Raw genomic sequence first — 72,089 nt, 5'->3', positions numbered from 1 at the left:
GTAAGTTACTTATCACCATATTAGAGTCACTTTGCACCCTATATGAGTCACTTTCCACAACCTATTTGTATAGTTAATATGTTAACATCATATACATCCAATTTGACACTGTTTTACCACATCTGAATTCCACTTTCATACAGGTCAATTTTGTTCCACATTTTGGTTCTAATCAACCATGTAAGTCACTTTTCACCATATTAGAGTCACTTTGCACCCTATAAGAGTCACTTTCCACCATATATACAACAATTGATATGTTAACATCATATACATCTAATTTGACATCCTTTTACCAGCTATTAATGCCACTTTCATACAAGTTAATTTTGTTCCACATTTTGGCTCTAATCAACCATGTAAGTCACTTTTCTCCATATTAGAGTCACTTTGCACCTTATAAGAGTCACTTGCCACCATATATTGATACAATTAACATGTTAACATTATGTACATGCAATTAGACATCCTTTAACCACCTCTTGGTACCCCTTTCTTACAAGTCAATTTTGGGCCACATTTTGGCTCTAATCAAACATGTAAGTGACTTCTCACAATATTAGAGTCACTTTGCACCTTATAAGAGTCACTTGCCATCATATATTGATACAATTAACATGTTAACATCATGTACATGCAATTAGAAATCCTTTTACCACCTCTTAGTGCCACATTTATACAAGTCAATTTTGGTCCACATTTTAGTTCTAATTAACCATGTAAGTCACTTCTCACCGTATTAGAGTCATTTTGCACCCTATATGAGTCACTTTCCACCAAATATTTGTACAATTAACATGTTAAAATCATATACATCCGATTTGACATCCTTTTACCACCTCTTAATTCCACTTTCATACAAGTCAATGTTTTTTCACATTTTGGCTCTAATCAACCATGTAAGTCACTTTTCAGCATATTAGAGTCACTTTGTACCCTATAAGAGTCACTTGCCACATATATTGATATAATTAACATGTTAACATCATGTACATGTAATTAGACAACCTTTAACCACCTCTAGGTATCCCTTTCCTACAAGTCAATTTTGGCCAACATTTTGGCTCTAATCAATCATGTAAGTTACTTCTCACCATATAAGAGTCACTTTGCACCCTATATGAGTCACTTTCCACAACCTATTTGTATAATTAACATGTTAAAATCATATACATCCAATTTGACACCGTTTTACCACATCTTAATTCCACTTTCATACAGGTCAATTTTGTTCCACATTTTGGTTCTAATCAACCATGTAAGTCATTTTTCACCATATTAGAGTCACTTGACACCCTATATGAGTCACTTTCCACCATATATACAACAATTGATATGTTAACATCATATACATCTAATTTGATATCCTTTTACCAGCTATTAATGCCATTTTCATACAAGTTAATTTTGTTCCACATTTTGGCTCTAATCAACCATGTAAGTCACTTTTCACGATATTAGAGTCACTTTGAACCTTATAAGAGTCACTTGCCACCATATATTGATACAATTAACATGTTACCATCATGTACATGCAATTAGACATCCTTTAACCACCTCTTGGTACCCCTTTCTCACTAGTCAATTTTGGGCCACATTTTGGCTCTTATCAAACATCTAAGTGACTTCTCACAATATTAGAGTTACTTTGCACCTTATAAGAGTCACTTGCCATCATATATTGGTACAATTAACATGTTAACATCATGTACATGTAATTAGAAATCATTTTACCACCTCTTAGTCCCACATTTATACAAGTCAATTTTGGTCCACATTTTAGTTTTAATTAACCATGTAAGTCACTTCTCACCGTATTAGAGTCATTTTGCACCCTATATGAGTCACTTTCCACCAAATATTTGTACAATTAACATGTTAACATCATATACATCCGATTTGACATCCTTTTACCACCTCTTAATTCCACTTTCATACAGGTCAATTTTGTTCCATATTTTGGTTCTAAACAACCATGTAAGTCACTTTTCACCATATTAGAGTCATTGTGCACCATATAAGAGTCACTTTCCACCATATATATAACAATTAACATGTTAAAATCATATACATCCAATTTGACATACTTTTACCACTTATTAATGGCACTTTCATACAAGTTAATTTTGTTCCACATTTTGGCTCTAATCAACCATGTAAGTCACTTTTCACCATATTAGAGTCACTTTGTACCCTATAAGAGTCACTTGCCACCATATATTGATATAATTAACATGTTAACATCATGTACATGTAATTAGACAACCTTTAACCACCTCTTGGTACCCCTTTCCTACAAGTCAATTTTGGGCCACATTTTGGCTCTAATCAATCATGTAAGTTACTTCTCACCATATTAGAGTCACTTTGCACCCTATATGAGTCACTTCCCACAACCTATTTGTATAATTAACATGTTAACATCATATACATCCAATTTGACACCGTTTTACCACATCTTAGTTCCACTTTCATACAGGTCAATTTTGTTCCACATTTTGGTTTTAATCAACCATGTAAGTCACTTTTCACAATATTAGAGTCACTTTGCACCCTATAAAAGTCACTTTCCACCATATATACAACAATTGATATGTAAACATCATATACATCTAATTTGATATCCTTTTATCACCTATTAATGCCACTTTTATACAAGTTAAATTTGTTCCATATTTTGGCTCTAATCACCCATGTAAGTCACTTTTCACCATATTAGAGTCACTTTGCACCCTATAAGAGTCACTTGCCATTAAATATCGGTACAATTAACATGTTAACACCATGTACATGCAATTAGAAATCCTTTTACAACCTCTTAGTGCCACATTTATACAAGTCAATTTTGGTCCATGTACATGCAATTAGAAATCCTTTTACAACCTCTTAGTGCCACATTCATACAAGTCAATTTTGGTCCCCATTTTAGTTCTAATTAACCATGTTAGTCATTTTTCACCATATTAGAGTCACTTTGCACCCTATAAGAGTCACTTTCCACCATATATACAGCAATTAACATGTTAACATCATATACATCCAATTTGACATACTTTTCCCACCTATTAATGTCACTTTCATAAAAGTTAATTTTGTTCCATATTTTGGCTCTAATCAACCATTTAAGTCACTTTTCACAATATTAGTGTCACTTTGCACCCTATAAGAGTCACTTGCCACCATATATTGATACAATTAACATGTTAACATCATGTACATGCAATTAGACATCATTTGACCACCTCTTGGTACCCCTTTCTTACAAGTCAATTTTGGGCCACATTTTGGCTCTAATCAATCATGTAAGTTACTTCTCACCATATAAGAGTCACTTTGCACCCTATATGAGTCACTTTCCACAACCTATTTGTATAATTAACATGTTAACATCATATACATCCAATTTGACACCGTTTTACCACATCTTAATTCCACTTTCATACAGGTCAATTTTGTTCCACATTTTGGTTCTAATCAACCATGTAAGTCACTTTTCACCATATTAGAGTCACTTTGCACCCTATAAGAGACACTTTCCACCATATATACAACAATTGATATGTTAACATCATATACATCTAATTTGACTTCCTTTTACCAGCTATTAATGCCATTTTCATACAAGTTAATTTTGTTCCACATTTTGGCTCTAATCAACCATGTAAGTCACTTTTCACCATATTAGAGTCACTTTGCACCTTATAAGAGTCACTTTACACCATATATTGATACAATTAACATGTTAACATCATGTACATGCAATTAAACATCCTTTAACCACCTCTTGGTACCCCTTTCTCACTAGTCAATTTTGGGCCATATTTTGGCTCTAATCAAACATGTAAGTGACTTCACACAATATTAGAGTCACTTTGCACCTAATAAGAGTCACTTGCCATCATATATCGGTACAATTAACATGTTAACATCATGTACATGCAATTAGAAATCCTTTTACCACCCCTTACTACCACATTTATACAAATCAATTTTGGTCCACATTTTAGTTCTAATTAACCATGTAAGTCACTTCTCACCATATTAGAGTCATTTTGCACCCTATATGAGTCACTTTCCACCAAATATTTGGACAATTAACATGTTAACATCATATACAGCCGATTTGACATCCTTTTACCACCTCTTAATTCCACTTTCATACAGGTCAATTTTGTTCCACATTTTGGTTCTAAACAACCATGTTAGTCACTTTTCACCATATTAGAGTCACTTTGCACCCTATAAGATTAACTTTCCACCATATATATAGCAATTAACATGTTAACATCATATACATCCAATTTGACATACTTTTGCCACCTATTAATGTCACTTTTATAAAAGTTAATTTTGTTCCACATTTTGGCTCTAATCAACCATTTAAGTCATTTTTCACAATATTAGAGTCATTGTGCACCCTAAAAGAGTCACTTGCCACCATATATTGGTACAATTAACATGTTAACATCATGTACATGCAATTAGACATCATTTGACAACCTCTTGGTACCCCTTTCTTACAAGTCAATTTTGGGCCATATTTTGGCTCTAATCAATCATGTAAGTTACTTCTCACCATAATAAAGTCACTTTGCACCTTATAAGAGTCACTTGCCATCAAATATTGGTACAATTAACATGTTAACATCATGTACATGCAATTACAAATCCTTTTACCACCTCTAAGTGCCACATTCATACAAGTCAATTTTGGTCTACATTTTGGTTATAATTTACCATGTAAGTCATTTTTCACCATATTAGAGTCATTTTGCACCCTATATGAGTCACTTTCCACCAAATATTTGTACAATTAACATGTTAAAATCATATACATCCGATTTGACATCCTTTTACCACCTCTTAATTCCACTTTCATACAGGTCAATTTTTTTCCATATTTTGGTTCTAATCAACCATGTAAGTCTCTTTTCACCATATTAGAGTCATTTTGCACCCTATAAGAGTCACTTGCCACCACATATTGATACAATTAACATGTTAACATCATGTACTAGCAATTAGACATTCTTTAACCACCTCTTCGTACCCCTTTCCTACAAGTCAATTTTGGACCACATTTTGGCTCTAATCAATCATGTAAGTTACTTATCACCATATTAGAGTCACTTTGCACCCTATATGAGTCACTTTCCATAAACTATTTGTATAATTAATATGTTAACATCATATACATCCAATTTGACACCGTTTTACCACATCTTAGTTCCACTTTCATACAGGTCAATTTTGTTCCACATTTTGGTTCTAATCAACCATGTAAGTCACTTTTCACAATATTAGAGTCACTTTGCACCCTATAAAAGTCACTTTCCATCATATATACAACAATTGATATGTTAACATCATATACATCTAATTTGATATCCTTTTATCACCTATTAATGCCACTTTCATACAAGTTAATTTTGTTCCAAATTTTGGCTCTAATCACCCATGTAAGTCACTTTTCACCATATTAGAGTCACTTTGCACCCTATAAGAGTCACTTGCCATTAAATATCGGTACAATTAACATGTTAACACCATGTACATGCAATTAGAAATCCTTTTACAACCTCTTAGTGCCACATTCATTCAAGTCAATTTTGGTCCATGTACATGCAATTAGAAATCCTTTTACAACCTCTTAGTGCCACATTCATACAAGTCAATTTTGGTCCCCATTTTAGTTCTAATTAACCATGTTAGTCACTTTTCACCATATTAGAGTCACTTTGCACCCTATAAGAGTCACTTTCCACCATATATACAGCAATTAACATGTTAACATCATATACATCCAATTTGACATACTTTTGCCACCTATTAATGTCACTTTCATAAAAGTTAATTTTATTCCATATTTTGGCTCTAATCAACCATTTAAGTCACTTTTCACAATATTAGAGTCACTTTACACCCTATAAGAGTCACTTGCCACCATATATTGATACAATTAACATGTTAACATCATGTACATGCAATTAGACATCATTTGACCACCTCTTGGTACCCCTTTCTTACAAGTCAATTTTGGGCCACATTTTGGCTCTAATCAATCATGTAAGTTACTTCTCACCATATAAGAGTCACTTTGCACCCTATATGAGTCACTTTCCACAACCTATTTGTATAATTAACATGTTAACATCATATACATCCAATTTGACACCGTTTTACCACATCTTAATTCCACTTTCATACAGGTCAATTTTGTTCCACATTTTGGTTCTAATCAACCATGTAAGTCACTTTTCACCATATTAGAGTCACTTTGCACCCTATAAGAGTCACTTTCCACCATATATACAACAATTGATATTTTAACATCATATACATCTAATTTGACTTCCTTTTACCAGCTATTAATGCCATTTTCATACAAGTTAATTTTGTTCCACATTTTGGCTCTAATCAACCATGTAAGTCACTTTTCACCATATTAGAGTCACTTTGCACCTTATAAGAGTCACTTTCCACCATATATTGATACAATTAACATGTTAACATCATGTACATGCAATTAGACATCCTTTAACCACCTCTTGGTACCCCTTTCTCACTAGTCAATTTTGGGCCATATTTTGGCTCTAATCAAATATGTAAGTGACTTCTCACAATATTAGAGTCACTTTGCACCTAATAAGAGTCACTTGCCATCATATATTGGTACAATTAACATGTTAACATCATGTACATGCAATTAGAAACCCTTTTACCACCCCTTACTACCACATTTATATAAGTCAATTTTGGTCCACATTTTAGTTCTAATTAACCATGTAAGTCACTTCTCACCGTATTAGAGTCATTCTGCACCCTATATGAGTCACTTTCCACCAAATATTTGTACAATTAACATGTTAACATCATATACATCCGATTTGACATCCTTTTACGACCTCTTAATTCCACTTTCATACAGGTCAATTTTGTTCCACATTTTGGTTCTAAACAACCATGTTAGTCACTTTTCACCATATTAGAGTCACTTTGCACCCTATAAGAGTAACTTTCCACCATATATACAGCAATTAACATGTTAACATCATATACATCCAATTTGACATACTTTTGCCACCTATTAATGTCACTTTTATAAAAGTTAATTTTGTTCCACATTTTGGCTCTAATCAACCATTTAAGTCATTTTTTACAATATTAGAGTCACTGTGCACCCTAAAAGAGTCACTTGCCACCATATATTGATACAATTAACATGTTAACATCATGTACATGCAATTAGACATCATTTGACAACCTCTTAGTACCCCTTTCTTACAAGTCAATTTTGGGCCATATTTTGGCTCTAAGAAATCATGTAAGTTACTTTCTCACCATAATAGAGTCACTTTGCACCTTATAAGAGTCACTTGCCATCAAATATTGGTACAATTAACATGTTAACATCATGTACATGCAATTACAAATCCTTTTACCACCTCTAAGTGCCACATTCATACAAGTCAATTTTGGTCTACATTTTGGTTATAATTTACCATGTAAGTCACTTTTCACCATATTAGAGTCATTTTGCACCCTATATGAGTCACTTTCCACCAAATATTTGTACAATTAACATGTCAAAATCATATACATCCGATTTGACATCCTTTTACCACCTCTTAATTCCACTTTCATACAGGTCAATTTTTTTCCACATGTTGGTTCTAATCAACCATGTAAGTCTCTTTTCACCATATTAGAGTCATTTTGCACCCTATAAGAGTCACTTGCCACCACATATTGATACAATTAACATGTTAACATCATGTACGTGCAATTAGACATCCTTTAACCACCTCTTGGTACCCCTTTCCTACAAGTCAATTTTGGACCACATTTTGGCTCTAATCAATCATGTAAGTTACTTATCACCATATTAGAGTCACTTTGCACCCTATATGAGTCACTTTCCACAAACTATTTGTATAATTAATATGTTAACATCATATACATCCAATTTGACACCGTTTTACCACATCTTAGTTCCACTTTCATACAGGTCAATTTTGTTCCACATTTTGGTTCTAATCAACCATGTAAGTCACTTTTCACAATATTAGAGTCACTTTGCACCCTATAAAAGTCACTTTCCACCATATATACAACAATTGATATGTTAACATCATATACATCTAATTTGATATCCTTTTATCACCTATTAATGCCACTTTCATACAAGTTAATTTTGTTCCACATTTTGGCTCTAATCACCCATGTAAGTCATTTTTCACCATATTAGAGTCACTTTGCACCCTATAAGAGTCACTTGCCATTAAATATCGGTACAATTAACATGTTAACACCATGTACATGCAATTAGAAATCCTTTTACAACCTCTTAGTGCCACATTCATACAAGTCAATTTTGGTCCATGTACATGCAATTAGAAATCCTTTTACAACCTCTTAGTGCCACATTCATACAAGTCAATTTTGGTCCACATTTTAGTTCTAATTAACCATGTTAGTCACTTTTCACCATATTAGAGTCACTTTGCACCCTATAAGAGTCACTTTGCACCATATATACAGCAATTAACATGTTAACATCATATATATCCAATTTGACATACTTTTGCCACCTATTAATGTCACTTTCATAAAAGTTAATTTTGTTCCATATTTTGGCTCTAATCAACCATTTAAGTCACTTTTCACAATATTAGAGTCACTTTGCACCCTATAAGAGTCACTTGCCACCATATATTGATACAATTAACATGTTAACTTCATGTACATGCAATTAGACATCATTTGACCACCTCTTGGTACCCCTTTCTTACAAGTCAATTTTGGGCCACGTTTTGGCTCTAATCAATTATGTAAGTTACTTCTCACCATAATAAAGTCACTTTGCACCTTATAAGAGTCACTTGCCATCAAATATTGGTACAATTAACATGTTAACATCTTGTACATGCAATTAGAAATCCTTTTACCACCTCTTAGTGCCACATTCATACAAGTAAATTTTGGTCCACATTTTGGTTCTAATTAACCATGTAAGTCACTTTTCACCATATTAGAGTCATTTTGCACCCTATATGAGTCACTTTCCACCAAATATTTGTACAATTAACATGTTAAAATGATATACATCCGATTTGACATCCTTTTACCACCTCTTAATTCCACTTTCATACAGGTCAATGTTTTTCCACATTTTGGTTCTAATCAACCATGTAAGTCCCTTTTCACCATATTAGAGTCATTTTGCACCCTATAAGAGTCACTTGCCACCACATATTGATACAATTAACATGTTAACATCATGTACGTGCAATTAGACATCCTTTAACCACCTCTTGGTACCCCTTTCCTACAAGTCAATTTTGGACCATATTTTGGCTCTAATCATTCATGTAAGTTACTTATCACCATATTAGAGTCACTTTGCACCCTATATGAGTCACTTTCCAAAACCTATTTGTATAATTAATATGTTAACATCATATACATCCAATTTGACACTGTTTTACCACATCTGAATTCCACTTTCATACAGGTCAATTTTGTTCCACATTTTGGTTCTAATGAACCATGTAAGTCACTTTTCACCATATTAGAGTCACTTTGCACCCTATAAGAGTCACTTTACACCATATATACAACAATTGATATGTTAACATCATATACATCTAATTTGACATCCTTTTACCAGCTATTAATGCCACTTTCATACAAGTTAATTTTGATCCACATTTTGGCTCTAATCAACCATGTAAGTCACTTTTCACCATATTAGAGTCACTTTGCACCTTATAAGAGTCACTTGCCATCATATATTGGTACAATTAACATGTTAACATCATGTACATGCATTAGAAATTCTTTTACCACCTCTTAGTGCCACATTCATACAAATCAATTTTGGTTCACATTTTAGTTCTAATTAACCATGTAAGTCACTTCTCACCATATTAGAGTCATTTTGCACCCTATATGAGTCACTTTCCACCAAATATTTGTACAATTAATATGTTAACATCATATACATCCGATTTGACATCCTTTTACCACCTCTTAATTCCACTTTCATACAGGTCAATTTTGTTCCACATTTTGGTTCCAAACAACCATGTAAGTCACTTTTCACCATATTAGAGTCATTTTGCACCATATAAGAGTCACTTTCCACCATATATACAACAATTAACATGTTAAAATCATATACATCCAATTTGACATACTTTTACCACTTATTAATGGCACTTTCATACAAGTTAATTTTGTTCCACATTTTGGCTCTAATCAACCATGTAAGTCACTTTTCAGCATATTAGAGTCACTTTGTACCCTATAAGAGTCACTTGCCACCATATATTGATATAATTAACATGTTAACATCATGTACATGTAATTAGACAACCTTTAACCACCTCTAGGTATCCCTTTCCTACAAGTCAAATTTGGGCCACATTTTGGCTCTAATCAATCATGTAAGTTACTTCTCACCATATAAGAGTCACTTTGCACCCTATATGAGTCATTTTCCACAACTTATTTGTATAATTAACATGTTAACATCATATACATCCAATTTGACACCGTTTTACCACATCTTAATTCCACTTTCATACAGGTCAATTTTGTTCCACATTTTGGTTCTAATCAACCATGTAAGTCACTTTTCACCATATTAGAGTCACTTGGCACCCTATAAGAGTCACTTTCCACCATATATACAACAATTGATATGTTAACATCATATACATCTAATTTGACATCCTTTTACCAGCTATTAATGCCATTTTCATACAAGTTAATTTTGTTCCACATTTTGGCTCTAATCAACCATGTAAGTCACTTTTCACCATATTAGAGTCATTTTGCACCTTATAAGAGTCACTTGCCACCATATATTGATACAATTAATATGTTAACATCATGTACATGCAATTAGACATCCTTTGACCACCTCTTGGTACCCCTTTCTTACAAGTCAATTTTGGGCCACATTTTGGCTCTTATCAAACATGTAAGTGACTTCTCACAATATTAGAGTTACTTTGCACCTTATAAGAGTCACTTGCCATCATATATTGGTACAATTAACATGTTAACATCATGTACATGCAATTAGAAATCCTTTTACCACCTCTTAGTGCCACATTTATACAAGTCAATTTTGGTCCACATTTTAGTTCTAATTAACCATGTAAGTCACTTCTCACCGTATTAGAGTCATTTTGCACCCTATATGAGTCACTTTCCACCAAATATTTGTACAATTAACATGTTAACATCATATACATCCGATTTGACATCCTTTTACCACCTCTTAATTCCACTTTCATACAGGTCAACTTTGTTCCACATTTTGGTTCTAAACAACCATGTAAGTCACTTTTCACCATATTAGAGTCATTTTGCACCATATAAGAATCACTTTCCACCATATATACAACAATTAACATGTTAAAATCATATACTTCCAATTTGACATACTTTTTCCACTTATTAATGGCACTTTCATACAAGTTAATTTTGTTCCACATTTTGGCTCTAATCAACCATGTAAGTCACTTTTCACCATATTAGAGTCACTTTGTACCCTATAAGAGTCACTTGCCACCATATATTGATATAATTAACATGTTAACATCATGTACATGTAATTAGGCAACCTTTAACCACCTCTTGGTACCCCTTTCCTACAAGTTAATTTTGGGCCACATTTTGGCTCTAATAAATCATGTAAGTTACTTCTCACCATATTAGAGTCACTTTGCACCCTATATGAGTCACTTTCCACAACCTATTTATATAATTAACATGTTAACATCATATACATCCAATTTGACACCGTTTTACCACATCTTAGTTCCACTTTCATACAGGTCAATTTTGTTCCACATTTTGGTTCTAATCAACCATGCAAGTCACTTTTCACAATATTAGAGTCACTTTGCACCCTATAAAAGTCACTTTCCACCATGTATACAACAATTGATATGTTAACATCATATACATCTAATTTGATATCCTTTTATCACCTATTAATGCCACTTTCATACAAGTTAATTTTGTTCCACATTTTGGCTCAAATCACCCATGTAAGTCACTTTTCACCATATTAGAGTCACTTTGCACCCTATAAGAGTCACTTGCCATTAAATATCGGTACAATTAACATGTTAACACCATGTACATGCAATTAGAAATCCTTTTACAACCTCTTAGTGCCACATTCATACAAGTCAATTTTGGTCCATGTACATGCAATTAGAAATCCTTTTACAACCTTGTAGTGCCACATTCATAAAAGTCAATTTTGGTCCCCATTTTAGTTCTAATTAACCATGTTAGTCACTTTTCACCATATTAGAGTCACTTTGCATCCTATAAGAGTCACTTTCCACCATATATACAACAATTAACATGTTAACATCATATACATCCAATTTGACATACTTTTGCCACCTATTAATGTCACTTTCATAAAAGTTAATTTTGTTCCATATTTTGGCTCTAATCAACCATTTAAGTCACTTTTCACAATATTAGAGTCACTTTGCACCCTATAAGAGTCACTTGCCACCATATATTGATACAATTAACATGTTAACATCATGTACATGCAATTAGACATCATTTGACCACCTCTTGGTACCCCTTTCTTACAAGTCAATTTTGGGCCACATTTTGGCTCTAATCAATCATGTAAGTTACTTCTCACCATAATAGAGTCACTTTGCACCTTATAAGAGTCACTTGCCATCAAATATTGGTACATTTAACATGTTAACATCATGTACATGCAATTAGAAATCCTTTTACCATCTCTTAGTGCCACATTCATACAAATCAATTTTGGTCCACATTTTGGTTATAATTAACCATGTAAGTCACTTTTCACCATATTAGAGTCATTTTGCACCCTATATGAGTCACTTTCCACCAAATATTTGTACAATTAACATGTTAACATCATATACATCCGATTTGACATCCTTTTACCACCTCTTAATTCCACTTTCATACAGGTTAATTTCGTTCCAAATTTTTGTTCTAATCAACCATGTAAGTCACTTTGCACCCTATAAGAGTCACTTGCCACCATATATTGATACAATTAACATGTTAACATCATGTACATGCAATTAGACATCCTTTAACCACCTCTTGGTACCCCTTTCCTACAAGTCAATTTTGGGCCACATTTTGGCTCTAATCAATCATGTAAGTTACTTCTCACCATAATAGAGTCACTTTGCACCTTATAAGAGTCACTTGCCATCAAATATTGGTACATTTAACATGTTAACATCATGTACATGCAATTAGAAATCCTTTTACCACCTCTTAGTGCCACATTCATACAAATCAATTTTGGTCCACATTTTGGTTATAATTAACCATGTAAGTCACTTTTCACCATATTATAGTCATTTTGCACCCTATATGAGTCACTTTCCACCAAATATTTGTACAATTAACATGTTAACATCATATACATCCGATTTGACATCCTTTTACCACCTCTTAATTCCACTTTCATACAGGTCAATTTTTTTCCACATGTTGGTTCTAATCAACCATGTAAGTCTCTTTTCACCATACTAGAGTCATTTTGAACCTTATAAGAGTCTCATTCCACCATATATACAACAATTAACATGTTAAAATCATATACATCCAATTTGACATACTTTTACCACCTATTAATGCCACTTTCATACAAGTTAATGTTTTCCCACATTTTGACTCTAATCAACCATGTAAGTCAATTTTCACCATATTAGAGTCACTTTGCACCCTATAAGAGTCACTTGCCACCATATATTGATACAATTAACATGTTAACATCATGTACAAGCAATTAGACATCCTTTAACCACCTCTTGGTACCCCTTTCCTACAAGTCAATTTTGGGCCACATTTTGGCTCTAATCAATCATGTAAGTTACTTCTCACCATATTAGAGTCACTTTGCACCCTATATGAGTCACTTTTCACAACCTATTTGTATAATTAACATGTTAACATCATATACATCCAATTTGACACCGTTTTACCACATATTAATTCCACTTTCATACAGGTCAGTTTTGTTCCACATTTTGCTTCTAATCAACCATGTAAGTCATTTTTCACCATATTAGAGTCACTTTGCACCCTATAAGAGTCACTTTCCACCATATATACAACAATTGATATGTTAACATCATATACATCTAATTTGACATCCTTTTACCACATATTAATACCACATTCATACAAGTTAATTTAGTTCCACATTTTGGATCTAATCAACCATGTAAGTCACTTTTCACCATATTAGAGTCACTTTGCACCCTATAAGAGTCACTTGCCACCATATATTGATACAATTAACAGGTTAACCTCATGTACATATAATTAGACATTCTTTAACCACCTCTTGGTAGCCCTTTCTTACAGGTCAATTTTGGGCCACATTTTGGCTCTAATCAAACATGTAAGTGACTTCTCACAATATTAGAGTCACTTTGCACCTTATAAGAGTTACTTGCCATCATATATTGGTACAATAAACATGTTAACATCATGTATATGCAATTAGAAATCCTTTAACCACCTTTTAGTACCACATTCATACAAGTAAATTTTGGTCCACATTTTGGTTCTAATTAACCATGTAAGTCACTTTTCACCATATTAGAGTCATTTTGCACCCTATATGAGACACTTTCCACCAAATATTTGTACAATTAACATATTAACATCATATACATCCGATTTGACATCCTTTTACCACCTCTTAATTCCACTTTCATATAGGTCAATGTTGTTCCACATTTTTGTTCTAATCAACCATGTAAGTCTCTTTTCAACACATTAGAGTCATTTTGCACCCTATAAGAGTCACTTGCCACCATATATTGATACAATTAACATGTTAACATCATGTACATGCAATTAGACATCCTTTAACCACCTCTTGGTACCCCTTTCCTACAAGTCAATTTTGGGCCACATTTTGGCTCTAATCAATCACGTAAGTTATTTCTCACCATATTAGAGTCACTTTGCACCCTATATGAGTCACTTTCCACAACCTATTTGTATAATTAACATGTTAACATCATATACATCCAATTTGACACCGTTTTACCACATCTTAATTCCACTTTCATACAGGTCAATTTTGTTCCACATTTTGGTTCTAATCAAACATGTAAGTTACTTTTCACCATATTAGAGTCACTTTGCACCCTATAAGAGTCACTTTCCACCATATAAATAACAATTGATATGTTAACATCATATACATCTAATTTTACATCCTTTTACCAGCTACTAATGCCACTTTCATACAAGTTAATTTTGTTCCACATTTTGCCTCTAATCAACCATGTAAGTCACTTTTTACCATATTAGAGTCACTTTGCACCTTATAAGAGTCACTTGCTACCATATATTAATAAAATTAACATGTTAACATCATGTACATGCAATTAGACATCCTTTAACCACCTCTTGGTACCCCTTTCTTACAAGTCAATTTTGGGCCACATTTTGGCTCTAATCAAACATTTAAGTGACTTCTCACAATATTAGAGTCACTTTGCACCTTATAAGAGTCACTTGCCATCATATATTGGTACAATTAACATGTTAACATCATGTACATGCAATTAGAAATCATTTTACCACCTCTTAGTGCCACATTTATACAAGTCAATTTTGGTCCTTATTTTAGTTATAATTAACCATGTAAGTCACGTTTCACCATATAAGAGTCATTTTGCACCCTATATGAATCACTTTTCACCAAATATTTGTACAATTAACATGCTAAAATCATATACATCCGATTTGACATCCTTTTACCACCTTCTACTTTCATACAGGTCAATTTTGTTCCACATTTTGGTTCTAATCAACCATGTAAGTCTCTTTTCACCATATTAGAGTCACTTTGCACCCTATATGAGTCACTTTCCACAACCTATTTGTATAATTAACATGTTAACATCATATACATCCAATTTGACACCGCTTTACCACATCTTAATTCCACTTTCATATAGGTCAATTTTGTTCCACATTTTGGTTCTAATCAACCATGGAAGTCACTTTTCACAATATTAGAGTCACTTTGCACCCTATAAGAGTCACTTTCCACCATATATACAACAATTGATAGGTTAACATCATATACATATAATTTGACATCCTTTTACCAGCTATTAATGCCACTTTCATACAAGTTAATTTTGTTCCACATTTTGGCTCTAATCAACCATGTAAGTCACTTTTCACCATATTAGAGTCACTATGCACCTTATAAGAGTCACTTGCCACCATATATTGATACAATTAACATGTTAACATCATGTACATACAATTAGACATCCTTTAACCACCTCTTGGTATCCCTTTCTTACAAGTCAATTTTGGGCCACATTTTGGCTCTAATCAATCATGTAAGTGACTTCTCACAATATTAGAGTCACTTTGCACCTTATAAGAGTCACTTGCCATCATATATAGGTATAATTAACATGTTAACATCATGTACATGCATTTAGAAATCCTTTTACCACTCCTTAGTGCCACATTCATACAAGTCCATTTTGGTCCACATTTTAGTTATAATTAACCATTTAAGTCACTTTTCACCATATTAGAGTCATTTTGCACCCTATATGAGTCAGTTTCCACCAAATATTTGTAACATTAACATGTTAACATCATATACATCCGATTTGACATCCTTTTACCACCTCTTAATTCCACTTTCATACAAGTCAATTTTTTTCCACGTTTTGGTTCTAATCAACCATGTAAGTCTCTTTTCACCATATTAGAGTCATTTTGCACCCTATAAGAGTCACTTGCCACCACATATTGATACAATTAACATGTTAACATCATGTACGTGCAATTAGACATCCTTTAACCACCTCTTGGTACCCCTTTCCTACAAGTCAATTTTGGACCAAATTTTGGCTCTAATCAATCATGTAAGTTACTTATCACCATATTAGAGTCACTTTGCACCTTATAAGAGTCATTTGCCATCATATATTGGTACAATTAACATGTTAACATCATGTACCTGCAATTAGAAATCCTTTTACCACCTTTTAGTGCCACATTCATACAAGTAAATTTTGGTCCACATTTTGGTTCTAATTAACCATTTAAGTCACTTTTCACCATATTAGAGTCATTTTGCACCCTATATGAGTCACTTTCCACCAAATATTTGTACAATTAACATGTTAACATCATATACATCCGATTTGACATCCTTTTACCACCTCTTAATTTCACTTTCATACAGGTCAATTTTTTTCCACATTTTGGTTCTAATCAACCATGTAAGTCTCTTTTCACCATATTAGAGTCATTTTGCACCCTATAAGAGTCACTTGCCACCACATATTGATACAATTAACATGTTAACATCATGTACGTGCAATTAGACATCCTTTAACCACCTCTTGGTACCCCTTTCCTACAAGTCAATTTTGGACCACATTTTGGCTCTAATCAATCATGTAAGTTACTTATCACCATATTAGAGTCACTTTGCACCCTCCCTATATGAGTCACTTTCCACAATCTATTTGTATAATTAATATGTTAACATCATATACATCCAATTTGACACTGTTTTACCACATCTGAATTCCACTTCCACTATCTATTTTTATAATTAATATGTTAACATCATATACATCAAATTTGACACTGTTTTACCACATCTGAATTCCACTTTCATACAGGTCAATTTTGTTCCACATTTTGGTTCTAATCAACCATGTAAGTCACTTTTCACCATATTAGAGTCACTTTGCACCCTATAAGAGTCACTTGCCACCATATATTGATACAATTAACATGTTAACATCATGTACATGCAATTAGACATCCTTTGACCACCTCTTGGTACCCCTTTCTTACAAGTCAATTTTGGGCCACATTTTAGCTCTAATCAAACATGTAAGTGACTTCTCACAATATTAGTCACTTTGCACCTTATAAGAGTCACTTGCCATCATATATTGGTACAATTAACATGTTAACATCATTTACATGCAATTAGAAATCCTTTTACCACCTCATTAGTGCCACATTCATACAAATCAATTTTGGTTCACATTTTAGTTCTAATTAACCATGTAAGTCACTTCTCACCATATTAGAGTCATTTTGCACCCTATATGAGTCACTTTCCACCAAATATTTGTACAGTTAACATGTTAACATCATATACATTTGATTTGACATCCTTTTACCACCTCTTAATTCCACTTTCATACAGGTCAATTTTGTACCACATTTTGGTTCCAAACAACCATGTAAGTCACTTTTCACCATATTAGAGTCATTTTGCACCATATAAGACTCACTTTCCCCCATATATACAACAATTAACATGTTAAAATCATATACATGCAATTTGACATACTTTTACCACTTATTAATGGCACTTTCATACAAGTTAATTTTGTTCCACATTTTGGCTCTAATCAACCATGTAAGTCACTTTTCACCATATTAGAGTCACTTTGTACCCTATAAGAGTCACTTGCCACCATATATTGATATAATTAACATGTTAACATCATGTACATGTAATTAGACAACCTTTAACCACCTCTTGGTACCCCTTTCCTACAAGTCAATTTTGGGCCACATTTTGGCTCTAATCAATCATGTAAGTTACTTCTCACCATATAAGAGTCACTTTGCACCCTATATGAGTCACTTTCCACAACCTATTTGTATAATTAACATGTTAACATCATATACATCCAATTTGACACCGTTTTACCACATCTTAATTCCACTTTCATACAGGTCAATTTTGTTCCACATTTTGGTTCTAATCAACCATATAAGTCACTTTTCACCATATTAGAGTCACTTTTCACCCTATAAGAGTCACTTTCCACCATATATACAACAATTGATATGTTAACGTCATATACATCTAATTTGACATCCTTTTACCAGCTATTAATGCCATTTTCATACAAGTTAATTTTGTTCCACATTTTGGCTCTAATCAACCATGTAAGTCACTTTTCACCATATTAGAGTCACTTTGCACCTTATAAGAGTCACTTGCCACCATATATTGATACAATTAACATGTTAACATCATGTACATGCAATTAGACATCCTTTAACCACCTCTTGGTACCCCTTTCTTACAAGTCAATTTTGCGCCACATTTTGGCTCTAATCAAATATGTAAGTGACTTCTCACAATATTAGAGTCACTTTGCACCTTATAAGAGTTACTTGCCATCATATATTGGTACAATTAACATGTTAACATCATGTACATGCAATTAGAAATCATTTTACCACCTCTTAGTGCCACATTCATACAAGTCAATTTTGGTCCTTATTTTAGTTATAATTAACCATGTAAGTCACTTTTCACCTAATTAGAGTCATTTTGCACCCTATATGAGTCACTTTCGGCCAAATATTTGTACAATTAACATGTTAAAATCATATACATCCGATTTGACATCCTTTTACCACCTTCTACTTTCATACAGGTCAATTTTGTTCCACATTTTGGTTCTAATCAACCATGTAAGTCTCTTTTCTCCATATTAGAGTCATTTTGCACCCTATGAGAGTCACGTTCCACCACATATTGATACAATTAACATGTTAACATCATGTACGTGCAATTAGACATCCTTTAACCACCTCTTGGTACCCTTTCATACAAGTCAATTTTGGGCCACATTTTGGCTCTAATCAATCATGTAAGTTACTTCTCACCATATTAGAGTCACGTTGCACCCTATATGAGTCACTTTCCACAACCTATTTGTATAATTAACATGTTAACATCATATACATCCAATTTGACACCGTTATACCACTTCTTAATTCCACTTTCATATAGGTCTATTTTGTTCCACATTTTGGTTCTAATCAACCATGGAAGTCACTTTTCACAATATTAGAGTCACTTTGCACCCTATAAGAGTCACTTTCCACCATATATACAACAATTGATAGGTTAACATCATATACATCTAATTTGACATCCTTTTACGAGCTATTAATGCCACTTTCATACAAGTTAATTTTGTTCCACATTTTGGCTCTAATCAACCATGTAAGTCACTTTTCACCATATTAGAGTCACTTTGCACCTTATAAGAGTCACTTGCCACCATATATTGATATAATTAATATGTTAACATCATGTACATACAATTAGACATCCTTTAACCACCTCTTGGTACCCCTTTCCTACAAGTCAATTTTGGGCCACATTTTGGCTCTAATTAATCATGTAAGTGACTTCTCACAATATTAGAGTCACTTTACACCTTATAAGAGTCACTTGCCATCATATGTTGGTATAATTAACATGTTAACATCATGTACATGCATTTAGAAATCCTTTTACCACCTCTTAGTGCCACATTCATACAAGTCAATTTTGGTCCACATTTTAGTTCTAATTAACCATGTAAGTCACTTCACACCATATTAGAGTCGTTTTGCACCCTATATGAGTCACTTTCCACCAAATATTTGTACAATTAACATGTTAACATCATATACATCCGATTTGACATCCTTTTACCACCTCTTAATTCCACTTTCATACAGGTCAATTTTGTTCCACATTTTGGTTCTAAACAACCATGTAAGTCAGTTTTCACCATATTAAACTCATTTTGCACCTAATAAAAGGCACTTTCCACCATATATACAACAATTAACATGTTAAAATCATATACATCTAATTTGACATCCTTTTACCACATATTAATGCCAATTTCATACAAGTTAATTTAGTTCCATATTTTGGATCTAATCAACCATGTAAGTTACTTTTTACCATATAAGAGTCACTTTGCAATCCTATAAGAGTCACTTGCTACCATATATTGATACAATTAACATGTTAACCTCATGTACATGTAATTAGACATTCTTTAACCACCTCTTGGTACCCCTTTCTTACAGGTCAATTTTGGGCCACATTTTGGCTCTAATCAAACATGTAAGTGACTTCTCACAATATTAGAGTCACTTTGAACCTTATAAGAGTCACTTGCCATCATATATTGGTACAATAAACATGTTAACATCATGTACATGCAATTAGAAATCCTTTTACCACCTTTTAGTGCCACATTCATACAAGTAAATTTTGGTCCACATTTTGGTTCTAATTACCCATGTAAGTCACTTTTCACAATATTAGAGTCATTTTGCACCCTATATGAGTCACTTTCCACCAAATATTTGTACAATTAACATGTTAACATCATATACATCCGATTTGACATCCTTTTACCACCTCTTAATTCCACTTTCATACAGGTCAATTTTGTTCCATATTTTGGTTCTAATTAACCATGTAAGTCTCTTTTCAACATATTAGAGTCATTTCGCACCCTATAAGAGTCACTTGCCACCATATATTGATACAATTTACATGTTAACATCATGTACATGCAATTAGACATCCTTTAACCACCTCTTGGTACCCCTTTCCTACAAGTCAATTTTGGGCCACATTTTGGCTCTAATCAATTATGTAAGTTACTTCTCACAATATTAGAGTCACTTTGCACCCTATATGAGTCACTTTGCATAACCTATTTGTATAATTAACATGTTAGCATCATATACATCCAATTTGACACCGTTTTACCACATCTTAATTCCACTTTCATACAGGTCAATTTTGTTCCACATTTTGGTTCTAATCAACTATGTAAGTCACTTTTCACCATATTATAGTCACTTTGCACCCTATAAGAGTCACTTTCCACCATATAAATAACAATTGATATGTTAACATCATATACATCTAATTTTACATCCTTTTACCAGCTACTAATGCCACTTTCATACAAGTTAATTTTGTTCCACATTTTGCCTCTAATCAACCATGTAAGTCACTTTTCACCATATTAGAGTCACTTTGCACCTTATAAGAGTCACTTGCCACCATATATTAATAAAATTAACATGTTAACATCATGTACATGCAATTAGACATCCTCTAACCACCTCTTGGTACCCCTTTCTTATAAGTCAATTTTGGACCACATTTTGGCTCTAATCAAACATGTAAGGGACTTCTCACAATATTAGAGTCACTTTGCACCTTATAAGAGTCACTTGGTATCATATATTGGTACAATTAACATGTTAACATCATGTACATGCAATTAGAAATCGTTTTACCACCTCTTAGTGCCACATTCATACAAGTCAATTTTGGTCCTTATTTTAGTTATAATTAACCATGTAAGTCACTTTTCACCATATTAGAGTCATTTTGCACCCTATATGAGTCACTTTCCACCAAATATTTGTACAATTAACATGTTTAAATCATATACATCCGATTTGACATCCTTTTACCACCTTCTATTTTCATACAGGTCAATTTTGTTCCACATTTTGGTTCTAATCAACCATGTAAGTCTCTTTTCACCATATTAGAGTCATTTTGCACCCTATAAGAGTCACTTGCCACCACATATTGATACAATTAACATGTTAACATCATGTACGTGCAATTAGACATCCTTTAACCACCTCTTGGTACCCCTTTCCTATAAGTCAATTTTGGGCCAAATTTTAGCTCTAATCAATCATGTAAGTTACTTCTCACCATATTAGAGTCACTTTGCACCCTATATGAGTCACTTTCCACAACCTATTTGAATAATTAACATGTTAACATCATACACATCCAATTTGACACCGTTTTACCACATCTTAATTCCACTTTCATATAGGTCAATTTTGTTCCACATTTTGGTTCTAATCAACCATGGAAGTCACTTTTCACAATATTAGAGTCACTTTGCACCCTATAAGAGTCACTATCCACCATATATACAATAATTGATAGGTTAACATCATATACATCTAATTTGACATCCTTTTACCAGCTATTAATTCCACTTTCATACAGGTCAATTTTGTTCCACATTTTGGTTCTAATCAACCATGTAAGTCACTTTTCGCCATATTAGAGTCACTTTACACCCTATAAGAGTCACTTGCCACCATATATACAACAATTGATATGTTAACATCATATACATCTAATTTGATATCCTTTTACCACATATTAATGCCACTTTCATAAAGTTAATTTAGTTCCATATTTTGAATCAAATCTACCATGTAAGTCACTTTTCACCATATTAGAGTCACTTTGCACCCTATAAGAGTCACTTGCCACCATATATTGATACAATTAACATGTTAACATCATGTACATGTAATTAGACATCCTTTAACCACCTCTTGGTACCCCTTTCTTAAAAGTCAATTTTGAGTCACATTTTGGTTGGTTCTAATTAACCATGTAAGTCACTTTTCACCATATTAGAGTCATTTTGCACCCTATATGAGTCACTTTCCACCAAATATTTGTACAATTAACATGTTAACATCATATACATCCGATTTGACATCCTTTTACCACCTCTTAATTCCACTTTCATACAGGTCAATTTTGTTCCACATTTTGGTTCTAATCAACCATGTAAGTCTCTTTTCACCATATTATAGTCATTTTGCACCCTATAAGAGTCACTTCCCACCATATATTGATATAATTAACATGTTAACATCATGTACATGCAGTTAGACATCCTTTAACCACCTCTTGGTACCCCTTTCCTACAAGTCAATTTTGGGCCACATTTTGGCTCTAATCAATCATGTAAGTTACTTCTCACCATATTAGAGTCACTTTGCACCTTATATGAGTCACTTTTCACAACCTATTTGTATAATTAACATGTTAACATCATATACATCCAATTTGATACCGTTTTACCACATCTCAGTTCCACTTTCATACAGGTCAATTTTGTTCCACATTTTGGTTCTAATCAACCATGTAAGTCTCTTTTCACCATATTAGAGTCACTTTGCACCCTATAAGAGTCACTTTCCACCATATATACAACAATTGATATGTTAACATCATATACATCTAATTTGACATCCTTTTACCACATATTAATGCCACATTCATACAAGTTAATTTAGTTCCACATTTTGAATCTAATCAACCATGTAAGTCACTTTTCACCATATTAGAGTCACTTTGCACCCTATAAGAGTCACTTGCCACCATATATTGATACAATTAACATGTTAACCTCATGTACATGTAATTAGACATTCTTTAACCACCTCTTGGTACCCCTTTCTTACAGGTCAATTTTGGGCCACATTTTGGCTCTAATCAAACATGTAAGTGACTTCTCACAATATTAGAGTCACTTTGCACCTTATAAGAGTCACTTGCCATCATATATTGGTACAATAAACATGTTAACATCATGTACATGCAATTAGAAATCCTTTTACCACCTTTTAGTGCCACATTCATACAAGTAAATTTTGGTCCACATTTTGGTTCTAATTACCCATGTAAGTCACTTTTCACCATATTAGAGTCATTTTGCACCCTATATGAGTCACTTTCCACCAAATATTTGTACAATTAACATGTTAACATCATATACATCCGATTTGACATCCTTTTACCACCTCTTAATTCCACTTTCATACAGTTCAATGTTGTTCCACAATTTGGTTCTAATTAACCATGTAAGTCACTTTTCACCATATTAGAGTTACTTTGCACCCTATAAGAGTCACTTGCCACCATATATTGATATAATTAACATGTTAACATCATTCACATGTAATTAGACAACCTTTAACCACCTCTTGGTACCCCTTTCCTACAAGTTAATTTTGGGCCACATTTTGGCTCTAATCAATCATGTAAGTTACTTCTCACCATATTAGAGTCACTTTGCACCCTATATGAGTCACTTTCCATAACCTATTTGTATAATTAACATGTTAACATCATATATATCCAATTTGACACCGTTTTGCCACATCTTAGTTCCACTTTCATACAGGTCAATTTTGTTCCACATTTTGGTTCTAATCAACCATGCAAGTCACTTTTCACAATATTAGAGTCACTTTGCACCCTATAAAAGTCACTTTCCACCATATATACAACAATTGATATGTTAACATCATATACATCTAATTTGATATCCTTTTATCACCTATTAATGCCACTTTCATACAAGTTAATTTTGTTCCACATTTTGGCTCAAATCACCCATGTAAGTCACTTTTCACCATATTAGAGTCACTTTGCACCCTATAAGAGTCACTTGCCATTAAATATCGGTACAATTAACATGTTAACACCATGTACATGCAATTAGAAATCCTTTTACAACCTCTTAGTGCCACATTCATACAAGTCAATTTTGGTCCATGTACATGCAATTAGAAATCCTTTTACAACCTCGTAGTGCCACATTCATACAAGTCAATTTTGGTCCCCATTTTACTTCTAATTAACAATGTTAGTCACTTTTCACCATATTAGAGTCACTTTGCACCCTATAAGAGTCACTTTCCACCATATATACAGCAATTAACATGTTAACATCATATACATCCAATTTGACATACTTTTGCCACCTATTAATGTCACTTTCATAAAAGTTAATTTTGTTCCATATTTTGGCTCTAATCAACCATTTAAGTCACTTTTCACAATATTAGAGTCACGTTGCACCCTATAAGAGTCACTTGCCACCATATATTGATACAATTAACATGTTAACATCATGTACATGCAATTAGACATCATTTGACCACCTCTTGGTACCCCTTTCTTACAAGTCAATTTTGGGCCACATTTTGGCTCAAATCAATCATGTAAGTTACTTCTCACCATAATAGAGTCACTTTGCACCTTATAAGAGTCACTTGCCATCAAATATTGGTACATTTAACATGTTAACATCATGTACATGCAATTAGAAATCCTTTTACCACCTCTTAGTGCCACATTCATACAAATCAATTTTGGTCCACATTTTGGTTATAATTAACCATGTAAGTCACTTTTCACCATATTAGAGTCATTTTGCACCCTATATGAGTCACTTTCCACCAAATATTTGTACAATTAACATGTTAACATCATATACATCCGATTTGACATCCTTTTACCACCTCTTAATTCCACTTTCATACAGGTTAATTTTGTTCCAAATTTTTGTTCTAATCAACCATGTAAGTCTCTTTTCACCATACTAGAGTCATTTTGAACCTTATAAGAGTCTCATTCCACCATATATACAACAATTAACATGTTAAAATCATATACATCCAATTTGACATACTTTTACCACCTATTAATGCCACTTTCATACAAGTTAATGTTTTCCCACATTTTGGCTCTAATCAACCATGTAAGTCAATTTTCACCATATTAGAGTCACTTTGCACCCTATAAGAGTCACTTGCCACCATATATTGATACAATTAACATGTTAACATCATGTACATGCAATTAGACATCCTTTAACCACCTCTTGGTACCCCTTTCCTACAAGTCAATTTTGGGCCACATTTTGGCTCTAATCAATCATGTAAGTTACTTCTCACCATATTAGAGTCACTTTGCACCCTATATTAGTCACTTTTCACAACCTATTTGTATAATTAACATGTTAACATCATATACATCCAATTTGACACCGTTTTACCACATATTAATTCCACTTTCATACAGGTCAATTTTGTTCCACATTTTGGTTCTAATCAACCATGTAAGTCACTTTTCACCATATTAGAGTCACTTTGCACCCTATAAGAGTCACTTTCCACCATATATACAACAATTGATTTGTTAACATCATATACATCTAATTTGACATCCTTTTACCACATATTAATACCACATTCATACAAGTTAATTTAGTTCCACATTTTGGATCTAATCAACCATGTAAGTCACTTTTCACCATATTAGAGTCACTTTGCACCCTATAAGAGTCACTTGCCACTATATATTGATACAATTAACAGGTTAACCTCATGTACATGTAATTAGACATTCTTTAACCACCTCTTGGTAGCCCTTTCTTACAGGTCAATTTTGGGCCACATTTTGGCTCTAATCAAACATGTAATTGACTTCTCACAATATTAGAGTCACTTTGCACCTTATAAGAGTTACTTGCCATCATATATTGGTACAATAAACATGTTAACATCATGTATATGCAATTAGAAATCCTTTAACCACCTTTTAGTACCACATTCATACAAGTAAATTTTGGTCCACATTTTGGTTCTAATTAACCATGTAAGTCACTTTTCACCATATTAGAGTCATTTTGCACCCTATATGAGACACTTTCCACAAAATATTTGTACAATTAACATGTTAACATCATATACATCCGATTTGACATCCTTTTACCACCTCTTAATTCCACTTTCATATAGGTCAATGTTGTTCCACATTTTTGTTCTAATCAACCATGTAAGTCTCTTTTCAACATATTAGAGTCATTTTGCACCCTATAAGAGTCACTTGCCACCATATATTGATACAATTAACATGTTAACATCATGTACATGCAATTAGACATCCTTTAACCACCTCTTGGTACCCCTTTCCTACAAGTCAATTTTGGGCCACATTTTGGCTCTAATCAATCACGTAAGTTACTTCTCACCATATTAGAGTCACTTTGCACCCTATATGAGTCACTTTCCACAACCTATTTGTATAATTAACATGTTAACATCATATACATCCAATTTGACACCGTTTTACCACATCTTAATTCCACTTTCATACAGGTCAATTTTGTTCCACATTTTGGTTCTAATCAAACATGTAAGTCACTTTTCACCATATTAGAGTCACTTTGCACCCTATAAGAGTCACTTTCCACCATATAAATAACAATTGATATGTTAACATCATATACATCTAATTTTACATCCTTTTACCAGCTACTAATGCCACTTTCATACAAGTTAATTTTGTTCCACATTTTGCCTCTAATCAACCATGTAAGTCACTATTCACCATATTAGATTCACTTTGCACGTTATAAGAGTCACTTGCCACCATATCTTAATAAAATTAACATGTTAACATCATGTACATGCAATTAGACATCCTTTAACCACCTCTTGGTACCCCTTTCTTACAAGTCAATTTTGGGCCACATTTTGGCTCTAATCAAACATGTAAGTGACTTCTCACAATATTAGAGTCACTTTGCACCTTATAAGAGTCACTTGCCATCATATATTGGTACAATTAACATGTTAACATCATGTACATGCAATTAGAAATCATTTTACCACCTCTTAGTGCCACATTCATACAATGTGGCACTAATTAACCATGAGTCACTTTTCACCATATTAGAGTCATTTTGCACCCTATATGAGTCACTTTCCACCAAATATTTGTACAATTAACATACTAAGATCATATACATCCGATTTGACATCCTTTTACCACCTTCTACTTTCATACAGGTCAATTTTGTTCCACATTTTGGTTCTAATCAACCATGTAAGTCTCTTTTCACCATATTAGAGTCACTTTGCACCCTATATGAGTCACTTTCCACAACCTATTTGTATAATTAACATGTTAACATAATATACATCCAATTTGACACCGTTTTACCACATCTTAATTCCACTTTCATATAGGTCAATTTTGTTCCACATTTTGGTTCTAATCAACCATGGAAGTCACTTTTCACAATATTAGAGTCACTTTGCACCCTATAAGAGTCACTTTCCACCATATATACAACAATTGATAGGTTAACATCATATACATCTAATTTGACATCCTTTTACCAGCTATTAATGCCACTTTCATACAAGTTAATTTTGTTCCACATTTTGGCTCTAATCAACCATGTAAGTCACTTTTCACCATATTAGAGTCACTTTGCACCTTATAAGAGTCATTTGCCACCATATATTGATACAATTAACATGTTAACATCATGTACATACAATTAGACATCCTTTAACCACCTCTTGGTATCCCTTTCTTACAAGTCAATTTTGGGCCACATTTTGGCTCTAATCAATCATGTAAGTGACTTCTCACAATATTAGAGTCACTTTGCTCCTTATAAGAGTCACTTGCCATCATATATAGGTATAATTAACATGTTAACATCATGTACATGCATTTAGAAATCCTTTTATCACTCCTTAGTGCCACATTCATACAAGTCCATTTTGGTCCACATTTTAGTTATAATTAACCATGTAATTCACTTTGCACCATATTAAAGTCATTTTGCATCCTATATGAGTCACTTTCCACCAAATATTTGTACAATTAACATGTTAACATCATATACATACGATTTGACATTCTTTTACCACCTCTCAATTCCACTTTCATACAGGTCAATTTTGTTCCACATTTTGGTTCAAATCAACCATGTAAGTCACTTTTCACCATATTAGATTCACTTTGCACCTTATAAGATTCCACCATATATACAACAATTAACATGTTAACATCATATACATCCAATTTGACATACTTTTAGCACCTATTAATGCCACTTTCATACAAGTTAATTTTTTCCCAAATTTTGGCTCTAATCAACCATGTAAGTCACTTTTCACCATAGAAGAGTCACTTTGCACCCTATAAGAGTCACTTGCCATCATATATTGATACAGTTAACATGTTAACATCATGTACATGCAATTAGACATCCTTTTACCACCTCTTGGTACCCTTTTCTTACAAGTCAATTTTGGGCCACATTTTGGTTCTAATCAAACATGTAAGTGACTTCTCACAATATTAGAGTCACTTTGCACCTTATAAGAGTCACTTGCCATCATATATTGGTACAATTAACATGTTAACATCATGTACATGCATTTAGAAATCCTTTTATCACTCCTTAGTGCCACATTCATACAAGTCCATTTTGGTCCACATTTTAGTTATAATTAACCATGTAATTCACTTTGCACCATATTAAAGTCATTTTGCATCCTATATGAGTCACTTTCCACCAAATATTTGTACAATTAACATGTTAACATCATATACATACGATTTGACATTCTTTTACCACCTCTTAATTCCACTTTCATACAGGTCAATTTTGTTCCACATTTTGGTTCAAATCAACCATGTAAGTCACTTTTCACCATATTAGATTCACTTTGCACCTTATAAGATTCCACCATATATACAACAATTAACATGTTAACATCATATACATCCAATTTGACATACTTTTAGCACCTATTAATGCCACTTTCATACAAGTTAATTTTTTCCCAAATTTTGGCTCTAATCAACCATGTAAGTCACTTTTCACCATAGAAGAGTCACTTTGCACCCTATAAGAGTCACTTGCCATCATATATTGATACAGTTAACATGTTAACATCATGTACATGCAATTAGACATCCTTTTACCACCTCTTGGTACCCTTTTCTTACAAGTCAATTTTGGGCCACATTTTGGTTCTAATCAAACATGTAAGTGACTTCTCACAATATTAGAGTCACTTTGCACCTTATAAGAGTCACTTGCCATCATATATTGGTACAATTAACATGTTAACATCATGTACATGCATTTAGAAATCCTTTTATCACTCCTTAGTGCCACATTCATACAAGTCCATTTTGGTCCACATTTTAGTTATAATTAACCATGTAATTCACTTTGCACCATATTAAAGTCATTTTGCATCCTATATGAGTCACTTTCCACCAAATATTTGTACAATTAACATGTTAACATCATATACATACGATTTGACATTCTTTTACCACCTCTTAATTCCACTTTCATACAGGTCAATTTTGTTCCACATTTTGGTTCAAATCAACCATGTAAGTCACTTTTCACCATATTAGATTCACTTTGCACCTTATAAGATTCCACCATATATACAACAATTAACATGTTAACATCATATACATCCAATTTGACATACTTTTAGCACCTATTAATGCCACTTTCATACAAGTTAATTTTTTCCCAAATTTTGGCTCTAATCAACCATGTAAGTCACTTTTCACCATAGAAGAGTCACTTTGCACCCTATAAGAGTCACTTGCCATCATATATTGATACAGTTAACATGTTAACATCATGTACATGCAATTAGACATCCTTTTACCACCTCTTGGTACCCTTTTCTTACAAGTCAATTTTGGACCACATTTTGGCTCTAATCAATCATGTAAGTTACTTATCACCATATTAGAGTCACTTTGCACCCTATATGAGTCACTTTCCACAATCTATTTGTATAATTAATATGTTAACATCATATATATCCAATTTGACACTGTTTTACCACATCTGAATTGTAACGCTCGGGAAATATTATGTAATTATCGAATTATTACATAAATAAAATATGTAATGATTCTGTCAGCTATGTGTTGCTGTATTATCAATTTTCTGTGATTTGTTGGACGCAAGGATTAATTTGATAATTAATTATCGAGCTATATGTATTTAATTCATTTTAAAGTGAATTTATTGAATATTTATTCCTAAAAATGCTAAATTTGCTTCTAAAATTATTTTTATTGTTCTATAATTTCATTTATTATTTTTAGGGATTTATAAAATTTAGAAATCAATATTTTATTCATTATTTAATTTTAAAATGATTTTATGACTCCATTTAATTGTAAAATACGGGTCGGTTGCGCGTTCCACAAAACAATATAAAATTTTTTTTTTTGAAAATTTGATATTATTAATTTTGAATAATTCCCAGATTCTTGAAATTACTTTTGTAAATTTTCAGATTACAATTATCTGTGAATTATTCGTTAAAATGTTAAAATTTCGGTGCACATTCAGGTTATCGGGAAACAATTAAATTAGATAAACATTTATCTCCCCCAAATATTTATTTCTCCCTCGTCTCTTGTTCTGAACCGCCTCTCATCTCTCTCTTCTTGATCTCACCCTTCTCTCTCTCGTGTCTCTCTATGTAGTCTCTCTCTCTCGTTTCCTCCTCCCCTGCATGTCTCTATTTCTTTTTCTTCTCCCCTGTCTCGCTTTTGCTCCATCTCGTAATTTCTGGTGAGTTTAGCCGGTTGTTTTCGGCGGTTCTTCTAGTATTGCCCTGTTTTGCCCCTATTTTATTCCCGATGCCGCCCTAATTTTCTTTCCCGGCCGCCGCCGTATTTCCCATCGGCGAGGTGGCCTGTGTACGTGACCTATTGTGTGTGTCTGTATATCGATTGTGTGTGTATATCGATTGTATGTGTGTATCGACTGGGTGTGTGTGCTGTGTGTTTGGGTGTGTGAGTGTGACGCGTGTGAGTTGGTGGTGGCGCGTGTGCTGCTGGTTTTGGTTGCCTGATTCTGTGTCCTCGAATGAAATTTTCATTTATTAATTTATTTTATTTAATTTCTGCAGAAATTGTTTGATGGCCATTCGTGAAATAAAAATATTTATGCGGGAATAATTATAAAATTATCGGTGAAATTTACGTAGGATGCCCGATATAATGGGAACCCGTAAATTTTACCGCCGTCGGCAATGAGCCTCGGCGAGCCGACGGTGGACTATGATGACGCAGTTCTGAGTCCTACGAATAAAAATATGAACAAAAATAATTAATAACTGAATTGTATTGGTGATTGGGATTGGCGTATGGATTGTGAATTGGATGATTGGTTGTTGTTATGTTGTGATTGACGTCGATTTAATCTCGATAGGTAGACCGATAAACAAGGGAGGCGCTGCCCGATTTTCGGGAAATTAATTCCGAAATATCGGGAACGTAACCTATAATTATCGGAAACGTCAAATAATCATATACAATTATATTATATGAACTGGACTGCGATTGAGACAAGATAATTTATAAATAATCGATTACCCTGTTTTTGAAAACGACGAGTATAAGTATTTTCTGAAAATGAATACCGAACCGAATTTCGAAGATGTGAACCATAACTGCTATGTGTATTTCGATAATACATATAAATATGAATTCAGTTATGAAATCGTATGGGTAAAATAGGATGACAATTTGATGTAAGTTTAAGCGATTATCTGAATTAGGATATTTCAACCCTGTAGGTTTTAGACGGAAGACCCAAGATGTGACGTTGGACTAGGAATGATCTAGTGATTAGACGTTGGGATTAATGAAGTTCCAATCGAAGAACCTGAGTGTTGGGATCGTATCCAGAATCGAATAGTAGTTTGTCAATAAAGCCGAACGATCAAAGTCGAACTAAAGTCAATTACGGTTAAAGCTTATTGAGGCAAGTACCCCTGACTTCACTTATTGTTCAAGTGATATTTATTTCGAATCATAGTATGCAAGTATTCCTAACCTTTCTCCTTAAATACTGCAAACATTTATTCGCTCCTATTCTAAGTTCAGAATAGTTAACTGTTTTATATTTCGCTGCAATTACTCTTATTATGCCAGTTCTTTTAATTATTGTTCCTATAATTCGATTGCTCTCTTGAGCAAATACCCATTCGTTCGGGTTAATTGTGAACCCTAATTTGGGATGTGTTGAAATCAAAATGATTTGATATCAAAATACTCCACGGACTGGATAGTTACTATATATATATATAAGGACCAGTAATGAGCTGGATCCTATGGGCCGGAGATGGACCGGACCCTTTAGGCCATAGTTGCCTGGGTGCCCCATATGTTGGTTGGGTCTATGCAGTTGGGTATAGATCTGCACTATCTCCTGACTGATCAGCAGGTTATAGTGCATATGTTGGTTTCTAGTGTTCAGTCCAATTTATTGTTGTTCGCCATTAATGGCATTCCCTCTTGAAATAAAATGTGATTATGGGTTAAAGTTATTCTTTCTTAGCCCTCAGTTTCGGGAAATTACAATGTTTCTAAATATATTCGAGATTCAGATTGTTGCTGCAGCATTAGTTGCTCAGTGATAATTAGAATCTTGAATGAATTGAGATCTTCTTAATTATTCAACCCGTCCTTATCAGGCTGGTTTAGCAGGCTAAGTCTATGGAAACTTAGTCGATAATGATGGATACTGAATAGTTAGGAATTTCTTGAACGTCGTTTTATGAATAGTTATTGCATCCATTGCTCAATTATGAGATGATACCAGAAGCTATTTGGAAAACACGCGATCTCTAAAGTTTTTACAAAAATGTCATTATGTCCTAAGTGATTCATAGCAATGCAAATCAAATTGATTTTAAGATAACGAGATATATCCTTCAAATGATTTCGTGTTTCACCCTTCAAAATATTTCAGAGATTTTGTCTGGAAGTTTTCTTTAAAATTAATATTTGAAACTCAAATTATATACTTGCTGGGCATTTTTGGCTCACTCTTGCTTTGTCAATTCTTATTTCTGCCAGAAACAGATAAGGACTAAAGTGAATAGCTTTGATAGACAGCAGAAGTTAGAGAAGTTTCCGTTGCGAGAGGTTGAAGGTGTTAGAAGAATGTGACAAGAGCATTAGTTCAAAGGTATATATACTTGTATTATAGTTGAAGTGAGTTGTAGAAGGTTAGATTCTTGTTTCATACAATAACCTGTAAAAGATCCGGACTCAAGGGGTTATTTATTTATTTCTTTACTTTATGTAATAATGGTTTAGTAACACCAAATCTTGACCCCGGATTTGGGGTGTTACAGTTTGGTATCAGAGCTGCAGGTTATTGGTCACTGAAATAAGAATAGGTTAGAGTAAGATAGGAATGATAGGTCGTACAGGATAGGAAAGACCCTAGACATATTCAGGATAAATTGAGTTGAGTGCGAATTAGGGTTAGCAGATCCGATAAGGAGTCGGTAAGATAGGATTGATGAAAAAGTTTAAGGCGAATATCACAACATTATAGGTATATTGAAACCTCAGATCATACAATAATAAGGAATCGACGAAGACTGGGTATGTTACCCTACTTTTCATGTGGTTTGAAGGAAATGCGGGTGATCTCGTAAGCATTTGTGTAAGGGAAACTAGGTGAGTGATGGCATGATTTAACTTAGAATTAGGTAGAAGGAAAGCTTATAGTCGGAGGCAACCAGTGAATGGAAGCTGATGAAGAACCAACGTTGCACGTTTTGAAGGCATCACCGTTGCGAGAAGATTCTTATCACTTATCGGGAACTGCGCAAGGAATAATATCTACCTTACTAGATGGAGGTAAGACTAGCAAGAAGGTGCGCCCTTATCTATAGACAGAACCTCGAATTGCATGCGTGGTTGTAAGCATAACGTCAAGGACGATGACAAGAATATGAAAGACCAGGACAGGCGTTAGCATTGGGGTCGATCTATGAATAAAATGATATACAACGGTAAATGAGGTTTCATCGACTAAGAAATGCGAATAGAAGGAAAAGTATAGAAGGCGTACCGAAGTAGAAGGACCTTTATATGAACATTCTTTCAATTAGATATTTTAGTGGTAAACCATAAAAATAGCAAGTAATGTATATAGTAATGACGACCAAAATAATTGATTTCCAAAACTTTAAAAATGAGATTTTGGAAAAGATTTTCTTAATCAACTTTCAGAAGATTTTTGCATGAAATGAGTTTTACAAATGATTTGTCAAACTACTAATGTTCTTGTTATTATAAAGAGAAAATGATCTAAAAAGAAGAATGGAATTAGACTCAGTGTTGTTATTCAAAGGGCCAAGTAGACCCATCAGCAGGAAGAAGGTTTAAGGTTGCTGTGAAAAAAATGAAAGTAAACGTTGTTTAATAAAATTAATAATTGAATCAACGTATTAAAATATTATTTCCCCACTTTATAAGATTAATAAAATTTAACGAGATTCGTGATTCGAATGGACGCAGAATGATTGAAGGAAATGGCAGAATCTTCTAGACGGTAGGCAGAAGAATCATATGTTATCGACAAAACTGAGGCGTTGCGTGATCGATGGTTATTTATACGGAATAAATGGAATCTAAAGCAATGGTTATAAATTTCGGAAGGACGCGATTAAGATCAAATTATTGAAGTAGTTGATGTGAAGACAGTTCCAGGAAGCATTTCGAAGCAATGATGTGACTTGAATCGTGAACCTGTATCCGCACGATCCTGAAGACATACGTAAGTGAAGCGTGGAGGTGATCGACATTAACATTCTTTCTTCTAATACGACAGTATATGTTTTTCTTGATTTTTTGAATACGTCTGAGTTTCTTCTGTTGATAAATTATATGAGGCGAAAATGAAAGAAAATTTATTGTATTCCTTCTGAATTGTTTCTCTTTTCGAATCCTTGATTTTTGATTAAGACAATAGTGCTGTGATATGACGTTTTGTCGAAATGATGAAAAGTCGGGTGGGACGCCACCTAATCATGGGCTGTATGCCATATAGTATGAAAGACTGGCCATCTTAAGTACGAATATGGTTGTCTCATTCTTCACTCATTTTCTTTCTTCAATTTTCTGATTTACAAATTTTTTTTTTCAATCGGATGTTGCATTGTTATTCCTTATTCCGAGTTTAATCAAAATCATATTCCCAGACTTTCCTTTTGTGTAAAGTCTGTTCTCTGATGATTTCATAAGAAATGAAATAGTATGATACGTGGAACTATACAACGAACATAGATACGACTGCAAATCGATAAATGGTGGACATCTGCGAGCGAGGAAAAAAAAAATGGATGCACCGACAAGATATCAAACAGTTGTTCATGTTACGAGGATCTCGTCAGTATGGCCGATTGCGTTAACATAATGCGCTTTAAACCAGAGGATTTCGACGCGAAATGAATGGTTAGCGAATCGTACCTTAATTACGAAATAAGGAAGTGAAGTTATGTGTTCAAACGGAGCAAACAAGTATTGGGACGACGATCAAAGATCAAGGAAATTCGGAACAATGACTCAGACATGTAATTACGACGTGAAACATCCCTCCGTCGCTGGAAGATACTGTTCGTGAAGACTCAAGATGGAAGAAATCTTAAATATAATCAAACTTCGAATGTGTTCTTCAAGAAATTGCAAAATTTTCTAATTTGTGTAAATAAGTGATAATGAATCCAATGATCATATCCGGGCCAGTAACAGAAGTTCGATGCGAAGCTATAAATAGAGATGAAACAATGGTGACTCGAATGTGAAATTTTTTTTTTAGAAATAATAATCTAATGGTTGAGTTTTTACGAGATTGTGACGATAATAATGAAGACCATGCTCAGTTATTAAAAGATAAACCGATTAATTATGGGTTTCAGATCCAATCCCAATTAAAAAGAGATATGTTATACTAGTTAGATGCTGATCAAAGGTGAATTGTGGGAATTGATGATTTGGTTGATTAATGGTGTCGGCTTGAGTCCGACTGGTAGTCAATGGTGTAGGGGAAGTGCTGCCCAAATTTTCAGAAATTACCCTATAGTTAAGAACAAAGAAGTATATGGTCATTCTCGTCAGCATTCCAGATAATTGCAATCTCGGTTCTTGAGAAAGTTGTTATGACCAAACTGACTTTATGTAATTGGTCTTTGATTCCAGTTAGCTAGTTAGCACTTGGTTTAAGTGATCATTTAAAGGAGTTGATTGATCCACTTTGCCAACTAATGGTTAGTTAAATGGAAATTGATTCCAATTAGATTGAGTCAAGCTCTAACATAATTTCCAGATCCGAAATGAAAGATATAGAAATTTGAGAAAAAGTAATGGCGTTACCGTAAATTAAAAAGGCCTAGTTCAATTAGCGTGATGTTATTGTAATCGGGTGTAAGGTGTGATCCAGAAGAATATGCTCTTTTTGATGAATAAAAAGAATAGGAAGTTATTGGTTCATGCTAGTAAGAAGAATATTTCAAGACCTGAAGCGGTTGAATAGAAGTTGTTATAGAATGATGGAAAGCTCGCAAATTCAAGCATCCAATGAACGACGGAGATTGATGAAGTCCGCATGTGAACTCAGGAAAAGAGATGAGAATCAATGAAGAGTAGTCAAACACGTGATTTGTGACACGTCAAGTAAGGCTAAGAAACTAGCTACCGAGGGAATTCAATAATTCTGTGAGTAAGAATTTAAATAGTACAAATAAAAGCCTTCATTCCAGTATGAACTCCAGAAATGACCTATCCAATAATAAACAGAGTAATATTACTAAGAAAAAAAAAATCGTTATGTATGGAAAAGATAATGAATAATGAGAATGAAGAACTAATCAAGACAAGAAGTGGAATCAAAAGGATAATAAAGAAATTTTATAAAATAACTCAGAAAATATGCAAGTTTGGAATGTCGGTTGTGTGTCGGTTGTGCCAGAACTATTAGGAAAATAAGGTGAAACGTCGATAGTTGGAGATAGGAATTTCATTCAAGGAATGCGTGTAAACAGGAATGATTAAACAAAGGAATTAATGGCAAATGATTGGAGAAGCGCGTTGCAATGAATCTCAAAATGGAATTCTTTAGAACTAAAGTAAAGTCCCGGAGGTTCGAATGAATGCTTTATCAAGATTACCTCAAGGAATGAGGTGAGGATTTCTCGTCGGTTACTACACAGAGTCAAGCTGGTGACAAAGGCCCCATATCGTCTAACTCAATAGGGATGAAATAATAAGTGAAAAAAAAAAAAAAAAACCTCAGAAATGTGAAATGTAAAAATAAAGAAATAAAAAAGTATTTTTCTCTAAGCACAAAAGTGGTTACGGAAAAGAAAATAGATATATAAGGATACGCGTCGATTCTTAGAAATTGTAAGTTTGAAGGTTAAGTGAACACAATGTACCAGGAGTATTGAGATAGAGTGATTGTATTTATTGATAACATCCTCGCCAATTCAAGGACTAAGGAAGACTAAGTCGAACTACTGAAGATATGCTTGCGAAGAACTGGAAAATAGCAGCTGCATTCTTAGCTTCAAAGATATGAATTATGAATATAATGGATTATGAGCTCCAGTGTGTAGTTAACTCCAAACAGGAAAGGCCCATTTAGGAATAGATGTTTCAAATAGAAATAAAAGGGTAAATACCATTAAGATTGTTGAGAAATGGTTAAAAAAAAAAAAGAGTTAGAAATTGAAGAATAGATTTTGATCCGTCTTCTGGGTTATGCTTATACTCACTTTGTTGTTGAATATCAAAGGTGGTATTAATGCAGATGATTGATGTTGACTTCAGTATGAAATGATGTGAGCATCAAAGTTCGTATTGATATCTAATTTGATAAAACAACAAAATGAATATTAATACCAATAGACCGAATTTTGAACAAAATTCTAATTTATTTCATTCCCAATTAATGTACTTTCTTTTAGATATTAGGGGATTCTCGCTTGATGAAGCTACTTGATAGTGATTGAAAAGAAATAGAAATATGCTACCAAATGGTGAGTAGATGTAATTGCCAAAATTTTTTTTTTCTTTTTAGCTTTTGAATAGATGTAGAACATTTTGAAGCATCAGACATCATGAACTCAGGACATCGGGTGCAGACAGATAGAAAATGCAAGAGACCGATTAAGAATTCTCAAATACGATTGGAAACGATCATAGGTCAGGCTAATCGAACAGAAAGAGACATGAAAAGTAGAATAAAACAGTTAGTGAAAATAGAAAGTTCATGAACACGAACTATTAGAAGTGGAAAGAAAAGAAAATTAGAATGAATTAAGTTAGTCCTTTGAGGCAATGAGATAGATAGAATAAGTGTGGATGAGTTGGTCTTGTTGTCACCGGTATAATGAATCTATAAGACATTCATGTGTGTATGACTACGAAAATTCATTTAGCTTCAATTGTATGAAGTAGAGATTGAGATAGGGGTTGCATGAGCAACTGATAGAGATGATGACGGTAAAAGGCCGTTGAGTTGTGATTAATGTGATGAGAACTGAGAAATTATAAGAAAGATACTTGAGAAGCAGCATGGTCTGTTCCTTAGCATGATTCTGAGGACAGAATCCTTTTAAGGGGGGAAGAATGTAACGCTCGGGAAATATTATGTAATTATCGAATTATTACATAAATAAAATATGTAATGATTCTGTCAGCTATGTGTTGCTGTATTATCAATTTTCTGTGATTTGTTGGACGCAAGGATTAATTTGATAATTAATTATCGAGCTATATGTATTTAATTCATTTTAAAGTGAATTTATTGAATATTTATTCCTAAAAATGCTAAATTTGCTTCTAAAATTATTTTTATTGTTCTATAATTTCATTTATTATTTTTAGGGATTTATAAAATTTAGAAATCAATATTTTATTCATTATTTAATTTTAAAATGATTTTATGACTCCATTTAATTGTAAAATACGGGTCGGTTGCGCGTTCCACAAAACAATATAAATTTTTTTTTTTGAAAATTTGATATTATTAATTTTGAATAATTCCCAGATTCTTGAAATTACTTTTGTAAATTTTCAGATTACAATTATCTGTGAATTATTCGTTAAAATGTTAAAATTTCGGTGCACATTCAGGTTATCGGGAAACAATTAAATTAGATAAACATTTATCTCCCCCAAATATTTATTTCTCCCTCGTCTCTTGTTCTGAACCGCCTCTCATCTCTCTCTTCTTGATCTCACCCTTCTCTCTCTCGTGTCTCTCTATGTAGTCTCTCTCTCTCGTTTCCTCCTCCCCTGCATGTCTCTATTTCTTTTTCTTCTCCCCTGTCTCGCTTTTGCTCCATCTCGTAATTTCTGGTGAGTTTAGCCGGTTGTTTTCGGCGGTTCTTCTAGTATTGCCCTGTTTTGCCCCTGTTTTATTCCCGATGCCGCCCTAATTTTCTTTCCCGGCCGCCGCCGTATTTCCCATCGGCGAGGTGGCCTGTGTACGTGACCTATTGTGTGTGTCTGTATATCGATTGTGTGTGTATATCGATTGTATGTGTGTATCGACTGGGTGTGTGTGCTGGGTGTTTGGGTGTGTGAGTGTGACGCGTGTGAGTTGGTGGTGGCGCGTGTGCTGCTGGTTTTGGTTGCCTGATTCTGTGTCCTCGAATGAAATTTTCATTTATTAATTTATTTTATTTAATTTCTGCAGAAATTGTTTGATGGCCATTCGTGAAATAAAAATATTTATGCGGGAATAATTATAAAATTATCGGTGAAATTTACGTAGGATGCCCGATATAATGGGAACCCGTAAATTTTACCGCCGTCGGCAATGAGCCTCGGCGAGCCGACGGTGGACTATGATGACGCAGTTCTGAGTCCTACGAATAAAAATATGAACAAAAATAATTAATAACTGAATTGTATTGGTGATTGGGATTGGCGTATGGATTGTGAATTGGATGATTGGTTGTTGTTATGTTGTGATTGACGTCGATTTAATCTCGATAGGTAGACCGATAAACAAGGGAGGCGCTGCCCGATTTTCGGGAAATTAATTCCGAAATATCGGGAACGTAACCTATAATTATCGGAAACGTCAAATAATCATATACAATTATATTATATGAACTGGACTGCGATTGAGACAAGATAATTTATAAATAATCGATTACCCTGTTTTTGAAAACGACGAGTATACGTATTTTCTGAAAATGAATACCGAACCGAATTTCGAAGATGTGAACCATAACTGCTATGTGTATTTCGATAATACATATAAATATGAATTCAGTTATGAAATCGTATGGGTAAAATAGGATGACAATTTGATGTAAGTTTAAGCGATTATCTGAATTAGGATATTTCAACCCTGTAGGTTTTAGACGGAAGACCCAAGATGTGACGTTGGACTAGGAATGATCTAGTGATTAGACGTTGGGATTAATGAAGTTCCAATCGAAGAACCTGAGTGTTGGGATCGTATCCAGAATCGAATAGTAGTTTGTCAATAAAGCCGAACGATCAAAGTCGAACTAAAGTCAATAACGGTTAAAGCTTATTGAGGCAAGTACCCCTGACTTCACTTATTGTTCAAGTGATATTTATTTCGAATCATAGTATGCAAGTATTCCTAACCTTTCTCCTTAAATACTGCAAACATTTATTCGCTCCTATTCTAAGTTCAGAATAGTTAACTGTTTTATATTTCGCTGCAATTACTCTTATTATGCCAGTTCTTTTAATTATTGTTCCTATAATTCGATTGCTCTCTTGAGCAAATACCCATTCGTTCGGGTTAATTGTGAACCCTAATTTGGGATGTGTTGAAATCAAAATGATTTGATATCAAAATACTCCACGGACTGGATAGTTACTATATATATATATATAAGGACCAGTAATGAGCTGGATCCTATGGGCCGGAGATGGACCGGACCCTTTAGGCCATAGTTGCCTGGGTGCCCCATATGTTGGTTGGGTCTATGCAGTTGGGTATAGATCCGCACTATCTCCTGACTGATCAGCAGGTTATAGTGCATATGTTGGTTTCTAGTGTTCAGTCCAATTTATTGTTGTTCGCCATTAATGGCATTCCCTCTTGAAATAAAATGTGATTATGGGTTAAAGTTATTCTTTCTTAGCCCTCAGTTTCGGGAAATTACAATGTTTCTAAATATATTCGAGATTCAGATTGTTGCTGCAGCATTAGTTGCTCAGTGATAATTAGAATCTTGAATGAATTGAGATCTTCTTAATTATTCAACCCGTCCTTATCAGGCTGGTTTAGCAGGCTAAGTCTATGGAAACTTAGTCGATAATGATGGATACTGAATAGTTAGGAATTTCTTGAACGTCGTTTTATGAATAGTTATTGCATCCATTGCTCAATTATGAGATGATACCAGAAGCTATTTGGAAAACACGCGATCTCTAAAGTTCTTACAAAAATGTCATTATGTCCTAAGTGATTCATAGCAATGCAAATCAAATTGATTTTAAGATAACGAGATATATCCTTCAAATGATTTCGTGTTTCACCCTTCAAAATATTTCAGAGATTTTGTCTGGAAGTTTTCTTTAAAATTAATATTTGAAACTCAAATTATATACTTGCTGGGCATTTTTGGCTCACTCTTGCTTTGTCAATTCTTATTTCTGCCAGAAACAGATAAGGACTAAAGTGAATAGCTTTGATAGACAGCAGAAGTTAGAGAAGTTTCCGTTGCGAGAGGTTGAAGGTGTTAGAAGAATGTGACAAGAGCATTAGTTCAAAGGTATATATACTTGTATTATAGTTGAAGTGAGTTGTAGAAGGTTAGATTCTTGTTTCATACAATAACCTGTAAAAGATCCGGACTCAAGGGGTTATTTATTTATTTCTTTACTTTATGTAATAATGGTTTAGTAACACCAAATCTTGACCCCGGATTTGGGGTGTTACAGTGTTTAGTTATCATATTGTATTTTTTTATATGATTGTGCGTTTAATTTTGTTTATTAGTTCAAATTATGTCGTCTATGAAAAAATTGCGTAATATTTTCACACCTCATTAAGTAGTGTGGATGTTGTCGATATATTTGTGTTCGATATTATCTTTTGATGCTTTATTGATGTGTATGGATTTGTGAATAGTGTTTGCTTCTGATGATGATTTCAAATACTTTCATAGCTGTTATAGTTAGATTAACAAAATAATTGTCCTGCATTTGAATTTTCAGATCATAGAATTCATCTCTGTATTAGTGACTGTCAGTAGCAAAGCTGCCGAGAAGGGACTGATCCGCCTTGGGGCTATTAATCGGATTTTAGAACTATTTTTTGAGTAAGGTCTACATTATCTGTTAACTTGATTGAACACAGGCTCAGTCAGACGTGTTTGTGCCAACCGAGTCTCATACTAGGTGACAACCTGTACTACTCTACTACATAGATTCCTAGTAGCATCATATATATGTATTATAATGCTTACACGTACATCTAATATTATTTGCTTTTCCAGTTTAGGCGTGTCTGCATAAGCCCAATCTCTTATTAGGTGACAAGATGTACTAGTCCATAGATTCCTCATGATATTGTACATGAAAGTATAGTTAGTTTCATAAAAAAATGAACATAAATTATGCTCGAAAACAATTTGTAATCTCACATCTCAATAAAGCTATGACAAGTTAGCTACTACTCTATTTTAAAATTAACTGTATTGCTAATGAAATATACATATGATTATTTGAGATATATATTTGGTTTTGTTGGAATTATTGTCATATTTCCAAGTTCAGTTTATTTGTTTTGCATTATTAAATTTGAGACCACTGTAGTATATTGAAAAAATCGGTATCATGTAGCTAATATTGTACAACCTGCATACTGCAAATCACAACAATTTAAATGTATTTATAGTACTACTATATTAGATACTTCAAGATTCACGAGTCACAAGTGTCATTTCCACTTTGTTAGTTTGAAGTATTGAATTGATTTCCCTGAAATTATGTCATATGATTAACTTTGATTCCTGCTTTTTGCAACATTGAATCAAAGTTTTGTACTATTAAGGAAACTTTATATGTAAGATGTTTATCAGAAACTAATTGTATTTACACTCTTGTGCAGCATGGAGAACATCCTGGAATGATACGGGAGGTATTCTTATGCTGAGAGACAGCTTGTTGCAAATGATCCTGATTTATCTATATGTACTTGTGCCCTATTTTATTCTCAATCACAAATGTTCTTCAATATATAAACAAGATTTGACGTCATTCTTAAAACAGGATAATTTGCTTCATATGACTAATGATTTCTTGTACCAGGCAAACTAGAGTCTTGAATATAGCAGACTTAAGTCCAGAATTGAGATCCTACAGAGAAATCAGCGGTATATTAATTATTGTTGATTATGTTAGTAAATTTAATATGAGGTTTATTTGAAACATCTTATGCAGGCACTATATGGGAGAGGATCTGGACTCACTGAGTCTAAAAGAGTTGCAAAATTTGAAGCAACAACTAGACACCACTCTAAAACACATCCGATCAATGAAGTATGCCCTAATATTTTTTTGTATTGAACTACTAAATGTGTTGATAAAATAGCTTAAAAAAGGTTTCATTATTCTTTGCATTTAGTTTGGTGCAACATTTGAGTTTTATATAACTTGAAATACGGTGATAAAAGTACATGTTTTCATAGAAAAAACCTATATGTTGTACTCAATGTAGAATATTAAAATAGACGAAAACTAAATTCTGCCAGTTAAGACAATTCTAGCTGGTTGCCTAATGCATCATTTCTTATTATAATTCGGTTAAACGATTAACTGATAAATAGTTGAGATTGCTTAGGTGGTGGGCATCATCAGTATGAAAATAACATCTATTACCACTAGAAAAATATTGAAAAAGATCACTCTCTTGACATTGTTCAACAACCTTTTAGCTCACAAGAAGAGATGCACTATCTTTCTGGCCTAACTAGTTGCCATAACATTGTGTATCAAACATCACCACAAGGAGAAATTAGAGAAGAAGCCCAGGTTGGTGACTAGATCTTGGGACATATTTCAAGCCAACAAACGATTTCCTCTGGCATGATTGTTGATGTTGGTGCTACTTCTGTTGGGCTAGTGGGCTATGGGGATTTGTAATCTTTGAGTTTTTCTATGAGCCTTGGCTCTCAGTCAAGCTATGTTACAGCATCAAGGTAAATCTCACCCTCTGGAACTGTGTGTCTGGCCATGGAAACAAAAAAGAGAGGATCTGAAAAGATGAGTATGAAACAGCCTGCTCATAGGAAGTCATTGGATGCATTTGGGCAGAGAACATCTTAGTATAGAGGTGTAACAAGGTTAGTTAACAATGCCTTTATTTCTTGTTTCTTTTTTTGTTCTTATAAAGAAATTTTTTTTAATCTGCTTCTTTGTTGTATAAGACATAGATGGAATGGTAGATATGAAGCACATTTGTGGGACAATAGTTGCAAGAAAGAAGGGAAAACTAGAAAAGGGAGGCAAGGTTAGTGACTTGGTTTTCAAATGTCAACACATTACCAAGAAAAACATATTTCATATTGTTCTAATTTATTAGTGACTTGGTTTTCTAATCAATGCTTGAACATATCACTTGCAACATGTTGTGCTCTTTGGCCTAATGCTTGATGCATATTTCTTCAGTTTATCTTGGTAAGCCCTTCTTTCGTATCGATAATAATGCTAATAAAATATGCACAACAACATAAAGGATTATCGTTACTGAGATATTTTGATATGCATTATCAGGGGTTATGACATGAAAGAGAAAGCTGCATATAGGTTGCAAGTCGATAATTCCTGAGTTGCTTGACATTACTTTCGGCAGTAAGCCTTCTGTTTGATGGAGAGTACAGAAACTGTTAAAGAAAGTTCTCCTCTTGAATCTTTCCCTAACCTAGTACGAGCCTCAGAAAGCAAGAATACTAGTGTAAAGGTGGAACCTGAATTACATGAATCAGCAATGGGCTATTCAAAATTGGTCAATGAGCAAGATCCTTCTGATATCATGACTCCTCAATAGGATCAAGGTCTTTCTGCAGAAAACATAGTAATTGAAACAACACCAAATCATGAGAGCTTTGTGGATGCATATCCTAAACTTAAGGTCAGGATAAATTCTTCTAATACAATTTCATGAGCTTTTGATTTTGACCGAAACATGTAATCTTATCTTGTATCATAAGCTTTTAGGTCGAAATAGTTGAAATTGTATGACTTTAAAGTTTATTCAAGCATGGTTTAAAGTTTATATTCGAATTAATTTGACATTGCATATCTTAGTTGGAATTGGTTTGTATATTATTTTGATTTTTTTGGATGCAATTGATTAAAACTAAGAGGTTTTTTAAGTAACAAGCTATCCAAAAAATACCACTAAAAGTGTTGCCTTTGTCTTATAAAGTGTTGGCAAAAATAATTCAACTGGTGTTGCTATAACATGATGAGGTGCTGGAAAATAAGAAATGTTAATCCAGTAGTGTTGCTATAGATGGAGAAAGATGTTGCAATAACAATTAAGTCAACATCAATATTGTGTTGCTATTGACTAGAGGGTGTTGCCATAGAGTTAAAACCAACACCATTGTTGGTGTTGCTATTGAGTAAAAAATGTTGCCATAGGACCCTAAAGTAACATAATATGGATATTGGCATTGCTTTTTAAAATGTGTTGGCATAACATCAAAGGCCACATGCAAATTTCCAACACCCACAAAATTGACTAAAGTGTTGCCTTACGCCCTATAGCTACATTTTTCAGCATTTTTAACATTTTTTATGTTGCTGAACACCATTTATGTGGTAGTGCTTGTTGTTGAGATTGTTGAAAATATGAATAGTCAGAGTCCATTGATGATGTTCCAAGAAAAGACCCTTCATTAATCCACGAATAATTAGGAGGTTGCACCAAAGGCCGATTGACATCAAAGCAAATTGAATCTGGATTAGAAGGACAATAGTCATAGGTATGAGAACTGCAACAATAAACACACAAAACATTGTCAGCTGGCTCCGTGGTGGAATCAGTGGTTGCCAGATAGGTTGATTTGTTTCCATGCATAACTTAGTAACCATCTCGTACATAGAAGCTATTCTTTCCTACAAGGAAAGAATTTTGTGGTCTCGAGCAACACACTCTTCATCTTATATCATATCCATCTCATATGGAGGATACATAACTCTTTGTTATTAAACCTGATAAACAACAAGAGTTAGTCACTTTAAGCACACCAAATGAAACTGCAAGATTATTAAATTTGCAATAAATACTAAAACAATCCCCGGCAGCGGCGCCAAAAACTTATTGCATAAAATACTGATGTGCAAGTGTACACAATCGCAAACAAGTAATATAGTAGTTAATACAAGATTTCATTCCTCAAGGACTGTCCATGTGAGTAAATCACAATTAATATCCAAAAATTGGGTTGTAGAACACAAGAATTGAGTTTTGCTTTATCTAATTAAACTAATTAATTGATTTTTTAAAAAAATTAAACTAATTAATTAACAACTAAATTAACTAACTAATACTATGCTGGCTAAGAGTGCAGATGAGTTTTAGATATGAAAAGCTGAGTCAGGATTACTTCCCCTAACATGTTCATGTCAGTAATATAGAAGTGTAATACTACAGCAAGATCACAGCTCACTAGCTAGAATTCAATGGCATTTCTTTGAAATCCCACGAGAGTAATGCCAATAAAAATTGAAAATGAGTCCTCTCGAAATCACTACGATATAATTCCTATAAAATAAACTAGCATATGTCTATGCGAATATACTCTTCTGAATTTATTTAAGCACCAATTCACAAAGTTATGCATGATCACAATATATGTATATACCGTAATAATATTATAATCAAAAGATATAAGCATGCACCATTCAAGTATTGTGTCAATTAAATATAATCCTCCCATTATTATAATTAACTCGTTAATATACTAGAGTTGACCAAACAATAGCAAGTATTAGCATAAAAAGCACTTGAATGAATAAACTGCAAACTACGTATAGTACTTCTTGTCAAAAAACCAAAAATCCCATACTAGGGTTCCATAAAAATCCTAACTCATATAATTTAGTTCATAATCAAGATATCAAAACAATCCCAAGATAACCAACACATGTTCATAAGAAGAGATATAAAAAGATAAGAGAAAATAAAGCCAATTGAATATCTTCAGTGGCTGAATTCTTCTGCGTTGATGGCTTCTTCTCCTCCTCCCTTGTGTGGCTACTTGTCTCTTACCTCCTCTCTATGTATTAGGTTTGGTCTAATCTAATAATATCTAATAATAATCTTTTTATTGAATTAAAGCAAATAAAAAGAGATTTCCCAAAAAGAATTGAATTCCAAGAAAGGAAATTCATAGTTGACTTTTGGACTCTGATTCTGGGATGATTCGGCTGGATATTTAATTCAAGACCACTTTTGAAATAAAGCTCCTCGTAAGCTTTCCATGGGTTGTTGAATCATCAGAATCAGACTCCTAAAACTCCAGATATGGCCCAAACTGTTTAGAGTACGCAACGGGCCCATAAAATCCGATTTTTAATCAAATTAAACTCCAATTCTGATTTTGTAAACTCCAAGCCTTCCTTTATTATAACTCCTTGATATCTATAATAAAATTTTAATATATATTAAATAAAAATCCAAATCAGTACAAAATAACCAAAATATAGGGACAATATTAAGATAAAGTGCACGCTCATCAGGTCTTGATGGAGATATATTTGACAATGTCATTAATTGCAATACTGCTAGGGAAATTTGGGATCAAATTCAAGTGCTATGTGAGGGAACTGAGCAGGTTAGAGAAAACAAAATGCAACTTCTCATACAAAAATATGAACATTTTTACTATGAAGATGGTGAGTCACTGAGTGACATTTTCAGTAGGTTTCAAAAACTATTTAATGGCTTAAATTTGTATGGGAGGGTCTACCAAACTAAAGATTTAAATCTGAAATTCCTGAGGTCTCTACCAAAATAATGGAAGTCAATGACAGTCTCTCTCAGAAATTCTCAAGAAAGACTTTACTCTAGAGAGACTGTATGGTATCTTAAAAACCTATGGGCTCGAAATGAAGCGGGATAAGAAGTTAGAGAAAGGAAGAAAGAAGGGTGGATATGTTGCATTGGTAGCTGAACAAGAAAGAGGAAAAGAGATGAAGGTTAAAGTTGTTGACTCTGCACCAAAAATAAGTGTTTGAGAAGGCAATAGAAAATGGTTGATGGCTGAAGATGAAATTTGCACAAGCCAAGATGAAATGAATAATATTGATGAGCATCTGGCCTTTCTGTCAAAAAGGTTTGCAAAACTCAAATTCAAGAGAAACTTTGGAGCTACAAAATCCAACAGAAACATGGTTGATAAAGCTAAATTCAAATGTTTCAAATGTGGTATGAATGGTCATATTCGTGCTGATCATGTGGTGAATTCCATCAAGAATTTTGATCTCAAGAATGTTGTCAAGGATACCACTGTGCTGATCACAGGCTTGAATTCTGGTATTTCTGGAATAAAAAAAAACAATATCTTAAAAGATTCAGTAGAGGATTTGACTACTTCCATCAGTGGCACAAATAAGTATTCAGGATTGAGCAAAAGGCTTGTTGTTGTGGAAAGGAATCAGGATTCTATGGATGAAAGATTGTCTTCCATAGAGCTCAATCAACATGCTACAATTCAGAAGCTAGATGTTATTTTATCTTTACTATGGGGTCTCGATGCCAAAGAGGGGAGGAGATAGTAGCTAAGTATAAAATGTGCACCTGAGTCAGTATTCAGGAAAGATGATGCCAATCCTGATAATGATGGTAGCAATTAAGGCACAGGGACCTCTGATGCTGTTGTGGTACAATCAAGAGCCGGAATCAGGACTCAAACTCAAACCACACAGTCAACACATATCTGTATAGATGGTGCAAACACCGTTAGAACTAAAACAGTGACACACTCTCAGATGCTGACAGAAAAGCAAACTCTATCTGCAAATCCCGAGGAAGATGAAGTGATCATTGATAATCTCGAAAATGCACAAAGGTTCTACAGATCGTATAAGAAAAAGAAAGGTGAAATTGTGAATCTCTATCACAACGACAAGAGAGTTGAAGAGTTGTTTTCTAGAAAAGTTTTTACACGTCTGGTGGATAAATTTCCTGACACGACAGAAGAACAAATGTTAAAACAGCAGGAGAAAATTCTGAAACAATTTCAAACTGGAAGTGAAGGTCCATCTAGAGGTAGAGGAAGAGCTAGAGGACCTAGAGTTTATAGAAGAGGAGGAAGAGGAAGGAATCACAAGCCAAGTGAAAACGTTGTTCCCTCTCAAAGAAGGACAAGGTCAAGTGGTGTCAGGATTTAAGATATTCATGAGACATCTTAGTCTCAAGCTCCAAAAATTCTCATTGATCTAATATTTCTCTATCTTGTGCCAAGAGTAAGTGAAATAAGGAATGTAAATCTCTTTACAGAAGCATTTCGTGAGGAACTAGAAACTCAATTGACTAGAAGACCAAGATAGTTGAGGATAACTCGTACTGAGCAACCATCTATTCATGATCCTGACACAAGTCATCCTGATAGATCAAATCCTGATTCTGACAAGACCTACTTTTACAAATCATGATCCTGAAGCTGGAATGACAAATATTAATACAGAAGAGGATCAGGAGTGTCTAAAGCAACTGAATGTCATGATTCTTTCTGTTTTTATTGATTCTCATAACTTTGAAGTTGATGAAAAAGAAAGAATAGAAGAAGCAAGAATCAGGAGAGCAGTGAACAAGGAAAATGATGATCTTAATGCTATACTCGGGAATATAGAAAAGACAAAATGGCATGTTGATAATCTTGAAGAGAAGGAAAAGACAGGAACTTACTTTCTAATCAGGAAAGAAGACAGGAAATGGAAGAAGATAGATGATATTGATTGCTTTGCTCAAATGAACTTTATTCTTGATTGAATGAGAGAAGTAAATCCAATTGAACTTGTTTTGGACAACAATTCAGATTCACCTTCTTGGTTGAGACAAGAATAAGGTCTCATATTGATGGGATCACATACTAAACTAGAAATTGGACATGAGGAAGCTGAGTTCATAAATCCAAGGATGATAAATTTCATATCGGCTGATAGACCTGGTCAGGAAATCACTGCTAATCATTTGAACAGGCTTAAAGTTGTGAATATTATTATTGATAAATATGATGATTCATAACTAAAGGAGAAAATTATGCTGATGTTGGAGGGTGATCAATTTCAAGTTCTTTCTTCTGATGAGCTACTAATGATGCCAACCAAGGAATTAAAATATATACATTATCTTCTAATGGTTGAGAATTAAGCACCTAAAGAATGGTCTTATTTGATCTTCTATTCAATTAGAAGAAGGATTCAAGATAGAGGTTTTGAATACTTTGATCATTACATTCCTATATACATGAATTACAGACATTAGGAAGTTGAAATGAGAAGGGGTGTAGCTGTGTTTAAAACAATTCTTAGTTCAAAGCAGTTGACACTAAATCTTGATGGTCTGAGAGCTAGATATGTACTCCTTGATGATTTGATGTTAGAAAACTCCAATTGGGAACTTGAGAGCTGAAATATATCAGTTATCTGAAGAAACTGAATATGAAAGAAATATAAAGATCAAGCTAAAGCAACTTCTCAAAAAGAAGGTAGATGAGAGAGTTAAGGCTTCTGTCAAGAGATACTCAAGGGTTTATAAAGAACCAAGAAATTGATATCAACGGAAATTACTGAGTATGCTCTACACATCTCTACTCAACAATTTATCTTCCTATTTTTTACATCAAGCAAAACATAAAATGTATGCTTATTTCACAAAGCATAAATTGGGGGGAGATTGTTGGATGAGAATGCTTTAAGTAAATATCAGGATCTGCTGGGAAGATTTATAGGATCCGGATTTTCCATAAGTCAGGATCCACATGGCATCTGCATGTAGACGGTCATCAGGATATGACTGCTTATCAAGATAACTGAATAAATAAGTATCTACTGATTTACATAGTCCTAGTATTTGAGGATATGTTTATTTGTTGGTTCCTGATTTATAGAAATGTAGCTGTTAATTGGGATATATATAAAAATAGGATAAATATATTTATAACATATCTTATAATTGATAGAGTATATGTGTAGTATATAAACACATATTAAGTTATCATTTTGATTAGATTTTACTCGAGAATCACTGTAACCTAGCAGCTCTCAAGAACATCAGAATTTCTTGAGAGAGTTTTGTAACAATTTATATCAGATTTAATAAACTGTTATTGATCTTACATCCTCATTTTGATTTATTGGTATAATTGTATCCAACCCCCCCCCTAAACAATTATATCTTTATTGGGTTAAACTTTATCTCCCCATTAGGCTTGTTAGTAATTTTATAACTGATGCCTCTTAGAGATATTGAGATTATGAAGTTTAAAACTCTGATTTTAAATTCTAAGATAAACGAACAAGGACATTGAGTTGAGAACTTCTAAGGTTGAGAGATTTATAAATACGGATGATGTCAGGAATGAGTAGATAAAACTGAAACCAATTATTTTAGCCAATACAATTCTTAGTTCTTCACAAATGATCATAGTGTCTCAAGTAAAACTGTTCAACCATCTGTGTTTGTGATGGTATCATTAGATAATATCTTAGCATCCATTTCATAACCATCAAGATGTGGTTTCTGAATGGTGAATCAGGATGTCAAGCATCAAGTCACTTAACTAGATTGACTCAACAACTGAAAGAAAATTTGAAGATCAACATTTGTATAATGGAAATTGTGTTTGAATTGTTTGGACATAATATGGGATTTTGGCAATTTTCTTGTTGGAGAAGATAATTTTAACTTAGACTCATTGAGTGATGTCTTCTATTCTGAAAGGAACAGTTGAAATCACAAGATGAATAATTTAGATAATCTTAAAACATTCTTGTGGTTATTGGATGTGTTCTTCACTTTCATGAAGCTCTGGTAAACTAGAGGGGATTTGAATGTATCTTCCTCTCAGATATCATTCTCAAACCCTAGTCCCTTTAGACGGGACCACCATTAATATGGATTTCCAATCATTAATAAATTAAGATAGTTTAACTTATTATCTCAATATTTAGGGGAATGCATCTTAAACAATAGTTTTGAGGGATGTTGTTCATCAAAGCTGAACCTCCTTTTAAATTGGAGTGGAATAACAAAATAAAAAGAACCGTTCACATCTTCCAACTTATTACTATTGGATAGTGAGGTAATTCTTCTCTCAATTACTCAATATAATAAGGCTTTTTCTATCTTTATAACTTTTTTAAAATTTTCCAGTGATGTCAAATACATGCTTTTATTTCAGGCAATGTTCCTGGAAAGTTAGAACCTGCAATTGAAGTTTGTTGGGAATATGTTGTGAACTTGATGATTACATTAACAAAACACCTTAGTAGATTTAACTTAGTGAAAAATGTAGCACTCGACGGATGATCAAATATAGTCCCGATGGATGACTCATATATAGGCCCGACGGATGATGATTTGACATCCATCGAGTGAGTAGCTTATATAATAATAAGTGTTGTAACTCATTTCTGCAAACAACTTTGTATAAATTCCGTAGTAGCCTACAAGTCATGTTGACTCTTATTAGATATGCAGAATAGGTTGATTAATTGTAAATATAAGATGTCTTGTAATTCTGCATAAGTTAGATGAAGTCAAGTGTCAAATAGCTACCTGACGGATGATCAACAAAGCTACCCGACGGATGATCAACAAAGCTACCCGACGGATGACAAGCATGTACCCGACGCATCATCAATTAAAATGTTTGTTGACAGTGACAACACAGTCACATGCATTGGGTGTTTGCAAAAGGAATGTGGTAGACTGTTTAACAGGAAATGAAGAACAAAAAAGCATTACCATTTCCATGCAAGTTAAGAAGAATTTCAAAGACGCTGGAATAGAGTAGTGAAGCAGCATGGAGTTTGACTTGATAGTTTTGTTTTATTATCCTATCTCATTACCATGTAAACTTGGTGGTATATAAACCAAGTGTAGCTAGTAGAACAAATAACTAAGCAAACACTTTTAGAAGAGAAATAGAAAAAGCTGTAACTGTTAAGAATTTCTCTGTAGTTTGTTTGTTCACTTGTAAAGCAGCTATGAGACAATTTGTTCTTCACAGAGTTCTTAATTCGATATATATATATATATATATCTGGTGGATACTTTCAAATCCACTAAAAAGTTTTAAAGACTTGTCTTTTTATTACTTCATATTTTTTATTTATTTAACTTGTGATTCCGCACCTTGCAATTCAAAACACTTATATATATAGTTTGAGTTAGAACATTTTATAGTTCAAGAAAAAGTTTACTAGAATTACATTCAACCCCCCTTCTGTAATTCTTGCTGCATTGTTAGGGACTAACAATTGGTATCAGAGCCAGCTCTTGAAGCATAAAGAGTTTAAAGATCACAACAAATAACAAGATGAACAAGAAGGATGTTGGAGTCAAGATTCCTTTTCTGGACAAAGATAATCACCATCACTGGAATGTAAAGATGCATCTTCATTTACTTTCTCAAGATGAGGCCTATGTGGATTGCATAGAGAGAGGTCCTCATGTACCAATGAGAGCTGCAACTGTAAATGAGCCATCAGTTCCCAAGCCAAGGCATGAATGATCAGATCCTGATATTGAACAAGTCAGGCAAGACAAGAAGGCCATGAATATTCTGTTCATTGGAGTTGATGGTGACATATTTGATAACATCATTAACTACAAGAAAGCTAAGGAAGTTTGGGATACCATTCAAATAATCTGTGATGGCACTGGACAAGTTAGAGAAAATAAGATGCAGTTACTTATTCAGCAATATGAGCATTTCCACTGTAAAGAAGGTGAAACTCTCACTGATATCTTTAGTAGATTTCAAAAGCTACTAAATGCTCTGAAGTTGCATGGAAGAGTCTACCAAACCAAAGATTATAACCTCAAATTCCTGAGATCCCTTCTAAAAGAATGGAAACCAATGACAGTCTCCTTGAGAAATTCACAAGAATATAAGGAGTTTACACTAGAGAGACTGTATGGCATTCTAAAGACTTATGAGCTTGAAATAGAGAAAGATGAAAGAATGGAGAAAGGGAGGAAGAAAGGAGGGTCCATTGCACTGGTTTCTGAGTTAGAGAAAGAGAAGGAGATGAAGATGGAAGTTGTTGAATCTACATCGAAGGTCTGTGAAAGTAAGGAAAAAGGTTTGGTAGATGATAATGAAGATCCATTGAGTCAAGATGACATGGATGATATTGATGAACACTTAGCATTCTTATCCAGGAGGTTTGCCAAGCTCAAATTCAAAAAGAACTTTGGATCTGCTAAGCCAAATAGAAACATGGCGGATAAATCAAAATTCAAATGTTTCAAATGTGGCTTAGCTGGTCATTTTGCAAATGAATGCAGAAAGTCAGGTTCCAAGAAAAAGTTTGAGCCTGTTGATTATAAACAGAAGTATTTTGAGTTGCTCAAGAAAAAGGAAAGGGCTTTCATAACACAAAAAAATGACTGGGAAGCTACTGGACTAGATGACGATGAAGATACAAGCTATGTCAACCTAGCCCTGATGGCCAAGTCTGATGAGACAGAAATAAGTTCTTTAAGTAATCAGGTAATCACAACAAACCTAGCACATTTAACTAAAGATGAGTGTAATGATTCAATTAATGATATGTCCACAGAATTACATCACTTGCGTGTTACTCTTAAGTCTCTCACCAAAGAAAATGCTAAAATTAAAGAAAATAATTTGTTTTAAGTGAGAGGAACAATGTGTTAGAGTCTCAGTTCATTGAATTTGAGAAATTAAGAATTGAGTGTAAGATTGCTAAGGAGGAATTAACTGAGTCCTTGAATAAAGAAGAAATTTTGAAGAAGCAGCTTGGTCGTGAACAAGAAGTGATCAAGGCATAGAAATCATCTAGAGATGTCCATGCTCAAATCATCAAAGTTCAAGGAATTGAGTCCTTTTGTGATGCAGCCTGGAAGAAAAGTAAAGAGAAGCTGGAATCCAATTTGGTTGAAGGATTTGCTAACAGTTGTAGACTCGATGGATGATGAGAGTCATCCATCGAATAATTAAAAAGATTATCCGTCGAGTGACATAAATCCTCATTAGTCGGCTGTGAGTAAACCTGTGAGTAAAGCCAAACTTGCCAAGTTAAATGAAAAATATGGATCAGTTTCCAAAAATTTTATTTCAGGAGAATCAAGTCAAGTGAAGAAGGAGAAGAAAGTGAATGTTGGTCATCTGTCCATCAAACAATTGAATGACAGATTAGAAAAGATTGAGGTTAAAACAGAGGCTAAAAAGAAAAACAATAGAAATGGAAAAGAAGGGATTAACAAACATAACAACTACACACCCGATAAGTATGCTCTAAGAAAAATCTGTGTTAAGTATGGTAGTGCTAATCATTTGTCTGTTAATTGCAAACTTGCCATACCTACGACCATATTTGTACCACCTTCTTTTCCCAACATGAGTGTCATGCCTTCTATGCCTATAAATGCTATGTCTGCTCAGAATATGAATGCACAATTTGCTACTATGCCATTTGCACCTAATCCTTACTATGTTGTATTTAGTATGCCTCAAATGCCATTTAGCATTCCTTACTGGAATAACATGTTTGCAAATAGCATGCCTTTTCATGTTAATCAAAATATGCATGATAATTATGTTCAAATGACTGGTTTCAAAGGTCCAACTCAAATGACTAAGGATGAATCAGAAATCCCCAAGTCTAACGAGATTAAACCTAAGAAACCAAAGAAGAAAGCTAACAAGGCAGGACCCAAGGAAACTTGGGTACCAAAATCAACTTGATTTGATTTTTCTGTGTGCAGGGAAATAGAAAGAATATGTGGTATCTGGATAGTGGGTGCTCAAGGCACATGACTGGAGATTCTACCCTGCTCACTGGATTCAAGGAAAGAGATGGCCCAAGTATTACTTTTGAAGATGACAGCAAGGGTTTTACTATGGGATATGGCTTGATTTCTTAAGACAATGTCATCATTGAAGAGGTTGCCCTAGTGGATGGTCTCAAGCACAATCTATTGAGTATCAGTCAGCTTTGTGATAAAGGCAACACAGTAACATTCAATTCAGTAGCCTGTGTTGTGACAAACAAAAGAAGCAACAATGTGGTTCTCACTAGAGTGAGAAAAGGAAATGTGTATCTAGCTGACTTCAACTCATCAAATGCAGAATCTGTCACTTTCCTTCTCAGCAAAGCAAGTCAAGATGAAAGTTGGCTATAGCACAAGAAGTTGTCCTATCTAAACTTCAAGACCATGAATGAGCTTGTCAAAAAAGAACTGGTTAGAGGTATTCCTCAAGTGGAGTTTACAAAAGATGGACTGTGTGATGCTTGCCAAAAGGGAAAGCAAATCAAATCATCATTCAAAAAGAAGCTTGATTCAACAATTGAAGAACCTTTGCAATTACTACACATGGATTTGTTTGGACCAATCAATGTGTTGTCTATCTCAAGGAAAATATTTTGCCTAGTAATTGTGGATGATTTCTCAAAGTTCTCTTGGACATATTTCCAAAAGTCTAAAGATGAAACTAGTGAAATCATCATCAATCACATAAGGCAAGTCAACAATCATCCTAATTTTAAAATAAAAAGAATCAGGAGTGACAATGGAACTGAGTTCAAGAATTCTGTGATGAGATCATTTTATGAAGAAACTGGGATTATGCATGAATTTTATGTAACAAAGACTCCACAACAAAATGGAGTGGTAGAAAGAAAGAACAGATCCCTTATTGAAGCTGCAAGGACAATGCTTGAAGAATCAAAGTTACCAATATACTTTTGGGCGGAAGCTGTGAACACTGCCTGCTACACTCAAAATATCTCTTTGGTGAATCTAGTAAAATGCATGAATCCCTACCAATTGTTCAAAAACAGGAAACCAACTCTAAATTTTCTTCATGTCTTTGGCTGCAAATGTTATATCTTGAAGAATCAAACTAATCAACATGGGAAGTTTGATGCTAAAGCAGATGAAGGAATTTTTGTTGGATATGTTGTGGGAAAATCATATAGAGTCTACAATCAAAGAACCAACATTGTTGTGGAATCAATACATGTTGTGTTTGATGATAAAAAGATTGAGGGACTGCAAGATGGAGATTTCCATGAGAGCCTCAAATTTGACAATGTGGAGATGGTTAATGATGACAGTGATGATGAAGGTGATCAAGAAACTACAACTATGGATAGTGCAGAAAAATCTACAACTAATGAAGCAAATAACTCAACATCCATCGAGTTACAAAATGCTTCATCCGTCAGGAGACAATCTGCATCATCCATCGGGAGACAATCAGCCTCATCCATCGGAACTCAAAGTGCTTCATCCATCGGGTCATTGAGAGAAGCTGAAAGTCAAGGTAGATCACTCACAGAAAGTTCCCCTTTCTCAAATCAAAGAGTCACTAACTCAGGGGGAGTTTCTCATAATCAAAACTCAGTCACACATCAAGACAACAATGAGGCCTCTTCATCTAGAGCAAATTTACCTCAACAGAGAAAATGGACAAGAGATCACCCCTATGAGCTAATTATTGGTGATGCATCTTCTAGAGTTCAGACAAGGAAAGCAACTCAAGATGAATTTATGTACAGCAGCTTCCTTTCTAAGGAAGAACCAAAAAAGGTATAAGAAGCTCTGTTGGATCCTGATTGGAGTTTAGCTATACAGGAAGAGCTAAACCAATATGAAAGGAACAATGTTTGGAAGCTGGTACCCAAGCCTAAAGGAAAGAATTCAATTGACACCAAGTGGGTATACAGAAACAAGATGGATGAAAATGGCATAGTTATAAGGAACAAAGCTAGATTAGTTACCAAGGGCTATTGTCAACAAGAATGAATTGATTTTGATGAGACGTTTGCTCATGTTGCAAGACTAGAAGCCATCAGAATTTTCCTAGCCTATGCAGCTCATGCCAATTTCAAAGTCTATTAAATGGATATCAAAAGTGCCTTTCTAAATGGAGATCTGGAGGAGGAAGTCTGTGTCAGTCAGCCAGCCTCCTGGTTTTGAAGATCCAAATCTACTTAATCATGTATACTATCTTTTGAAAGCACTCTATGGATTGAAGCAAGAACCTAGAGCCTGGTATGACACTTTGTCAAAGTTTCTTTTAGAGAATCACTTCACTAGAAGTACTGTAGAAAAAACTTTATTCTTTAGAAATATTAATGGCTCTAGCATACTTGTTCAAATTTATGTGACATTATTTTTGGCTCTACAGATCAAAAACTTTGCAAAAAGTTTGCCAAATTGATGCAAAGTAAGTATGAAATGAGCATGATGGGAGAATTAACTTACTTTCTTGGTTTACAAGTTAAGCAAGTTAGTGATAGAATATTTATTAGTCAAACTAAATATATTTATGATCTTTTAAAGAAGTTTGAACTAATGGATTGCAAATCTGCAAAAAATCTCATGGCCACTGCAACTAAACTTGAATTAAACATTATTGAAAAGTTTGTGGATATTTCAAGTTATAGAGGCATGGTTTGCTCACTTCTATACTTAACAGCTAGTAGGCCATATATAATGTTTGCTACCTGTCTTTTTGCTAAATTTTAGGTTGATCCTAGAGAATCTCACTTAATTGCTATTAAGAGAATTTTCAGATATCTCAAAGGTACACCAAAACTTGTCATTTGGTACCCTAGAGATTTTGGTTTTGATCTAACTGGTTATTCAGATGCAGATTATGCAGGTTGTAGAATTGATAGAAAAAGTACAACAGGAACCTGTCAATTTCTAGGAAACAAGCTAGTGTCCTGGTTCAGTAAAAAGCAAAATTCAGTTTCTACTTCTACAGCAGAAGCTGAATATATTGCTGCTGGTAGTTGTTGTGCACAGATTTTGTGGATGAAAAACCATTTGTTAGACTATGGTCTGCAAGTGGAAAGAATTCCTATTTTCTGTGATAACACAAGTACAATTGTCATTACTGAGAATCCAGTACAGCATTCAAGAACAAAGCACATAGACATCATGTACCATTTCATTAGGGAAATGAAAAACCATTTGTTAGACTATGGTCTGCAAGTGGAAAGAATTCCTATTTTCTGTGATAACACAAGTACAATTGTCATTACTGAGAATCCAGTACAGCATTCAAGAACAAAGCACATAGACATAATGAATGGTACTGTGGAACTACATTTTGTTCCAAGTGAAAAATAGCTTGCAGATATATTTACCAAGCCACTGGATGAATCCACCTTTTCAAGGTTGGTAAGTGAGTTAGGTATGCTTAACTATTCTTGATTTATTTCAGATATTTTTGAAAGTTGTAATGCAGCTAGAAATTTAATTGATTTTTCTGCCTTGGATGAAATTTTGGCTAACTCAAAATTTATATCCCGACGGATGATCATTCTCCATCAAGTTTGATCATCCGTCTGAATAGAATATCTAAAATTCAATTATTTTTCTGGATTATTTTAATAACACGATGGATCACATGTTTTATCTTCATCCGTCGAGTTGTCCAAATCATGGTCGTTAATTTTCTGAACATCATCCATCGAGTTTAGTTACAGTGTGTAAGCATATTTCTACGGATGGTTGATAGAATTTTGTCAGTTTATTTTAATTTAAACGGCTATTTTGGGCAAATTTGATTGGTTCTTTATTACTTTTGTCAGTTTATTTTTGAGAGAGTATAAAAGCAAAATTCATTTTCATTACTTTTCTTTTATCATTCTCAATTCATCTGCTCTAACTTCTTTCTTTCTCAAAAGCAATTACCCTCTCTCTCTCTGCAATTTTTACTCTCTAACAATGACACCAGTCGTCAAAACCATGTCTCAAACTGGCTTTATCTATGAGAAGAACAATTTCACAGCTCTAGTGAACAAGGGGATTCAACAGTCTGGCGACTACCACAAAATGATGGATTTTGTAAAAGGCTGTAAGCTCAACTAAGCCATGCTAGAGTCTCCCACTATCTACTGTGAGGTTGTGGAGGAGATATGGACAACTGTAGTGTACAATTCAACTGACAAGACCATCACTTCCACTATTAAAGGTAAGGAATTATGTGTTAATAGTGACATTGTTAAAGCATGCTTTAGGATTCCTAATAATACTGTCACTACTCCACACACAGACATATTGTTAACATGTTAAACTCCATGGGTTATGTACTCACCATCTCTAAATTAAGTGAAATTAGGAGATTGGGTCTTAGGAAAGAATGAAGTTACCTTTGTGATGTAGTTACTAAAGTATTTTCTTGTAAAATTAGCAATTTTGATGCTTTACATGCTAGTAACTGATAAATACTTCAATTTTAGTGATCTACTCTTATTTGAGTTGGGCTTTAAGTTAGGGGAGCTCAATAAGAGGGGTAAGAGTGTTTATTATGCTAGATTTTTCATGATGCTTGCTAACCACCTCTCTGAGGATATTATGATTGAGAACCCAACCAACAAGTTAAATTATTGGGTTCAAGAAAGAAGAATTATTGCAGATCTCAATAGAGCATATCACCACAAAGAGGTGCCACTCTTCTACTTTCCAGTAATGGAGGCACCTCAGGTAAGTGAGGTAATTTCAACTGTCTCTACTCTTCCAAGCTCAAACATTTCTTTTCCTTCTAGTGTAATAGTGGCATCTGCGTCAATGACCAGACAGATGCCTACCCTAGCTATCAAAACCAAAGTTTCAAAAATAAAGACAAAGAAAGCCCCCTCTGGTGTCTCTCAAAAGATGCTAGTTGTAAAATCCACTAAACACAAAGAGGGGAGTGTGAAGGTGGGAAAGACAGGTGAGGTACAGGGTGAAAATGAAAGAAGCCCTAAGAATAAGGATGGTGAGCATAGTGTACCCAAACCAAGCCACACCACAGTTTCCCAACAAACTGTGGTTGTTAATAAGGACAAAAGCTCAATTCTAGTTTCATCCTCCCAAAAGGATGAAACTATTGAAACAAGCTCTCAACCAGGAGAACAGAACAAAAGGGGTAGGGACATAAGTTCACCACAAACTTACACAAGAAAGAAGAAAACTAAAATCCTTGGGGATGCACAGGGTACACACACAGTGCAAACTGGAGCTAAAGACCCAGTCACTGCACCATCTCAAAGTTAAATTGATATGGCTCCAACAAATGTAGAGTCACAGCCAAAATCTGTACAAATTGAGACACCTCAAACACCAAATTCTCCCACACACTCTTTGGATGTTGACATGATTCATACATCTCAACCATATTCTCCATCTTTATCTCTGTTGGAGAAGCCAAAAATCCATGCAAGTGAGCATCATCTTCTAGATGATTTGTTGGCTCACTTGCCATTTCTTTCTGAGACTGTTGAGACATCTGTACCAAAATTTTCATCAATCTGCACAGAGTCTACAATAGTCTCCACTCTACACTCATTCATTTCTACTCACTCGATGGATATTGTTCATCCGTCGAGTAGTGATTGTATCCCGATGGATGTGCCTAACAACAGTCATCCGTCGGATAGTCAAATTACTAACCCGATGGATAAGATAGTCAAATTACTAACCCGATGGATATTTCTTATCCATCGGGTGTCTCTGCACAACTCCAAAGTTCAACTATAGTTACAAGTGCAGATGCCTTAGTAATTGTGCAATCACTATTAGGATTGAGGGAAGGTAGTGACTTGAGTAAGAGTCTGGGTTGCTCCCAGGAAAAAGGAGAGGAAAAGAGTGATCCAATGCAGTCCATTTCTTCAGGACTGGAAAAGTGAGTGTGAGGAGTCCCACCTTAGATGGTGAAGGTGAGGGTATGAGGGTGGGGAGCCAAGGTGAGACCTTGATGCAAGAAAAGAGAGATAATGAGAGAAATGCAGGTACAGGAGATATAAGGGTGGATGCCATTGCAAGTGAGTTAATGAATGTCCAGGATGCTAACAGGGAGGAACTATTTCAGCAAAGTCAAGTTGTTATAGATTCAACCTCCTTGGATCATTTACTCGCCCTATTCCAGCATACCAACTTCTAGCTGAACAGGGCAATGACAATGTAGAAAGAATGCTCAATTTGGTGCACACCACACAGTCCATGCAAAGAGCTAAGGATGCCATCACAACTTTTCCCTCAACAGCTGGTGATGTTGATTATGAGACTGGTGGTTCAGAAGAATTCTTTGGAGGCGAGGGTGGAGATAGTGAAGAAGAGCCATTGGGCATAGGGGGAGAAGTAGGCCCCTAGTTCCAGATCAAGCATACCATCGTGGGCCTTCTCCAAGAAATGTGATGATCACCATTTCAAGACCACACTCATCCAACTTATCAGCCAAACACAGTATGCACTTCAATCAACCACAAATGCTAGCACCAAGAAGCTTCTGCAAGCACATTTTGCTTCTCTCCAACTACAGCAAATCTCAGGCTACCAACAAAGTCAAAATGTCTCTCTCATCAAAAATGAAGTTGATCAACTTAAGAAAGACATATCTGACAAGTTGGAAGCTAGACTTCCAAAGACAACAATGACAGACATCAAAAGACAGCTCTGGAAAAACTCTGATCTTGCAACGAAGGTGGATTCCTTGGACAAAAGAATGGTTTCTATGGAAGTTTCTCTTACAGCAATCCATCTACATCAAGCTCAACAAACAGACTTGCTTCAGAAACTGGTGGCTGCACAGACCTCCTCCTCTACTCAACTTGTTGATAACAAAAAGGGGGAGAAAGAGAGTTTCAGAAGTGAGGGGGAGCAAAAAGTGCTTAACATTCAAGTGATAAAACAATTGTGCCAAAAATTGCTTTCACAAAGCCACCAACTAAAGATAGCATTGATCTGATAAATGAAGCAGCAGCCACTTTGAGAGCAGCTGAGAAGAAGCAGTTGAGTCCAATCAACTGGGAGAAAATTGATGAGGATATTCAAAAGAAATTTGGTCTAGCACAGAAGACAGAAAAATTAGTCATTCATCACTCTCAAGTCAGGCAAATTTCTGTGAATGATATGAGCATGAACTATCTGGTGAGAGGCCAGGCATCCTGCATCAAATCCCCAAAGGCAGATCTAATCATGAAGCCAAAGGTGAACTACCCAAAGTCCTCACTCAAAAACCCTTTTGACACAGTGTATGAGATACCTAAGCCTGATGAGAAGAAGCTATTGGCCAGGTCTATAGCATTCTATAAAGATCCTGCAGATTTAGTTCTAAAAAAAGAATTGCCAAGGTTTTCAGAAATGGTAAGGAAATTTGTGTGGTGGCTGGACACCCTCAATTTGTTGAAGCAAAAAGGGAATAAAAGGCAAGATTAAAGCAAGAAAAGAAGTAAGTTGCTCTAGATGCTAAAAATCTCAAACAAAAGATGGAGCAAGCTGCTATCTTGGCCAAGTTGCAAGCTATAAAACCCACACAACGAATTCCTGAACAACCATCTGAAACCACTGAATCTAAAGATCATAAAATGCAAGAAGCACCTCAAAACAAAAGAAAATTCATATACAAGCTTCCTTCTAAGAGAAAATTGGATTTCAGTGATGAGGAGATGGAAGACTACTTTCTCAAAGAGTCTGCTTCTACAACAACTCAAACATCCATGCCCTCTATGGCACATGAAGAATTCAAGATAGATCCATCCAAGAATTTACATGGTGAACCTATCATTCCAAAGAATGAGCCAATAGACTGGGATAGTCTACCAATTCCTAAACTCAATCTACCTTATTTCATGAAGCCAAAGAAAATAAAGACCAGAGCAGTCAAGAAAGTAAAGCCCTCAACTCTCAGATCCAAGTCCCTAACCAAAGCTCAAACTAAGGTTAACAAGGGAGATATCATGTACATCTGTGACATCAAGGAATTCTCTGATCTAAATCTCTATCTAGATGAACTGGAAGAAGTTAGAGGGATTGATGCTTAAAGGAATCTACCTGAAAGGCTAGTATTCAAGTACGAGGGAGGAAAGAGATAACATGGCCACTTCACAGGATTCTTCAAGAGAGCCAATCTATACTGATAAAAGTCTATTCATCTTTCAAGAAGAACTTTGGATTCAATGTGACAGCTAGAAAACTAGTTCTAAAGAAGATTGAAGAACTGAGGAGCCAAAGATGCACTCCCAAAGACTTTAACTATTCCTTACACAGGAAGCAGAGTGCATCTAAGGCCCTACTGGCTGATGAAATTCATGGATGATAAGGGAGTTAGGAGATTCTTCAGACTAGAGGACCAGCTGAGCATCTCTAGCAATGAGACTCTATTGGAAATGCAAGAAATGCTAGATCTGTCAGAAGCTGGTGAACTTGAATTCCACAGATAGCTCCAAAATCAGATAGAAGAAAACAACAGGAATCTTGGAAAGAAATCCAGACCATCAAGGAAATAGATCAATCTGCTCAGACTAGAGGAGCACCTTAAAAATGACTGTGAGCAAATCTTTGTACACTTTATCTTGTAAATTCTTCAGTAAATATTGCAGCACTTTTTAGTTTTATCTACTACCTTTTAAATTTGTATTTTTAGGGTGTTTTGTTATCATCAAGTTTCTCTTAATTTATGGCTACAATTCTAGTATGCATAAATTGAGGGAGATTGTTGGGAATATGTTGTGAACTTGACGATTACATTAACAAAACACCTTAGTAGATTTAACTTAGTGAAAAATGTAGCACTCGACGGATGATCAAATATAGTCCCGACGGATGACTCAAATATAGTCGCAACGGATGATGATTTGACATTCATCGAGTGAGTAGCTTATGTAATAATAAGTATTGTAACTCATTTCTGCAAACAACTTTGTATAGATTCTGTAGTAGCATACAAGTCATGTTGACTCTTATTAGATATGCAGAATAGGTTGATTAATTGTAAATATAAGATGTCTTGTAATTCTGTATAAGTGAAATGCAGTCAAGTGTCAAATAGCTACCCGACGGATGATCAACAAAGCTACCCGACGGATGACAAACATGTACCTGATGGATCATCGATTCAAATGTTTGTTGACAGTGACAACACAGTCACATGCGTTCGGTGTTTGCAAAAGGAATGTGGCAGCCTGTTTAATAGGAAATGAAGAACAAAGAAGCATTACCATTTCCATGCAAGTTAAGAAGATTTTCAAAGATGCTGGAATAGAGTAGTGAAGCAGCATAGAGTTTGACTTGATAGTTTTGTTTTATTATCCTGTCTCATTACCATGTAAACTTGGTGGTATATAAACTAATTGTAGCTAGTAGAACAAATAACTAAGCAAACACTTTTAGAAGAGAAATAGAAAAATCTGTAACTATTAAGAATTTCTCTATAGTTTGTTTGTTCACTTGTAAAGAAGTTGTGAGACAATTTATTCTTCACAGAGTTCTTAATTTAATATATATATATATATATATATATATATATATATATCTGGTGGATACTTTCAAATCCACCAAAAAGTTTTAAGGACTTGCATTTTTATTACTTCGTGTTTTTGATTTATTTAACTTGTGATTCCGCACCTTACAATTCAAAACACTGGTATATATAGTTTGAGTTAGAACATTTTATAGTTCAAGAAAAAGTTTACTAGAATTACATTCAACCCCCCTTCTGTAATTCTTGCTGCATTGTTAGGGACCAACAAAGTTGGATACATATACTTAGTGAAGAACTTCACTGTCAAAGATTATTAAGACTCTGATAAGTTCAGATATGTAACGAAAGATATTTTAGATTGTTTTTTCAAATGAGACTAAGATTTATGACTTTGATGAGAAATCGGTACGTACTGAGCCAACAGTTTTTGATTTCTACGACATTACGGATCTCAAACAACAATCGAAACAGGCTACACATCTAACAGGTAGTTTTCAAACCCACTTTAGTCACTTTTTTTCCTGTTATAAAAAAATAGAATTTAAAGAAAATTATTTTATCTTACCAGATGTTGTTGGTGTAATAAAAGAATCGAAGTTTAAGCTTGTAAGGTTCAAGATTGAAGTAGAACCAGTCATAGATGAAATTCCACATCACTGATGGGAAAAATATTGTGAAAGTAACATTTTGGGATGTATTTGCAGAGATGTTTGAAGATACATTAAAAGAAGAGTTTGAGTATTCTTTAATTTTTATAATATCATGATGTAAAATTACCGGCAAGGTTTCCGATATTTTAATACTCTATACAATCAGTATAATTCATACATCTGTTTAACCGTCTTATATCTAATTTAATTGTCAATGAGATTGACATATCCAATGTATGCGCTACCTCAATTTTCATCAACTATAACCACCACAGCGTTCTACATTTGACGAAGATGTAAGATGACTAATATGCATTATTATCAAAATTAAAACAAAAATCATAGCTATAATTTCAGAATTTTTCCTATTTCTGTTGCTTAGGATGAAAGAATCGGAGTTTGATGGCTTGATTTCCGTCAAAAGGGAGAACGAAGCGCCTAAAATATTTTAACGTTAAACAGATCAAGGAACTTGGTGATGACTACATTGAGGTACCTTCTAATTAAATATAACCCTACTCCTCACTAAAAGTCGGCTACTTGATAGGGAATAAAATAAGGCCTGAGTATGTAATTAATGTCGCATTAATTATATAAGAATTGGGCTGAAAGTTAGGCCCATTTGAGAGGGCCCAAAACCCTAAATATTAATTAATTTCGTAATTAATTAATAAGGGATAAGTCAGTAGATAAGATGAGTCCTAGTGGGGAAATAAATTATTGTAGATTGGCCTCCAAGGAATCTCGTGGGATAAGGAATCAGTTTCCTACCTCTTAGGACTCCAAAGTCCATTCTAATTCTGAGACTTGCCCACCAAGTCTCCTAACCCAAGTCCAATTCAAGGACTCTCAACATCTATATAAGGGGTCTCACCCCCACCAATCAGAACTATGTTTTTTGACTTGATCCTTGGCAATCAGCAAGGTACGTAGGCATCTTGTTAAGGCAAATCGAGTCACGAGACACAAGAGCAGTCAAATCGAGCCTTGAAACTCACGTACCCTAGTAATATATACAACAATTATATATCATAGTTTTTAATCCATAAAATTTGGCGTCGTCTGTGGAAAAACACAATAACAACCATGGCGAGAATACGGAGAGGAAGCAGCGCCCTTGAAGGAGGAACACCAGCGGGGACGACCCAAACAGTTTCATTAATAGTGGAGGTGCCTCCGCATTCAACCTATGCCGCCACCCAAGGAGGAGCCCAGGTAGGGGCAACTGAACCTCAACCTCAAGGGATAATTCCCCCGGCTCTTCAAGGGATGAATCCCCAACTTTAACAGCTACATACATCTGTGAATTCTCGATCCGTTGGGTATGGGCATTCAACTATCGTGACCACTAACCCCCCTTATGGGATGCCCCTTCACCCCGAGGTTGGAGGAAGTGGACATGCTAGCCGGAGTGAAGCACGGGGACAAACAACCCCTACATACAAGGTTTGGCTCCTATCCCGGAGGATCAGGAATTTTTTGGTCCTTGTACTGAGAGAGACTCCAAATCTTCGGATGATGAAGTGGCTCCAAGAAGGAGACATGCTGGAAAAGAGCTGATGCCTGATGGTAATCAACGTCCTAGGAGCACCCGAGGGACGAATCCCCAAGAAGTGCATGAGAGAATCAGGGCTCATGAGGCTGAGATTCAAAGGCTGAAGCATGACTTGGAGGCGCACCAGGCCCCAAGACCCCCACTACCACCTAGGGGGAGAAGTCCTCCTTCAATCATAGACCTGGATGGTCCGTCACAAAGAAGGACTGTAGTCCCAAGAGTTGATCTAAGCAATCTTCTTCCTCTTGGAGATCCTGATGATCCTACCCCATCATTTACTGAAAAACTAATGAGTGTTCATATCTCAAGGAATTTCAAGATGCCCATTATCAAAGCTTGTGATGGCACTGGAGATCCCTCTAATCATGTCAGGACATTCTATAATACACTATTGTTGCAGCCCATGAATGATGCTATTAAGTGTCGGGCCTTTCCTCAAACTCTGTCGGGAATGGCTCAAAGATGGTATAGTCGTTTTCCCCCGAACTCTATTGGGTCCTTCAGAGAGTTAAGCTAGGCTTTTATTAAGAAATTCATCAGTGGGAGAGTGCATGAGAAAAGTTCAGCATCCATCATGAGCATTGTGCAAGGAGCAAAAGAGTCCTTGAGGGACTATCTGAATCATTTCACAAAGGAAGCTTTAAAAGTCCCGGACCTTGATGACAAGGTAGCTATGATAGCACTGCAACAGGGAACTAGGGGCGAGTTTTTCAAGATGTCCTTGGCCAAGCGCCCCCCCCCCCAGAAAGCATGTTGTAGCTTCAAGATAGGGCAGGGAAATATATCAAAGTAGAGGAGAGCATGAGGAAGACAGTAGTGAGTAATGAGCCCGCTGGAGGCAAGAAGCGGAAAACTGATCTGGAATATATTGCTAAGGACAAGTATCTTAGAACTGAGCAAAACCTTGATTCAACCCCGAAGAAGGGAGGGCCTGGGAAAAAGTTCACTGAATATGCTAAGTTGAATGCTCCTAGAAACCAGATCTTGATGGAAATCGAGAAAAATCGAGATATTCGTTGGCCTAAACCTATGAAGGTTGATCCTACCAAGCTAGATAAGAGCAAATATTGCAGATTTCACAAGGATGCTGGTCATGATACCGATGAGTGTAGGCAATTGAAAGATGAAATAGAGTTCCTCATTTGAAAAGGAAGATTGAGCAAGTACACTGGGGAAGGAGGAGATAGGAATAACAATGGGAGAAAGAATTTTGAAGATCGTAGGAGGGACCAAGATGATCAGGGGCGAAATCCCCAGCCCAGGGGACCGGTGATAAACACAATCTTTGGAGGACCACGACCCCAAGGGCCTGTAATAAATACAATCTTTGGAGGACTAACTGCTGCTGGATTATCCAGGAACTCCAGGAAAGCGTATACCAGAGAGGTTATGCATATTGTTGGGGAAGCCCCGAAGAGGGCCAGGACAGGAATAACAATGACATTTGATGAATCTGACTTGGAGGGTGAGAAATTTCCTCATAACGACCCGCGGGTCAAAACACCAATAATAGGGAACAACCCGGTGAAGATGGTCCTTCTAGATAATGGTGCTTCAGTGGATATCTTGCTCCGTGATACCTTTTTAAGGATGGGATATAATGATTCTCAACTGACCCCGACCGATATGCCAATATATGGATTTGTCGGAGTGGAATGCCCCGTGGAAGGGATAGTTAAGTTGCCAACAACCATAGGTCAGGAACCAAGGCAAGCAACACAGAAATTGGACTTTGTGGTGGTGAAGGCTAGCTCAACCTACAACGCAATCATGGGAAGAACAGGGATACATACCTTCATGGCAGTCCCTTCTTCCTACCATTCAGTTATGAAGTTTCCCACCCGGAATGGGATTGGAGAAGAGAGAGGGATCAAAAAATGGATAGGAGTTGTTATGTCGCCTCTCTGAGGGCAGATGGAGTTGGGGGCAGGTTCTGCCTATCGAGGATCTGGATATCCATGAGAATGATGAGAAAAGAGGGAAGCCAGCAGAAGACTTGGTTTCGATTCATTTGGCTCCCGAGGATCCTGAGAAAATGACTTTTGTTGGAGCCACACTAGAGGAGCCCCTTAGAGGGAAGTTAGTAAAATTTTTGCAAGAAAATAGTGATGTGTTTGCATGGTCGGTAGCTGATATGCCAGGCATAGACCCGGAACTGATTACTCACAATCTGAATGTGGATTTGAATCGGAAGACGGTGAAGCAAAAGAAAAGAAGCTTTGCACCAGAGAGGCAAAAGGCTATTAAACAAGAAGTGGAGAAGCTCTTAGAGGATGGTTTCATTGAGGAGATACAATTTCCAGAATGGTTAGCAAACCCTGTGATGGTAAAAAAGGCCAATGGAAAATGGAGAATGTATGTGGATTTCACCGATTTGAATGATGTGTGCCCCAAAGACTGTTTACCGTTACCAAGGATAGATACATTGATAGATGCTACTGCCGGTCATGAGATGCTGAGCTTCATGGATAGATTCAGTGGATACAATCAGATCAAGATGCATAAGGATGACATCCCAAAGGTATCATTCATTACTGACTTTGGTGTTTTTTGTTATCTTGTTATGGCATTTGGTCTCAAGAATGTAGGAGCCACCTATCAAAGGTTGGTAAATAAGATTTTCAAGCATCTTATTGGTAAGACTATGGAAGTTTATGTCGATGACATGTTAGTTAAGAGTTTAGTAAAGACTGGCCATATAACCCATTTGAGGGAAGTTATTGAGGTCCTGACATACCACGAAATGATGCTAAATCCTGAAAAGTGTGCTTTCGGGGTGGGATCTGGAAAGTTTTTGGGATTGATGGTCTCCAATAGAGGAAGCGAGGCCAATCCCGATAAAATAAAGGCAATCCTGGACATGGAGCCACCAAAAACTATCAAAGATGTTCAAAAGCTCACTGGAAGGGTTGCTGCATTGGGGCGATTCATCTCCAAGTCTGGGGACAAGTGCTTGTCGTTCTTCAAGTGCTTGAAGAAGGTTAAGGATTTTGTATGGAGTGAGTAAATCCCGAAGGCATTCGAGGAATTAAAGAAATATATGGCCCAGGCCCCGTTGTTGGCCAAGCCAGCTCCGAGTGAAATCTTATACTTGTACCTGGCCGTTTCAGAAAATGCCTTGAGCGTTGTATTGGTTAAGGAGGAACTTAAAGTCCAGAAACCCGTATACTATGTGAGCAAAATTCTGCATGGGGCTGAGTTGAATTATTCAATTATTGAGAAGTTTGCTTTAGCCTTCGTAA

The sequence above is a fragment of the Apium graveolens genome, chromosome 7 (genome assembly GCF_009905375.1).
Source record: "Apium graveolens cultivar Ventura chromosome 7, ASM990537v1, whole genome shotgun sequence".
Classification (NCBI taxonomy): domain Eukaryota; kingdom Viridiplantae; phylum Streptophyta; class Magnoliopsida; order Apiales; family Apiaceae; genus Apium; species Apium graveolens.
This window is presented reverse-complemented; position numbering follows the sequence as displayed.